This window comes from Ananas comosus, linkage group 7, assembly GCF_001540865.1.
Source record: "Ananas comosus cultivar F153 linkage group 7, ASM154086v1, whole genome shotgun sequence".
In the NCBI taxonomy this organism is placed as follows: Eukaryota; Viridiplantae; Streptophyta; class Magnoliopsida; order Poales; family Bromeliaceae; genus Ananas; species Ananas comosus.
In genome coordinates, this window is record NC_033627.1 from 4,270,592 (window position 1) to 4,342,680 (window position 72,089).

General features: G+C 35.0%; 4 protein-coding genes and 1 pseudogene across 5 annotated transcripts; 4 read left to right on the forward strand and 1 right to left on the reverse strand.

The window, feature by feature from the left end:
- LOC109712772 lies at nucleotides 2,071–11,051 on the forward strand (annotated as a pseudogene).
- On the forward strand, nucleotides 27,896–37,998 carry LOC109713475 (formin-like protein 20). Of its 2 annotated transcripts, none has more exons than XM_020237576.1 (9): nucleotides 27,896–28,178; nucleotides 29,305–29,398; nucleotides 31,159–31,244; nucleotides 34,476–34,525; nucleotides 34,633–34,702; nucleotides 34,774–34,855; nucleotides 34,947–35,374; nucleotides 36,364–36,882; nucleotides 37,501–37,998. In XM_020237576.1, exons 1-9 carry the CDS (start codon nucleotides 28,098–28,100, stop codon nucleotides 37,708–37,710), a joined length of 1,620 nt encoding a protein of 539 aa, XP_020093165.1. In that variant the 5' UTR covers nucleotides 27,896–28,097; the 3' UTR covers nucleotides 37,711–37,998. The 2 variants fall into 2 exon arrangements, with proteins under 2 accessions (XP_020093165.1, XP_020093166.1); XM_020237577.1 differs by lacking the exon at nucleotides 27,896–28,178 and adding an exon at nucleotides 30,541–30,647.
- LOC109713474 (HIPL1 protein-like) lies at nucleotides 41,417–48,472 on the forward strand. Its single transcript, XM_020237575.1, has 7 exons — nucleotides 41,417–41,527; nucleotides 41,651–41,808; nucleotides 42,923–43,714; nucleotides 44,448–44,664; nucleotides 46,016–46,194; nucleotides 47,135–47,373; nucleotides 47,836–48,472. The coding sequence occupies exons 1-7, from the start codon at nucleotides 41,449–41,451 to the stop codon at nucleotides 48,236–48,238; spliced, it is 2,067 nt and encodes a 688-aa protein (XP_020093164.1). The 5' UTR covers nucleotides 41,417–41,448; the 3' UTR covers nucleotides 48,239–48,472.
- LOC109713141 (beta-glucuronosyltransferase GlcAT14B-like) lies at nucleotides 61,343–65,107 on the forward strand. The gene is made up of 4 exons (XM_020237115.1): nucleotides 61,343–62,210; nucleotides 62,306–62,381; nucleotides 62,478–62,593; nucleotides 64,050–65,107. The coding sequence occupies exons 1-4, from the start codon at nucleotides 61,598–61,600 to the stop codon at nucleotides 64,562–64,564; spliced, it is 1,320 nt and encodes a 439-aa protein (XP_020092704.1). The 5' UTR covers nucleotides 61,343–61,597; the 3' UTR covers nucleotides 64,565–65,107.
- Nucleotides 67,446–71,050, reverse strand: LOC109712363 (transcription factor bHLH79-like). Its single transcript, XM_020235899.1, has 6 exons — nucleotides 70,686–71,050; nucleotides 68,836–69,039; nucleotides 68,408–68,473; nucleotides 68,150–68,218; nucleotides 67,993–68,064; nucleotides 67,446–67,862 (listed from the first exon to the last, which is right to left on the reverse strand). Exons 1-6 carry the CDS (start codon nucleotides 70,941–70,943, stop codon nucleotides 67,731–67,733), a joined length of 801 nt encoding a protein of 266 aa, XP_020091488.1. The 5' UTR covers nucleotides 70,944–71,050; the 3' UTR covers nucleotides 67,446–67,730.

The window sequence follows — 72,089 nt, forward strand, 5'->3', positions numbered from 1 at the left end:
CATCATTAAAAATTAATATTTATCAAAAAGGTTTCTGGCATGGGAGAATTTTTTTTGTTTAATTAATGGCATAAATAATTATTGTTTATTAACTACAAAGGTGAGGTTTTAATATGCACGCGAGCGTTCTAAATTAGTCTCCACTCACCTACTATTATATATCTGCTATGATGTAGTGCGAATACAACATCCAATTTTTTTTTATTTTTTTTTTTTTTTTTTTGACAATGCTTGAATTTCAAGAAAGCATGTTCGGTAATTTTAGATTCAATAATTCCAAGAAGTAATTTTTCTACACTTACTGATAGGGTTGTCAACGGGTCGGATTCGAGACGAATTTTTAGAAATCCAAACTCGAATCTGACTCCAAACCTGGAATCCGAACTCGAACTCGAACCCGAAGGATTTTAAAAACCCATATCCGAACCCGATCCGAACCAAAAATCTGAAACCCGAACGAACTCGAACCTGAACCTGAAATTTCGAACCCAAAACAATTATTTCTCTTTTCAATATTTCAAAATATATTGCATTAAATTTTAAATTTTTAAAATATAAATTCAGATATAACATCAAATATTTATATACATATTATATATAATGTAAAATAAATCCAGACTCGGATCAAGTTCGGGTTCGGATTGGGTAGAGTCAAAATTCATATTTGAATCCATATTCACTAGGCTTTTGTTTTTGATATCTATATTCGAAATCATATCCGTTTAGTATCAGATAAATTCTAAAAAGTTTTCTATCTGTTTGGTTTAACTTTGTGATGGAGTATTTGAAAATTAAGAAAATTTAAAGCTTTTTGATGTATGTGGAAGTTAACTTACTGATGTTATAAGATTCAAAAGTAGCATGAAATTTCCTTAGTTTTCTATATTAGACCGAAAAATATTGTTTTTATATATATATATTTTTTCAAACAACTCCATTTAAATACCATTTTTGTCAGCAGATCATCCGGGAAAGTACAATTTGGAGCTACTCTCTTTAGCTCCAAGCAAAAATTGTTTGGTGGATTTGGATGAAAAGAAGACCAATCACTACATACGTACCTTAATCTTTTGTTACTAACGAGCTTATTTTTAACAAATATATAGGCGTATTAATTACGAACCCAGTTGATTTTCATATAATAATCTTGATGAGATTCAATGTATTTTATTATTTTTGCAAGCTTTTTTAATATCCACCACGCTTAAATATAAGTTTCATGCAACAAACTACATGTGCTATCTCAGCCTAGAAAACTAATAATTAAATATGGTAATTAAGGGAAAAGACACTAGAGCATTATATATATATATTATTTATTAATTAAGCAGTAATGTCGCTTAATACCTACGAGATAGGATTTATACTCACAATATGTGCGTGGGGCCCTTTATTGGTTCAAATGTCTTTGTACACATGTACACCAACTAAATTTGAATCCCCTGACTCCAAAAGCTAAACAATTGAAGTGCTCAAAAACAAAATAAATTATTATTTAATCTTAGCTGTTCATCACTTCTTAAATAAAAGTGTTAAAAATAACGGATAGTTTACAACGAATTAAATCACAAACACAGCTAAAGCAAATGTCGAGCTTGTGTAAAAAAAAAAGCACAAACAAAGCAAATTTGAAGACTCCACCTTAATCTTCTTTGTTGGATTAGTGGAAGAGATTTCGAATCACAACAAAACAAATAAGGAAAATGCTATGATTGGCGAGTAATTAGAATGAGCATTTTAGAGGCCAACTTTAAATTAAGTATATATTAACCCTGCTTAATTAATTGTGTGACAACATTAGCTTAACTAATCATGTGGAGGTCAAACCCGAAGTCTACTTAAAATATATAGAACCATCTATAAAACTATAAAATTCACAAAAGGCAAAATAAAATAAAATAGAATAAAATAAAACCAGTGTGCTTAGTTGGAACTTGCTCGGTTGCTTCGTTTTATAACCCTCTCCTCACCCTCAATATAAATAGCTTCAAAATTCCCTACCACAAAGCCATGTACTCAACATAGAAGAAGAAGATCGAAGAAGAAGAAGAGAGAGTTTTAGGGAGAGGGATGGAGACATGGGCAGGGTTAGGCACAGCCCTAGGAAGTTTCATGTTCTTATGTGCCATGGTGCAGCAGTACTTCCCCTACCAACTCCAATCCTACCTCACACCCTGCACCAACAAGCTCATCTCCTACATCTACCCATACATCCAAGTCACCATCCCCGAATACTCCGGCAACCAAATGGCCCGCAGCTAGCGACGCCTACACGGCCATCGAGTCCTACCTCGCGGCCTCCCCCTCGGTGCTGCGCGGCGCCCGCAAGCTGAAAGCGGATATCGGCCCTAACAGCAAGAAGCTCCTGATCACGGTGGGCGAGCAGGAGGAGGTGGTGGACGAGCTCGCCGGGGGTACAAAGGTGTGGTGGCTCTCGTCGAAGGAGCGGCCGAGTTCGCAGAGGATCATGTGGGGCATGGCGGAGGAGGACCGGCGGTACTATCGGCTGACCTTCCATCGCCGGCACCGGGAGTTCCTGTACTGGTCGTACCTCCCGCGTGTGCAAGAGGAGGGCCGCGCCGCCGCCGTCAAGAACCGGCAACGGCGGCTCTTCACCAATAACCCTAGCGATAAATGGTACGCAAGCAGTTACTTATTATACTATATATAAAGGTACCGAAGTACAAAGAAGTTGGTATTTTTGACTTTTTTTTACTTTTGGATCAAAAATTATAAAATTAGAATGATAAAAATCCTCCTAAAATTTAATGATTTTCTTATAATTTAGTGGTACCCTAGGGCTGCGTTTGGTTCGGGTAAAAGTAAAAACTGCTAGTTCCAGAGATAGGTACAAGTTCAGGTATAAGCAGAATGTAGACCAATTTTGCGCTTGGATGAAAATTGGGTTGTTCCTAGGAACAAGATAAATAGCGTTTCAATGGTTAGATTGGAACAAGAGGAATAAGAGTTATAATTTGAAATTAAAATTATATTATGTAATTAATTAACATCAAAATATTATTTAAAAATAAAAAATAAATTAATTATTAATAAGAGTATAGTAGCCGAACTATATATATATATATATAGAAATAGGCTACTATACTATCTATAGTACCAGAACTCTGGTACTATAGTCTTGTTTTCGATCTTAGGGTGTTCAAATTAACAATCCATATTGTTAAATATGATCTAGGGTAAACGAAGTTCTTAGAAATAAAAATTTAGTTTTTTTCGACATCGTTTACTTAGTAAATTAATTATGTCAAAATGGACGGTGAAAATTGAATAATCTTTAAAATTTGAGTATAGGACTTTTAAATTCAAGATCAAGAATATTAGCCTTAATCTCGATAGTTAAAGTATTTTCTATCAAAATTTAAAAAAAATTTAGGTTTTTCTACATCGTTAAACTCCAAACTCGCCATAATAGCCATTAAAATTTGACAATTTTGAAATGGTTTGATTATAAAATAAACTATGTCGAAAAAATATAAAATTTTATTTCTAAAAACTATAAATACCCTAGAACAGTTTTAACGGTGTGTATCATTGATTTGAACATCCTAAGATCGAAAACGAGACTATAGTACCAGAGCCCCGGGTACTTATATATAGTATATGGAGTACTTAGCTATATATATTCATATTATATATATAATATATATAATATATATATTTATATATAAGTTATATACTATTTATATATATATATGTATATATATTACTGGGCTCCTAATGCTTTTCGAAAATACGGAGGCCTCCGTGCTTGCTAATTTTCGAAATGATGGGAACGTCCAATTCGACGATCGGTTTCCGTTAGAACCATGATCTACCTTATTATGAACTATCTAGAAACAAATTTCATAATTTTTTATGTTCGTCTTGCCTTAGTGAATGAGTAGCCCTCCAAAATGAACGTTGAAAAATAAAAATCTCATAAAAATACAGTGATAAATGGGACTCAAATTCAAATGGAAAATATTGTTCTTACTCTTGATGTTATCAGTCCATGAATTTTCTATTAAAAGTGTTCATGTAATTTGGATCCCTTCTACACCGTTGAACTTAAAAACGTCTTGCCACAATCGCGCGTTAAAAATATTTTTGGACCCTCTTGATCGCTTGGTAAATGAAGTCGAAAAAATTATATAAATTTATTTTCTAGATAGGTTCCAATAAGCATAGATTAATGCCTAACCGGAGCCATCGTCGAATCGGATTGTTCTATCATCCGAAAAACAACTTACATAGCACGGAGGCCTCCGTACTTTCGATAAAAGCGACGAGAGACGTACTATATATATACTTATATATTATTACTATATATAATTATATATATTATATATATATATATATATTACTACTATATATATACATTATATTGAGGCTAGAATACTTCCAAAAGCACCAAGGTGTGGTGCTTTTGAGTTTTTAAACCATTGGATGCCGAAGAGATGTACAGGGTTGAGAATGACTGGTGGTAAGGTGGTGGTAAGTGAAATAGTGTTATCCAAAGGGTCATTAGTATTAAGTGAGTAGCATCCAAGGGCTATGAAACTTAGAAGCAACCAAGGCGTTGGTGCTTTTTAAAAGTATTCTAGCTCAACTATATACATATTATATATATATATTATATCATATATTATATATATATATATATATTAACTACCGACGTTGGACTGGGCTACTATTAGTAGCAAAATTATATTGTTGCTACCAGTTTTTTAGCCTTTGGATCAACTCTTTTCATTATTTCTAACCATTGGATTAAATACTATAACCCAGTGGGGACCACTCAACCCTAGGGGGACCACTCAACTCTAACTGACTAATATCATCATGACCCTACAATTTTTCATCCAAGGGTTAAAAACTTGATAGCAAAAAGAGTGTTTTTCATCATGACCCTACAATTTTTCATCCAAGGGTTTGCTATATATATATAGTCTGGCTGGGACACTATCGATAGCACCAAGGGTTTGGTGCTATTGAGTTTTCCACCGTTAGATTTAACCCTTTGATTATTTTTACCCGTTAGATTATACAATTCAACCAACAACCTACTCAACCCTAGGGGGCCCACATCATCCCAACCGCATATTTCTTAATCCAAGGGCTAAAAAGCTAATACCACCAATGACTCGGTGCTGTTAATAGTATTTCAGCCTAGTTCTATATATATATATATATATATATATATAGAGTTGATCTATGATACTTTTACAAGTATCATCCTCATGTTGCTATCACCTTTTTAGCCATTGGATCTACTTTTTGATTACAAATAGCCCTTGGATCAAACACTATTCCACCTACCACCACCTACCCCCATCATCTCAACCTCACATCTCTCCATCCAAAGGTTAAAAATACACAAATATCACTTGGGTGATACTTGTAAAAGTATTCTAGCCCTACTATATATATATATATATATATAGTAGAGCTACTATACTATCGGAAGTATAGAGAAGTTGATACTTCTGATTTTTTAATCCTTAGGTCAAGAATTGTACAGTTGGAATGATTGCGGTCCCCCCTAGAGTTGAGTAGTATCCCTAAGGTTGAGTAGTCCTTGCAGGGTAATACTATTATTCCAAAGGTTAGAAATGATCAAAGGAATTGATCTAAGGGTCAAAAAGTCGAAAGCATAAGATTCTTTATACTTTCGATAGCATAGTAGCTCTTCTCTCTCTCTCTCTCTCTCTCTCTCTCTCTCTCTCTCTCTATATATATATATATATATATATATATATATATATATATAACTAGGCTGGAATACTATCAATAGCACCAAGCTATTGATATTATTAGGTTTTCGGTCATTGGATAAAAAAAACGCACAGTTACGATGATATGGGCCCCTTAGGATTGAGTAAGTTATTTATTGAATAGTATAATCTAACGGGTAAAAATAGTAAAAGTGTTAAATCTAACGACGTAAAACTCGATAGCACCAAGCACTTGGTGCTATCGATAGTATCCCGGTCGCACTATATATATATATATATATATATATATATATATATATGTAGAGTTGGACTGGGCTACTATTAGTAGCAAAATTCCATTTTGCTTACCAATTTTTTTAGCCTTTGGATCCAACTTTTTTCATATTCTCTACCATTTGAATTAAATACCTATAACCAGTGGGACTACTCAACCAGTAAGGAGGACCACTCCAACTCTAACACCGACTAATATCATCCTGGACCTACAAATTTTTTTCCATCCAATGGTAAAAATTTGATAGCAAAAAAAAACGTTTTACTATTAATGTATTCCACCTATATATAATATAATATATATTAATATATATATATATATATATATATATATGATATATATAATATATATATATTATACTGATATATAATATAATATATAATATATAATAATAGAGCTAGAATACTTCCAAGGTTTGGGTGCTTTTGAGTTTTTAGCCTTTAGATGGAGAGATGTAGGGTGGATGATTTGTAGTAGGTGGTGTAGATGGTGGTAAGGGAATACGTGTTTGAATCTAATGGGTATTTAGTAATCAGAAGTAAGATCAAAGGGCTAAAAACCTTAAGAAAGCACCAAGGCGTTGGTGCTTCTAAAAGTAATCAATAGCTCAATTTTATATATATATATATATATATATATAGTCCGGCTACTATACTATCGGTAGCACGGAGGGCTCTGTGCTACCAAGTTGTTGTTTTCGATGATGCTGCTTCCAAATCTACGATCGGCTCTGTTAGACTTGATCTACACTATTGAAAGTATTTGGAAACTAAATTTCAGATTTTTTCGACATCATTTGACTAGTGATCAAAATGAGGATCAAAATGGCAACCTAAGAGGGGGGTGAATTAGGTTTCTAAAATAAAAAGCTAAATAATCAAGCAATTTAAAAATCCGAAACAAATAATAAAGGAGGAGTTTAGAGAAATGCAAACTCAAAGAGGAACACAATCGATTTGTTTCGAGGTTCGGCACTTTTCCTATGTCCCCGCCAACTTCTCAACACAAGAGAACGTTGGATCTCCACTAGATGATGCTTTTGCGGGCAAGCACCAAGCCTTCACACCAACACTTTCTTCTTTTCAAGCTCCAAGACTTTGCTTACAAGATTAAATCTCACTACAAATTACATTCAAGTTTAGAGAGAGAATTAAGAGCTAAGAGTATTAGAAACACTAAAATTTTTTAGCTCAAATAGACTTCCTAAAAGAAACTGAGAAAGGCCTTAAAGCCATCTATTTATAGCCTCGGCCAGCTCCAGACCGTTGCACTTTTGGGCGCCTTAAACCTGATTTCAGGCGCCCAGATGTTGTGCACGCGCACTGCGCTTCCAGCTGCCTGTTAGATAACGTGCGCAGCTTTTCTGGATTCGTACATTCGAGCCTTCAGAATTTGTGGGCGCCCAGAACATGCACGCTGACTTTTCTAACATAGACAGACCACGTGCGCTGCTTTCTCTGAGCGGAATCATTTTAGGCTTCCAGAAATTAAATGTGGGCGCCCAGATTTTCGGCACGCGCGTCGCCTGCACCGCGCCGCGTCAGAACTTTTCGGGCTGATCCATCGTTCTGTCCGGAGCATGCAACCTGTCCAGTCAAACAATTCTGTCGCCCTAAACAGACATTTGGGTGCCCAGATCAGGTGAAGAAATTTCTGGACCAACCGAATAGCAAACAGCAGGATCCAAAAACCATGAGATTCGGATCCGCTTTAGGGTGCCCAGAACAGAGTCCAGAAACAGTAACTTGATAGAAAACTGATTTTGAGCAGATTTTAAGAACCCATGAACTTTATAAGAAGATCTTTGGATATGATTCACTTTGAATCAAATAGATATTTGTTCAAGTGAGCAATGATAAAAAGATCAAACTTAGCTCAAAGTTTCTCACTCTAATTATAAAGCATAATATTAATCAAATTAAGAAATAGAGAGAGTGAGTTTGTCTATTTGACAAAAGAAGCAAGTATAGCTTCAAGTGGTGAAGCTTAGTGTTAGAAAATTGCCCATCTTGAGTCCTTTTAAAGATAGAGAGTTCTAAAACACAAAATTCAAGATAAAATATTAGTCCAATAATCGTAATTATTTGTTATCATCAAAATCTAATGAAAGATTAGGGCCACTAGGCCAACACAAAAGATCTCAAAATTGATAATTTTGATGGCCGATGTGGTGTGTTTGTGAGTTTAACAGTGTAAAACAATCCAAATCCGATGAAAATTTTATAAAAAATTTTATAGAAAATTTTTTATCTGATCTTGAATTTAAATCTTTTATCATCATTTTTTATGAGATTTTTATTTTCAGCCGTTCAATTTTAGACTACTTGTTTGATAGGTAAATGATATCAAAAAATTATGAAATTTAGTTCCTAAATACTTCTAATAGTGTAGATCAAGTCTAACGGAGCCGATCGTCGATTTAGAAGCCGCATCATCGAAAACAGTTTGGTAGCACGGAGCCCTCCGTGCTACCGATAGTATAGTAGCCTAGTTTTCTCTCTCTCTCTCTCTCTCTCTCTCTCTCTCTATATATATATATATATATAGGCCGTGGCTACTATAGTATTATGAGTACTGGAGCCCTCATACTCATAAGTTGTTTCGATGAGGGAGCTTTCGAATCGACGATCTACTCCGTTAAATATGATCTAGAGTATTTGAAACTTCTAGAAAATAAATTTCGTAAATTTTCGAAATCATAATAAAGTCCATCAGGCTGGCATAAAATGAACAGTCAAAATCGAACGACGTCCTAAAAAAGGATGATCGGATCCTTCAATTCAAGATCGGAGATCTTTATCTAGGTAGTGAATAGAATTTTTCTATCAAAAATTCAACAAATTCCGATTTTTTTACACCGTTAAACTAGCAAGTATCTAATACCAGCCATTAAAAATTGTCAAATTTGTGACATCTTGATCATAAGGCAAATGATGTCGAAAAATTATAAAATTTGATTTCTAGAAGTTTTAAATGCTGTAAATAACGTTTAACGGTATGGATCGTCGATTCAGAAGCTCTATCATCGAAAACGATTTATGAGTACGAGAGCGATCGTACTCATAATAGTGTATATATATATATATAAAAAATTAAGCTTTTATGCTTTTAAAAGTACCAAGTTATTGGCACTTGTAGATTTTTGGTCATTGGATTAACAGATGTGCGGTTAGGATGATGTGGAACCCCTAGAATTAAGTGGGTGGTTAGTTGAATAGCATAATTTAACGGGTGAAAATGATTAAAGGCGTAGATCTAACGGTAAAAAATTACAAACACAAAGTGTTTTGTACTTTTACAAGCACCATAGCCGAACTCTCTCTCTCTCTCTCTATATATATATATATATGTGTGCGTGTGCGCACGCGCGTGTGTGTATGTATATGTTTATATATATATGTATATGTATATGTATATGTATTGGGGTAACTGATGGCTATTGAGAGGTTACTACTAATATTTTGTTAGCGTTTGGTTGTTTTGCAATTGCGAAAAAAGATTTCAAGTTTACCTTTCTTTCGAAATTAAAATTCAAAAACTTCAAGGTTTAGGAATACATAAAAAAAGCGGTAAGAGAGAACAAGAGACATCTAATTTCGATCTCACCAATTTCTCCTCTCTTTCATCTTAACTATCTATCAAAATTGATGGATAATTAGAAATTTAAGAACACAAGAGTTATTGTACTCCTAATGATACAGTAGCACTGCTCTTTAAATCTAATAATTACTTTTTTGGGGGCGGGGGGAGGGGGAGATGAATTCATATTTTTTACTACTTTATAAGAATATATAAACTAGTGGATCCAACATGTGCTTAATTAACCGGCCGTACTTAGCGCAAGTGGCAACGGACTTGTCAGTTTATACCCAAGGTTTTAAGTTTAAAATCTAGTTGCTTCATATTTCTAATTTAATTTATTTATTAATAAATAAATAAAGCCATTTCTTTTTCTAAAAAAACTAAAAAGAAAAAACATGTGCTTAATTAATGAATTATCTCTACATTTGATAAGGTACGGCTATAGACGTTCAGTGTGGAGCCACGTGGCGTTCGAGCACCCGTCGAGGTTCGACACGCTGGCGATGGACCCGGTCAAGAAGCAGGAGATCGTCGACGACCTCATCCAGTTCCGGGACGGCAAGGAGTACTACTCGGAGATCGGCAAGGCGTGGAAACGGGGATACCTCCTCCACGGCCCGCCGGGGACGGGCAAGTCGAGCATGATCGCGGCGATGGCGAACCTCCTCGACTACGACATCTATGACCTCGAGCTCACCGCCATCAAGAACAACACCGAGCTGCGCAAGCTTTTCATCGAGACCACCGGCAAGTCCATCATCGTCATCGAGGACATTGACTGCTCGCTCGATCTCACCGGCAAGCGAAACAAGGAAAAGACGAAGGACGACGAGCCAAATAAGAATGCGCCACCGGCAACGAACGAGAAGGAAGAGAGCAGCAAGGTACACAATGTCATAAAAATAATCGTTATTCTCTAAAAAAACATATAACGGCTAAAAATAATACTTAATTTTAATTTGATATTTCAGATTTTCACAAGCTTAATTTGTTAGAGAATGGTATTTTAAATATTTTATATTCAACAGGTGACTTTGTCGGGACTCCTGAACTTCATCGACGGGCTGTGGTCGGCATGCGGCGGGGAGAGGATCATTGTGTTCACGACGAACCACGTGGAGAAACTCGACAAGGCGCTGATACGGCGGGGAAGGATGGACAAGCACATCGAGATGTCTTACTGCGGGTTCGAAGAGTTCAAGGTACTGGCCAAGAACTACCTCCGCGTCGACAGCCATCACCATTTCAACGAAGTTCGACAGCTGCTGGAGGAGGTCAGAATGACGCCGGCCGATGTGGCAGAGAATTTGATGCCCAAGTCGGCCGGCAAAGATGCAGACACGTGTCTTGAGACGTTGGTCGAGGAGCTGAAGAAGGCCAAGGAAGAAGCGACGGCAGCTGCAGCTGCGGCTGCGGCCGCAGAGGCCGGTAGTAAAGATGGGGCTGTGGGGAGTGGCTAAATGTATTAATTGTAGAGAAGTTTGGATATAGTCTTGCTATTGTTAGACATATTGAATCAAATTAATTAATGGTAGGATTTAGTTAGATTTGTAGTTCATTATAGTTAGATTAGCATAAATATTTTAATATATTGTGAATATATATATATATATATAAAGCAATGTTTAAAATTTAAAATTAGCATAAAAATTCTAAATAAATTAGGATGAGATACGTGTTTGGTTGAACTTTATGTATAGGAGAGTGGCTCCATGGGTGAGCTATTCTTTTGTACGGTCGAGCGGGAAGTCGTGGTGGCCATGATTTGCTAGTATTGTTGTAGAAATGTTGTAAGAAGTAGTATTGTATTGTAAAAAAATTGTATAGTATTTGATAATTCTGTTATGTGAGTGCTATATGTAAATGAGTGATATAGGCTAATATTAGTTTGAAAAGTGCTGTGGACTATTGTAAGTTGATAAAAATACTAGAAATATATATATTATTTTTATTATTTTCTCAATAAAATATATTTGAAATGTTTTTTAGAAAAATATAATTTAAATATAATAAAATTAAGAAAACTAAATATGAATATTAAAATAGTCTTAATATACATGACAAATAAAAAAATTATATATAACGCAAAATTAATGAACTTAGAATTTAGTACTGCCGCATTGGTGAATGAATTGAGAGGGAAAAGACCGTTGTTGCGATGTTGGCACATGAGTTGAGAGGGAGAAGATTGGTGTACTGAGTTGATAAGGAGAAGATTGGCGTACAGAGTTGATCCTCAAGCACTCCCTTCCTTGTCATCTGACAGTACAAAAGCATTAAGATTTATTTTCGATGATTGAGCTTATAAATCGACAATCGATATTGCTGAATATAATCTAAACTATTTAAAATATATGAAAATTAAATTTCATATTTTTTTAATATCAGTGACTTAATGATCGAAGGGTCACAAAATTATATTTTTTTAGAATAAGGTAGTATGCTATCGTGTTATTCATTTAGATGATGAACTCATTTACAAGCTGAGGCAAACGGGGCAGAGAGAGAGAGAGAGGAAAAAAAGAAAAAAAAAAAACTCAACAGGAATTATTAGATATGCTGCAGCGATCTCATATTTTCTTGAGAGATCGAATCTCAACCATCAAGTAATCCGACGAATATTTTATTTTCTCAAAAATTTTTTTATTCCGCTCCAACCAAATAACTCATCACGTGGTGGTGATTGTCGCTGACTCTCTACCCCATGTACTCTTCTTTTAGGTCTACTCACTACCCAAATCCTACTAATAGAAGAACAGTTACGAATAATAAATTTGTTCCGAAGTAGTCCCTCCAGCAAAACTACAGTAAAGGCAACCTAGAAGAGATGATCCACATTCTCAGTCTCCTCCAAATAAAAGACACAACTCTCCTCGTCACTCCAACCCGTTTTCAAAAGCTTGTCCACTGTGAGCATCTTTCTCCAACCCCTTTTCAAAAGCTTCTCCACTGTGAACAATTTTTTTTTTTTTCCCAAGATTAATCACACAAAAATCTTAATTTTGAGGGGGTCTGATCTTCCATAGTCAGGCAAAGCTCTTATCGTTAACTCCACCGTCTTATAGAAATACTTAACCATATATGCCTCTATCATAAAATCGGATTAGTCTAAAAAATATACACGTACTTTCTCTCATCTGCCTTACCAAATCAATGAAATAAAAAATATATCTATAATAATAGCTAAATTATAATAGAATTAAAAATACAAACCAACTAAAATTAAAAAAATCTTAATAAAATTAGGTATAACTTAAACTTAACTTAATAAATAATCAAAATAGAATAAAATTAGAAAATCTTAAGATTTCACAATTCGAGACATACCTAACCCCTGCCTTGTTTTGTTCTCAAATAAAAAGTGTGCACTTTTTGTTAGGATTTTCGTATATTGTGGCCCAATTAATCATATTCAAATTAGAATTTACTATAGATAAAGGTCAATCCTAACATATATAGAACTACTTGGTATAATATATTTTATCCATATCCTATCTATTGTAAATTTAAATAGAATCCTAATCAGACTTTGATGGGAAGTCGATTTGAACTCTATATAAAGGGGTATTGGTCCTGTCACCTTCTCATACGCATTCTGGTGAAGAATTACCATCGGTTCCACACCATACGGCAGAGTGCCTGAAAAAGGAGAAGAAACCAAATCACCCAAGTTCGGTTCGTGATTTTCAGATCATAGCCGGACTTCACGCTTCCGCAGATTGATCAGAAATTTCTTCTCTATGGCGCTCTGTGAGTTATTTTATCTTATTTGATCCTGGATTTTGGTATGTATTTAATTTGTTTCATATTTTACATACCTTGAAATTCTATCAATGGTATCAGAGCCATGATTGCTAAATTAAATATTGTATGTGTTATGTAATTGGATCAAATTATGATTAATTTTGAGTTTTCATAATATAAGGTTTTACGGTTCTTGATCCAAATTAAGTTTGAATAGTCCTCTTGATCACATGAGCCATGCTCGGCTGCGGCGGTGCCATGATTGTTAACCCTTTGGAAATTGGGTTAATATTAAGGTGCGGCATATGTTGACCACGCGGCTTCGAACATGTGTAGTGGTCAAGATTTATTAATTAGTTGGCTTCTTTTAAACTGATATTAGCCAATTAAAGATTGGCTCTAATTTTATATGCTTTATTTTAATGTTGCATTAAACTTAGAGTCCGGTTCTTGTTTCTGAAATTGAGATGGGGTGATTTTTTTTTGGAGATGGTCGAGTCCGACCAACTAAAAATTTTCTTTGGTTCCACATCGGACCTCAAGCATTATTAATTAATTGCAAGGCTCCTTTTGCAAATTAATTTATTAAGGAGTCCGTTGGAATGTGTTTATACAATCTCTTTTATTCAATGGAATTTGTATATATCAAAATTTGATCCTGTTTGTTAAATTATAGTGAACATAGAGAATCCGTTCACATATAAGGATTTAATTTTACATACAATATTTAGTTTATCATAAATTTGTGGTCAAATTAGGATATATAAAGTTTAAATTTGATTGCGATGTCATGTTTTAAATTATCGCATCTATATTCTTATTTGGACCAGATAAACATGAAAATTAAATAATCATAATTGTTTTTTGATTATTTAATATTTGTTGCTAAGTTAAATTAATTTACTATTTCGATTAGTTAGGTGCAAGCCAAAGCGGCCCTAATTAAAAGAAATAATAATTTAATTTACTTTAAAGTAGCGCTTCCGGATAATTTTCATGTTAATCATGCAGCATTAAGTCAGATTAATTTATTGCTTCAACTGTTCGGGTGCAAGCCAAAGCGGTCTTGACCGGAAGAAAAGATAAACTAATTACTTTAAAGATGTGCATGCAGAAATTGCACCATAATATTATGTTTAGTCTGCTCCCAAAAGAGGTCTAGACATGAAGGTATATGGGTGGTGCAGGATGGTAATTTTTTTATAACTCATTTGGAGAAATTTGTCTGGCCAAAGCTGACGATTTTTTCATATGAAAAATTTGAAATTACTAAGACCTGCAAAAAGTTTCATTAGTTTCTGATAAAGAGATTGCATATTTATCTCATAACTCTACTCTCAAAGAAGGGATTGTGATTTCATATAAAGTATATGCATAAAGAATGATTGCATATTTATACTCATAACTCTGCTCCCAAAGGAGGGGTTGTGATGTCATATAAAGCATATACATAAAGAACGAAAAATACTTATGCTCATAACCCTGCTCCCAAAGGAGTGGGTTGTGATGTCATATAAAGTGTATTTTTCTAATTTTGGTATGGTAATTTATGATGTGGTATTTTATTGATAAAGCATGCATTTTATTTTTTAGCTATGACTCCATTTTCTGTTCCTATTGGTGAATCTATTTTTATATTTAATGGTTCTAATTATTCGGAGTGGAAAGAACAAGTCATGCTTACATTAGGGCGTATGAATTTAGATTTGGCTCCGCACCTTGAGCAACCGCCTAAGATAGTGGGGTTATTGACTCCACGGCAGGAATCCGCGCAGAAAAAGTGAGAACGATTCAACCGCTTAAGTTTGATGCTCATAAAGTCAAGGGTATCAAAAAGTATAAGGGGATCAATCTCAGAATATGATAAAGCCAAAGACTATCTAAAGGCCATTAAGGAGCAATTTGTCAGCTCCGATAAAGCCTTGGCAAGCACCTTAATGAATAAACTGTCTTCCATGAAGTACTCCGGAAATGGCTCGATTCGCGAGCATATTATGGAAATGCGAGATATTGCAGCGCAACTCACCGCACTTGAAGTAACCATCTCTTATTCATTCTTAGTGCACTTTATTTTGAACTCTTTGCCATTTGAATACAAACCATTTCAGATCTCTTATAACACACATAAAGATAAATGGTCAATTAATGAATTGCTGACCATGTGTGTGCAAGAGGAAGACAGATTAATACAAGAGAAACAAAATGCAGTCAACTTTGTTTCTCAAAAGAGACAAATAAAGCGTGCTAAGAATGGTAAGGGCAAGAATGACTCAAAAAGAAAGAACAAGGAAGTTCCATCTGATTCACAAGGCCAATCAAGTAATTGGACTCGTAAGTACTTCTTTTGTATGAAAAAGGGTCATATAAAGAAGGACTGCCAAAAGTATCAGAAATGGCTCCAGAAGAAAGGTAAATTTCTGGTTTTGATGCATGAGTTGCATTTAGTTTCTGTTCCATCTAATACTTGGTGGATTGACTCTGGTGTCACATGCCACGTGGCGAATTTCGTGCAGGGATTTCAGAATCGCAGAAAACCCAGTAAAGATGAAGCGACTATCTATACAGCTGAAGGAAATCCAACTAAAATAGAATTTGTAGGAACATTTAGATTAATTCTTTCTACTGGTCACTTTTTGGATTTAGCCGATACATTTTATGTTCCAAATTTTTCTAAGAATTTACTTTCTATTTCGAAACTTGTTGAATTGGAATATAGTTTTAGTTTTAATAATAAAGTTTTTTCTTTATCCTATAAATCTCAGATAGTTGGCTCTAGTGTTTTGGAAAATAATCTATATAAAGTATTTTTAGATGATTCATTTAGTAAAATCCTTCTTACCATGCACGAAAATGTTGGATCAAAACGTGGCATTAATAATGAAAAGTCATCCATGTTATGGCATAAGAGGTTAGGACACATCTCAAAATAGAGAATCCAAAGATTAATTAGAGAAGGCATCTTAAATGATTTGGACTTCTCTGACTTTGGAATGTGTGTGGACTGCATAAAGGGAAAGCAGACCAAAACCTCTTCTAAAAGTGCTAAAAGATGTAATAAAACATTAGAGTTGATTCATACCGATATATGCGGACCTCTTCCTCTATCAATTACTGGCCATAGATATTTTATCACATTTACTGATGACTACTCTCGATATGGCTATCTCTACTTGCTTAAAGAAAAATCTGAAGCATTAGATGCCTTTAAGGCATATAAGGCTGAAGTAGAGAATCAACTCTAGAAAAGGATAAAAGTAGTCAGATCAGATAGGAGTGGTGAATATTTTGGTAGACAAACAGATAAAGGCCAAATTCCTGGGCCTTTTACTAAGTTTCTGGAGCAGAGCGGAATTGTTCCATAGTACACCATGCCAGGGACATCTGATCAGAATGGTGTTGCTGAAAGAAGGAACCGCACATTAATTGATATGCTCAGGAGTATGATCAGTAATTCTATCCTTCCGATATCATTGTGGAGTGAGGCACTCAAAATAGCCCTGTATATTCTTAATCGGGTCACTACTAAGGCTGTCACTAAGACTCCTTTTGAGTTTTGGACAGGTAGGAAACCCAGTTTAAGACATTCTCATACATGGGGTTGTCAAGTTTAAGGCCAAATTATATGATCCACAAATAAAGAAATTGGACCCTCGAACCATATCAGGATATTTTATTAGTTATTCAGAAAGGTTCAAAGGGTATAAATTTTACTCTCCATCACTTCCTATAAAGATTTCAGAAGCTAAAACAGCACGGTTTATTGAGGATGGTGCAATTAGTGGGAGCTCTGAACCTCAGTTCATTGAATTTAAAAAAAAAAAATTCAAGAGCATTCGGATTCTGTACTTGACAGACCCACTATTGTCCCTCATGATTTGATGATTCCTATTCCAGTAGAACAACAAATTGTTTTGGAACCACAAAATCATTGTGAACCTATCATTGATAATTCACACCAAGATGTACAAGTGAAAAATTCACATCAAGATGTACAAGTTGATAATTCACATTAAGATGTACAAATGAATACTCACATCAAGATGTACATGTGGATAAGCAGATAGATTTAAGAAAATTCTCAAGACAGAGAAAAACTGGCTATATCTAGTGATTATATCTTCTATCTTTATCTGAATGGCCAGAGTTTAGATGATCCTCTTAGTTTTTTCGAAGCCATAAATAATAATAATTCTACAGAATGGTACAATGCCATGAAGGATGAGTTGAATCCATGAACCACAATAAGGTATGGGATCTTGTTGAGTTACCTATAGGAGTTTAACCCGTAGGATGCAAGCGGGTTTATAAAATCAAATGGAACTCCAAAAGTAACATAGAGAGATATAAGGCCCGTCTTGTGGCAAAAGGATTTACTCAAAAAAGAAGACATTGACTATAAAGAGACTTTCTCTTTAGTATCTAGAAAGGAATCTTTTCGTATTATTATGCTCTGGTTGCTCATTTTGATCTCGAGCTACACCAGATGGATGTCAAAACTATTTTTAAAATGGAGATCTCTATGAAGAGGTATATATGAATCAATTTGAAGGATTCTCGTAAAAGGGAAAGGAGCACTTGGTATGCAAATTAAAGAAATCAATATATGGACTAAAGCAGGCCTTCCGACAATGGTATTTAAAATTTAAACAAACTATTTTAACTTTCGGTTTTAAGAAAAATATTGTTGATCCATATATTTATTTAAACGTTAGTGGGAGTAAAATAATTGTCTTAGTCCTTTATATTGATGATATTTTGTTTGCCAGTAATAATTTTGGGCTATTGCATATAAGCCCAGTGTTGCTTCTGTCCAGAAAGGGGACAAACTTAATGCTTTTTAATACCCCAAGAACTAATTAGAAATTGAACAGATGAGAAAAACATATGCTATGCCTTTATATTTGGTAGTCTTGTGTATGGACAAACGTGCACACGTCCGGATATTGCTTTTGTTGATGGATTACTTTGCAAGTATCAAAGTAATCTAGGTATGGAATATTGGAAGGCTGCTATTAAGGTTATGAGGTATTTAAAAGGAACTTTGGATCATATTGCATGTTACGAGACCACATTACAGGCTATCTGGCTTAGGAATTTTATCACAGACTTAAGAATTGTGGACTCCTGTATTTATCCAATAAAGATTTTCTGTGATAGTTCAACTGCTGTTTTCTTTGCTAATAACAACAAGATTACAGTAGGGTGTAAACACTTGGACACCAAATATCTTGTTATGAGAGAAAAGATGGAGAAAGGTTATGTTGCAATTGAGTATATCAGTTTCAAGTGTATGATTGCAAACCCAATGACCAAGGGGCCGGCACCTGGGTCATATATAGATTGTGTTAAAGGTATGGGTTTGATTAGTTCTTTTGATGTATAAATAGTAACATCTATCTTTTCAATAAAATTAAAGTTTAATGCAGCTATGTTGGACCATTTAATAGACATAAAGTTTCGTCTATTAACGAATGAACATACAGTTTAAGTTCATTCATAAAGTTTTGCCATATAAAGTACTCGACTAGGAGATGAAGATGATACGGTAATTATGGAAGGAAAATTTCGTTATAAAGAGGTGGACTGCCATAGTTCCTATCATTATAGTCTTTTAGTTTGAGCTAAAGATCAAGTGAGTTCTAAGGTATTTGACCATAAAGTTTCCAATAATGCGAAATAAAGTTTGGAGTATAGAAAATTCGTTAATGGAATATAATTAATATAAACCAAGTGGGAAATTATTAGGATTTCCATATATTGTGGCCCAATTAATCATATTCAAATTAGGATTTACTATAGATAAAGGTCAATCCTAACATATATAGAACTACTTGATATGGTATATTTTATTCATATCCCATCTATTTTAAATTTAAATAGAATCCTAATCAGACTTTGATGAGAAGTCGATCTGGACTCTATATAAAGGGGTATTGGTCTTGCCACTTCTCATACGCATTCTAGTGAAGAATTACCATCGGTTCCACACCATACGACAGAGTGCCTGAGAAAGGAGGAGAAACCAAATCACCAAGTTCGGTTCATGATTTTCAGATCATAGCCGGACTTCACGCTTCCGCAGATTGATCAGAAATTTCTTCTCTATGGCGCTCTATGAGTTATTTTATCTTATTTGATCATGAATTTTGGTATGTATTTAATTTATTTCGTATTTTACATATCTTGAAATTCTATCACTTTTTAGTATTTACAAAGCTTCCGCACCGTTCAATCCCACCACAACGTCAAAGTTCTGAAAACTCATCAGTTTTCTTGTATGGAATAGACTTCAATATTACTAAACATTCCTGGTGATTGGGTCAAATTTATTTGCTGTACTAATACTTTAGTCGGAAAGAACTATAAATTTTTATTAGAAAAAATTTTAAATATCATTTATGTGGTTTCACATTTTTTTATTTTAATATTCTGTGGTTTAAAATTAATGTATTACTTTCGTACTCTGTGATTTTATTTTTCTCTTTTTGTTATTTCCTTCACTAATTTTTTTTTAAATCAATGACAAAGTTAAAACTAAAGAGTACTAAAGTGAATATTTGATAAATTATAGATGGGGTATCTAAATTTTTTGTATATGTTTTAATAAAAAGTTAACGAAGGAGCAGGCAAAAAAAGAAAAATGCAACCGTAGGGTAGTAAATTATACACTTTAAACTAGAGTAGGGTTATAATACTTTTACAAGTATCACCCAAGTGATACTTGTGTGTTTTTAGCCATTGGATCTACTTTTTGATTACTAATAGTCCTTGGATCAAACACTATTCCACCTACCACCACCTACCACCACCTATCACCATCATCTTAACCTCACATCTCTCCATCCAAGGGCTAAAAACACACAAGTATCACTTGGGTGATACTTTTACAAGTATTCTAGCTCTACTCCTTTAAACTATAGGGTATAAAAATGAGAAAGTGCAAAATTATATGGGTGGTATTTGAAATTTACCTGTTTATTAATAATCAACAACCAAATAGCCTAATGGGGCTGTTAATTCCACCGAAATTTGTATTTTTAGTTGTGTAAAATAGTTTAAATTAAAACAAATAAATATTGAAAAGGTGTTAATTAATAATACGAAAAAAGGTCATGGGGCAATCTCATCAGGTAGAATATTTTACCACAAATATCTAATCCTAACTAATCACTACATGTATATAAAGAGTGACGAACTTTGTTATAGGTCAGGAAATTAGAAAATTTATTGCGTCCTCATCAACTTTGGGAATTTTATCTATTCCGGGGTACTTGCGACGACGCGCAATAATGACCCCAGGCTCCTGACCCGGTACAGGGACTTCATCAATCTCAACAGCTTGTTTTGCACTATCTGTGTAAGGTACCGGACTTCTAAAATCATGAAGTTACGGTGCACATTTGGTTGGAGAACTATTTGAATGGTTCCGGTGAAGTTCTGGAGCAATCGGGCGTTTCGGTGAGCATAGGCGCGAAAACGGAACCCGAAAGGCTAACTTAGGCCGTGAGCTAAATCCAGCATTAGCGAGGATGGAAAGATGATGAAAACATGTTTGAAAACATGTTTGGAGAGTCTTGGTNAAAATTATTTTGATATATTTATCACAAATCTTTTTTCGCATAAATCTTTATAAAATAAGTTGTCGTTTTAATAAATTTTATTTAAATAAAATTAACTATTAAATTATTTTTATATAACTTTTATTTAATTAATAGTTAGACTTATAAAATTATTTAAAAATATAAAAAACTAAAATTTATTAAAAAAAATTTTAAATCCGCAGCATCGCGCGGGTATTTCACTAGTAACTTATAGTAAAGGGGGTCGTGATACATTTTTACCTAATTTTCACATGATGGACAAAAGGCGTGTTTGGTTCCCTGAAAAAAAAAAATCCAAAATATTTTCACTGATTGGATTTTTTTCGTATGTTTGGTTTCTAAAAAAAATAATTTAAAATTTTTAATTTTTATATTTTAATAAAAAGTCTTCTTTTATTTTTTAAAATTTTTTATCTGAAAAGTAAGAACTATGAAAAGAGTATTTTTCATAAAAACTATTTTCTCAAAAATTAGTTTTTCATAATTTTGGGGGGAAGTAAACACCCCCTAAAGTATCGTTTATGCGAAAGTTTAGCAAGCCAAGTTCATTAAAAATAAATAATAATAACACACCTATTAGTAAGTGTGGCAATCTAGCTCGTTGTTCGCGAGTAAGCTCGTGTTTATTTCGAAATGAGTTCGAGATCGAATCGCTTGTTTAGTAAACGAGTCGAACATGAGCTGAATTTTTCAGCTCGTTTAATAAATAAACCGAACATAAGTTAGAATTAGCTCACTCGTGTTCGGCTCAATAACAGCTCGAATACATATATTTTACATTTATATATATATAAATAAGTAATGACTCCGGCTGTGATGCTATCGATAGTACGAAGTATTTGGTGCTATTAAATTTTCTGCCGTTAGATTTACCTCTTTTATCATTTTCATCCGTTCGATTATACTATTCAACCAACTACCCACTCAATCCTAAAGGGCCCACATCATCCTAACTACACATCTTTTAATTCAATGGCAGAAAACTTAATAGCACCAAGTCATTGGTGCTATTAATAGTATTCCAGCCTAATTCAATAAGTAATTATATAAATATAATACAGATTGTTATTATTTAATATTTAGTCCAACCTAAATATAAAGCCCAACTCTATTATAAAAAGATCCATTTATGTGTAAAGTTTCAACCATTAAATCAAAGTCTAATAGGTAAGATCTCGAAAATTTATATCCTATCTATATCATTGCTAATCTTTTAATTTGCTGTTCATGAGCCAACTCGTGTTTTACTCGTTAATAAATGAGCCGAACAGGAGTAAATTTTTCGACTCAATACTTTAATAAGCCAGCTCGTGATCGGTTCATTTATGAAATGAGCGGAATACGAGTTGAGCTCAATTCACTCATGTTCGGCTTTTATTGATACTCCTACCTATAGGTCATTTTGAAAGGGTTCCCTAAATTTTAATTTTTCTAACTTTCACACTTCCGCAATTTTTTATTTTTACAATTAAGTATTTTTTATTAATTAAAATAAAAACTATATTAAATCTGTGTGTGTTTTTTTTTTAACAAATTTAATAGTTTTGACCTTTTTTATTACCAAATATAAGTAGGCTATTAACAAGTAATAGCTAATAGAGCCATTATTTTTTTAAAAAAATAATTTACCTAATTAGAAAAATTAGGCCTTTTTTGCATAAAAAATTTACTAATTTTGGGCTTTTGCAAAATTTGGTCGTCTTTTTCGATTTTGCAGATTCGGTCCGAATTTTCAGTAAACTGACCAAAATACCCTTATTACTTTTTCTCTCGTTCTTTTTTTCTCTCTCCGAAGAGGGCAGCGGAGGTGGAGGCCGAAACAGCCCGCCTCGCCTCTGCCCCGCACCCCCTCGCCCTCGCCAGTGCACCCCCGCCCTCCTCGCCTCCGACCCTGCTGAAGCAATGCCGCGACCCTCCTTCTACACTAGGGCACGATGACGTCGAGGTGCATGATGAGTTTTTGATGACTGAAATTGTAACTGAAACTATGACTGTGACTGACTAGTTCTTTATTGCATATCTTTGAATCTTGATTGTGTATTTTGGAGAATGTGTTTTGCAGGAGCTTTCAAGACTTCAAGACTCCATGTCATGTCTAAGTCATAAAGTTTGTTTTAGGATGAGTAAATGTAAAAAATGTAATTTCTTTTTATTGGATCGATCATGCAGGGGATTGTCATTTAGTGATTGCGATGATCTTTTGTTTTTTTTTGTTTTTGAGACTAGGATGAGCATTGTATTAGATTTTGTCATGAAATCGCCAAAGGGGGAGATTGTTAAGGACTTTTCTACATTTGCGGATTTCGTGAAGTTGAATGGAGTCTTGAAGAGTTGAAGACGAAGATTGTGTGATTTGTGATGAAAAGACTCGTTCGTGATACTTAATATCTCAGGTATGTGTGTTAATAATTTGTGGTGAAGTTCTGCACATGTAAAAATATTTGGAAGACTTAGATGGATTTTAAATGTTAAAAACTGGAGAAAACTGAGCTTTTCGAGGTTCGGGATCCGGACCCTAAGTACAGGGTCCGGACTCCGTAGGTCCTCTTTGCATATACGCAGTGAGGGTCCGGACCCTCGGGTTAGGGTCCGGACCCCGTATGTTGTATTTTCTGATACGCAGAGAGGGTCCGGACTCTGGAGTCAAGGTCCAAACTTTCAAGGTCCGGACCCTGCGGGAGGTCCGGACCCTGAGACCGTCTTTTGTTTTTAAAACTTGATTTTTAAAACCTAGTCTATCTCTAAGTCTTCTAAACCTATAAATAAGTTATGAGGAGCGTCCTATTACATATGCTTAGAATTAAAAACTTTTAGAACCCTAAAAACTTGTTCTTGGAGCTTTTCGATCTATATTTTAAAAACAAGTTTTGCTTTTCGATCGTCAACTCGATTCTAGATTTCTATTCCAATGTTTCATTAAGAATCAAGTTGATGATGGATTGAAAGGGTTCTCCTCATATCTTATGGTTTTTCTAAGATATTGAATCACCACCAATTATTATTTTCTACGAGCTCCGGATGGAGTGTTTGCGCGAGGGCTTCCCGTAAGGCTGAGGATTCGGTGGACGCTCGTGGATTCGAGACATTGTTGCTGCGAGGAGTTGCGGTGTGATCGATTGGAGGAGTTCGATCGATCGAGGACCGGCGAAGACGATCTACGACGAGGATTCGATAAAAGTTGGGTTGTATATTTAGTAAATCACCTTGTACTCAATTTTTAATAGTGGATTGTTTCTTGTGATCGGTCCCATGAGTTTTTTTACTCCGAGTTGAAATTTTTCCACGTAAAATCTTGATATGCTGATTTTAATTTTCCGCGCTTAGTTTTATTTGGCATCGAGAATTTTTATTTTGTCGTTTATGTGAGATATGGATCCCAAAGATCTAAAAGGTAATCAACACCTAGAAGGGGGTGAATAGGTGTAAACGACAAAACGAAAATTCTCGATGCAAAATAAAACTAAATGCGGAAAATTAAAATCAACGTATCAAGATTTTAACATGAGAAAACTCCAACTCGGAGTAAAAAACCCACGGGACCGATCACACGAAATAATCCACTATTAAAAATTGAGTACAAGGTGATTTACCAAATATACGACCCAACTTTTACTGAATTCTTATCGTAGATCGTCTTTGCCGGTCCTCGATCGATCGAACTCCTCCAATCGATCACGCCGCAAAATTTCGCAGTAACAACGGCTCAAATCCACAAGCGTCCACCGAATCCACGGCCTCATGCGAAGTCCTCGCGCCAACACTCTATCCGGAGCTCATAGAGAATAATATTTGGTGGTGATTCAATTTTTTAGAAAGATCAAAAGATATAAGGAGAAACCTTTCAATCCATCACCGACTCGATTCTTAATGAAACATTGGAATAGAAACTAAGAATCGAGTTGATGATCGAAAAACAAAACTTGTTTTAAGACATAATTCGAAAAAGCTTCAAGAACAAGTTTTTAGGATTTCTAAAGGTTTTTCTTTGTAAGAATATATCATAGGATGCTCCTCATAACTTATTTATAGGTTTAGAAGATTTATAGATAGATTAGGACTTAAGTACACGATTTTAAAAATGAAAATACGGTCTCAGGGTTCGGACCTTGAAGCCAGGGTTCGAACCCTAACCCGAGGGTCCGGACCCTCGCTACGTGTTAAAAATCCAACCTATGGGGTCCGGACCCTAGCTCCAGGGTCTAGACCCTCATTGCGTACACGCAGAGGGGACTTACGGGGTCCGGACCTTGCAATTTATTTAAAATAGTGCAAATTTTTTTTAAAAGTGTAATTTTTTTTTAAACAGTGCAATTTCATCATCTTCTTCCTTCATCTATATTTTTTTGTCATCATTTTTTTATTTTTTTTTCTACAATTTTTTTCGTCGTGCCTCTCCGCCACGACCACTGCGCTGGCGACAACGCCGCTAAGGACTTCCCGCTTTGAGGTTGTAGCGTCGCAGCGACCTCCGCGGCGTCAGCGTCGGCAGAGAGGCGTTGTCGTCGGAAATGGCTAAGGAAGCGAAGGAGGGAGAGGGAAAGGGCGAGAAAAAGCGGGGAAGGGCAAAAGAGGCGTCGTCGTCGGAGAATGTGGAGGAGGGTCGGAGAGGGGAAAAAAAAAAAGAGTCACAGCGCGGCCTTGATGAGGTCGAAGGCGAGGAAGGCGCAGGATGTGCGGGCGAGGGCGAGGGCGAGAGCATAAGGGTGAGAGGGGAGGCGGGCCGTTTCCGCCTCCGCCTCCGCCTCCGCCTCCGCCTCCGCCTCCGCCATTGTTGCAGAGAGAGAAAAAAAAGAGCGAGAGAAAAAAAGAGAAAAGAGAAAAAGTAATAACAGTATTTTGGTCAATTTGCTAAAAATTCGGACCGAATCTGCAAAATCGAAAAAGATGGTCTAGTTTTGCAAAAACTCAAAATTTATGAATTTTTTATGCAAATTGGCCGAAAAATTAAGACAACAAAATGAAAACTTAAAAAAGTGTTAATCAAACAAGCTTAAATTTAAGGAGGCCATTTGAGAATGGCCTATGAGAGAGGAGTTTTTTTATACATTTTCTATCTATGTTTAAAATATGAAAAAAATTGTTTTTTGGAAAAAAATTTAAATAATCTCATATACTATATTCGAACAAAATCCTTCCAAAGTAGACGCACAATAATTTTTTTTCCCCTTCAAAATATGAGGTCTTTCATCGCGTAATTAGTAAACGCCAATCCTTAAGGGTGTTTAGTTTTTCGAAAAAAAAAATCTCAAAAAGTAGTATTTTGACCGGAAAAGTATTTTTCTTGTGAGTGGTTTTAAAAAAAAACTAGTTTTTCTTATTTTTCTGATTTTTTTATTTTATAAAAGGTCTTTTTTATTTTCTGAATTTTATATTTGAAAATTGAAAATTAAAAACTACTCTTTTTCATAAAATTTAATTTTCTTAAAAAATAGTTTTTATAATTTTGAAGAAACCAAAAATAACCTTACACCCCTTTATCAAGAAATCAAATCTCAAGGCCAAATTGCACATTGGTCGTCAAGTTATGAGTTGTGACACTTTAGTCCTTAAATTTTAATTTGTTATAGTTTTTGGCTCAAACTTCATAAACTATTACTATCAAATCCTGCAAAATAATTTAGTTGATCAAATACTAATNAAGAAATCAAATCTCAAGGCCAAATTGCACATTGGTCGACAATAATTAAGATGTCCTTAAATTTTAATTTGTTATAGTTTTTGGCTCAAACTTCATAAACTATTACTATCAAATCCTGCAAAATAATTTAGTTGATCAAATACTAATGGATCATTGATATAAAAATTATACGACATCTTAATTATTGTCATATTATCAATCACAATATTGTTATATTACTTTCACATAGCCAACAAATTAATACTTAGTTAACTAAATTAGGTTATGTGACTTTAATTATAAGAAATTAAAAAATTTAAGTCATAAATTGTAATAAATTAAGGACCAAAGTGTCAAGGAACTCATAGTTTGAGGACCAAACGTGCAATTTAGTCTGTCCTTAATAACCTCTAAATATCTTAAAATTCGAGTTGACATGGCCAATTGAATCGCTCTAATCATGACCTAGTTTACAAGCTGGTTTGATCCAACTAATAAAAATGAACTGGCTTAAAATTCACTTTGATCTATTCAGGCAAGTGGTTCAAGCAGTGAACTGGTGAACCAATCAAATTCTTTTTATTTTATATTTTAATAATTTGCGCTAATTTTTCAGTAATTTATACTGTGGATATATTTTTAATTATATATAATATAATAATATTTTAAAATAATATAATACTATATTTATTTTATTTTTATTATATATAATATATAAAATAAATAATTAAATATTTATGATGTTATGTTGGTGTCATTAAGTAAGAACATAAATAGTTTCGGAGTTTAAATCAAGGCTAAAATAAAAAGGCTCCCTTAAAAATATAAGTTTTTTTTTTACTTTTTCTTCCTAATTTTCAAAAGTCAGTTTTTTGTCCCTTTAAAGTGTAAAAAATATTTTCAGAAAAGTACGCCTTAATAAAGAGAGCAAAATAATCAAATTATCCTTACTTTTTTTATAAATAAAAAATAATATTTTAATATATATTTTTATTATTTTAAAAAATATTTTTTGCTATAAATTGTATGTAATAGACGAAACAGGAATGAACTCCGAGAGAGAGAGAGAGAGAGAGAGAGAGAGAGAGAGAGAGAGAGAGAGAGGGAGGGGGTAAATGCAATAATTTGAATTGTAATGAAACTCCGACGGAGAGAGGATAAATGCAACCATTTGAATTATTGAGCCCCTACAGAATATATCAAAACCACCTAAAATAGCGGTGGTACCGAAGAGACCAAATTGCAATATCGGACTAGTACAAGGACTCCGTACGTTTTGCTCCTTCTCCCTAATATTTTAGCCCTTATTGCTGCGGCATTCGACCCCGACTCGACCCTATGTGAGATAAGGAGAAACCCAATCGGAATTCGATCCAACACGAACGATCGGAAGAGAGAGGCGACGAAGAGCGGCGCACGGAGAGCGAGAGCGCGGGAGCGAAATCTAACCCTAAACAGGCGAATCGGAACCGATTCTTCTTCTTTTTCTTCTTCCTCGTCCTCGATCGATCTCCGCTGCGGCGGGGGCGTCGGCACCGGCGAAGATGAAGACGACCAAGGGAGGGAAGGTGATGAACCCCACCGACGCCTATCGGAAGGAGCTCCGCAAGAAGGAGCTTAAAAGGGTGAGATTTTTTAGCACCTAGGGTTTTGTGATTTTTTGGCTCATTTTTTGATCTTCCTTTGAGTTGAATTATTTGATTAGATGCCATTGATGGTGTTTTTCGTACTCAGGATGATAGGTAACGTTAGGTTCATTTGATATTTGAGCTAATTAGGGTAAAAAGATCTGTTCTTTTTGTCATTTTCCTAGTAAGAGTTGTTTTAATTGAACATCTTATGCCCGAAATTTGTTTGTCTAGATAAAATGTGCGAGAAGAATAAGTCCCACGATTGATTAACTTTTTCTGTAAATTTATTGTGGCTAAGGCTGTATGATTAGATGTTATGTAGGGTTTTATGTGTTGCAGGCGTAGTAGTATATGATGATTAGATGCTATATAGGGCCTTTTTGATGTCGACAAGTTACCACTGCTAACTTGTGTGTCGTTAAAATTTCTTTTGTGGTTGCAGCATAGGAGATTGAATTTAGTCCTAAAAGGTTTTCCGTGATCATAATTTTTTAGCTTAATACATTTCACCTATGTGGTAATTTATCATATTCGGAACAAATGACTTGAAGGCGGTATATACTTGTGCTGTAGTAGACATCGTTTTGCCCTCTTGGTGTATCAATCACTACATATCTTTTGAAAGTGCAATTAAGATATGCTGAACAGGACATTTATGAGTCCAACCCCTAGTTGATGTATGTCCTAATGAATTTTTGTTGATCATAACAAATTTTGTTTTGCAAGAGACTTAATTTCCAAGAGGTTGGTCTCCTCTTTGGGAAATATCTGTATGCACACACTTCTACTAAGAGGAGGTATCAACCCTTTGTTTCCTTAGTTGCAGTTTTCGATTTGATAAGAGTTTTCTATTATAATCTTACTTTACTGTAAGTGAGTAATCTCTGAATCTTCATCTGGTAGTCTGTTATTTTCTTTCTTTAGGTACTGTTCTTTAGGTACTGTTACTACTAGATTTTTAATATGTTTAACTTCCATCTCTCTTTATCTATCACAGTTTTTATATATGGTTAGCTTCCATTTCTCCGTTTTCTTTCTTGCTGGCTGAAGCTATCGTTGATATTCACAGTTTTATGATTAATAAGTGCTTCTATCTCTTATTTTCTTTGCTATTTAACAGAACAAGAAAGAAAGAAAGAAGGTGAGAGAGGTGGGGATCTTAAAGAAGGATCCTGAAGCCATCAGGGAGCAGATTGAGAAATTGGAAAAGATGAGTAAGTAAACTTTGTCTGCGACCATCATATTCAAGATTTCTTGTTCTTGGTTCCTATTTAATCAGTATTTAATAAAATTAAGCACGTAGCATTTCTTTTTCCTCCATGATGTTGAACATTATGTTGCCCAATGGTGAGGTCCAATTGGTTGAGGTCTGCTACAAACTTTACAACTCTCAGCCTAACAGGAACAATTTGAACATATCTGGCATCCATTGGCCTGTCGTCACAATCTGATTGTGCCGAACTTTCCAACAACTTTACATAAGGGTGAATTTGGTCAAATTTAACTTGAATTGACTCAGACCAAACCTTTTAACAGCGGAAATGGCATGTGAGTGTCCAAGGCATCTCATTGTGCTTGTGCAACATCTATTTGAACATGTTGGTGTGTACGTATGGTCTGTATAAGGCATATTCTACTTAAATAATAGATATGTAGGCGCACATTATGGAGCAGAAGCGAACCCTTGAAAGAGTAAGTTTACTTTCATTTATGTTTGGAAAAACCACTGAGATTTATTTGTGTTATTTGATGTCAATTGTTTAAGTAGCTAATTATCTAGATGCCATGTTATCCTTTGTACTCCTAATATTTACCAGAGTTACTTTTATTCACTGATGGTAAGGATCCCCTTCCAGATAAGCATATATGAGTGCATATACTGTTGTTTAAAAAGAAGAACGGGGCACACACCTAATATGGCTGATTTGGCTCGAGCCATATTGACTTTGATTTTACTCAACCTAATTTTTTGGAATGTTTCATTATTTTTTCCAGCTTACTATAATTCGAAAAGTTAGGTTAGATATTTGACATTATTACAAAAGGGCCCATATTGTCTTTTTCCATGGTTTGAATTTGGAAGAGACTGGCTTTAGGAAGCTGATGAATATTGAGACTGTCCCGAGATAATGCTTTGCTGCTCTTCTGGGTACATGTCCTATCCATTTTAAGCAATAGAGAACGAAAACAGCATCTTGAGCTTTGGACTTTAGTGTTCTAATTGAGATCCAAGTGATTTTTAATTTTTCATTTCATTTATTTTTTAAGAATGCAGCTTGGTAATGCTCATCGTTTGGACTCTTAGTATAACACATTGTTTTGTATGTATTCATTTGTGTTCATGTATGCTACTAAGGTGGCGGAGTCCCAAGTTACCTGACAAGATGGTATAGTCATTCATTTTTAGAAGATCTGTCAGTCTGTTGGACATTTGGACAAGGCACATCTAAAATTTCTGAAAAAGTAAGAGTGTTGGCTACGGTTTTGGTAATGTATTGTTCTGGATTAACTTGCCTAACGAACAACTTATTCCTAGTCTTAAATTTTCATTTAATAACTTATTTAATTGTAGGAATTGATTTAACATTTTTTATTGCTTGGCAATAACATAACAAAAAGAAAAGAATAAAACAAGCAGGTCTAGTTGTTTCATAATGGGTCTTATTTAAATACACCTGCTATAGTCAGTGCAGTTGGTCATGCAACCTGAGCTTATGATTGTCTATTTTCACTATTTGAATTTCTCTTGGTAATTCAACCAAAGTATATCCAGTCTCCTAAGTTCTTAAGAAAGTATAAGATGTGCATTGTCTGTGAAGATATAACATAATTGGCTAGTGACTAATTATTCATGTAGGCTCTTTGCCCACGAGTAAAAGAAGATACATTACATGCGGACACTGCTACTTGAGCTTTTACTATCTTGAAATAAGATGAGCATGTGAATTTTAATGCTTATGTCTGATTTGGGCAGAGGCAGAAGGTGCTCTTGACAAGGCAAGGAAGCACAAGAAGAGGCAACTTGAAGACACTTTAAACCTAATTTTGAAGAAAAGGAAGGTACTTAACTACTCTCTTTTAAATCTCGTCTTTGAACTTTAATCTTTGGTGCTTCTCTTTTTTGTGAAGCTAAAGATAGCAGTACAATAAGTGTTTTGTTCATTTGTATTTTAGTATTCAAATGGTGGTTTGACTAGATAGAACCTCCCATTTTGCTTGTGTTTTTTCTATTCTAGATTCTTTCTCATCAGATGCTGACTTGAAATTATTATCAACTTCTGTATATCTTGTTACTTGTTTGTTATTCTTTAATGGGTTAATTACACTAATGGTCCCTAACCTTTACACTGTTTTTCAATTTGGTCCCCAACCTTTAGTTTTTTGCAATCAAGTCCCTAATCTTTTGATTTCATTTCAATTAAGTCCCAGCTGTTAGATAACTGTTAAAATTGACGGAAAATGCCACGTCAGCGCCACGAAGGCGCCATGTCAGCGCCATGGTGGCGCTGTGTCAGCGGATTGCAAAAAAAAAAAAAGGTTGGGGACCAAATTGAAAAACGGAGCAAAGGTTGAGGACCAATGGTGTAATTAACCCATTAAATTTATAAATTCAAAAAAAATTTAAATTTAATATTTAAATTTTAAATTTAAATTTTGATTTTGGATTCAAATTTAAATTGGAATTCAAATTCCGATTTTGCATTTAATTTTAAATTTTTAATTTTAAATTCAAATTCACATTTGGAATTCTAAATTCTAATTTAATTTCAAACTTCGATTTGAAATTTCAAATTCAAAATGTGAATTTGAATTCGAAGTTTAAATTCAAATTTAGAATTGAAATCAAATCTTAAATTCAAATTTAAATTTTGAATTCAAATTTAAAATTTAAAATCAAAATTTTGAATATGATTTTAAATTTAAATTCAGATTTTAAATTTAAATTTCGGTTTCAAAACTTTCATTTTAAATGTAAATTGAAAAATCAAAATCAAAATCAAAATTTTAAGTTTGAATTCAAAATTTAGATTCAATTAAAAATTTAAATTTAAAATTTGAATTTCAATTCAAAATTTTAATTCAGTTTTAAATTCAAATTCAAAATTCTAATTTCTCGTTAGTTTAAAATTTTAATTTTAATATTATTTTTGAATTTAAATTTAAAATTTTGAATTTTTATTTTTAGGGACTAAAATGAAAAATGTGCAAAGTTTAGGGACCTAAATTGAAATGCAAAAGGTTGCCAAATAGACGCTGACGTGGCAATTCCGTTAATTTTAACAGTTTTTTTAATGGTTGGGACGTAATTGTAATAAAATCAAGAGGTTAGGGACTCAATTGCAAAAAAAAAAAAAAAGGTTGGGGACTCAAGTGAAAATTGGTGCGAAGGTTGGGGACTACCAGTGTAATTAACCCTTCTTTAATCTCAGGAGTTCTTGATCATTCAACATTTTATTATGTAACACATTAATTTCTTTTCGTATGGAGTTGTCAAGTGCATATTCATATACAGCTATCAGTTTATTTTCCTTGAGAAGGAATTTGGTTCCTAGTAGCAGAGATTGCCGAATGCTGATTTTCCGTGAAATCTGTGAAGCTAATGAGAATGCTCAAAATATCCCGAAAAGATGTAGTGTCTTTTGATTTAGTGATTTGTTCTAACCAATGAGATACATGAGGTGACATCCAAATGAATTTATGGTCCAATTGGGGCATCCATGCATGCCTGCATATATCTATGGATTAATGCTAACAACAGTGCCATGAAAATGTGTGTGAAGTGCCAAAGAAATTAAAGAAAGAATAAAAGAAAGAGAGGCTATCTCTCATTTAAAAAAGATTTATGGGAATTGCTTCCCCATAAATTTTTCAATCATCCTTCTGTTTTATGTAGGACCTGTGTTTGTGCATGTTTTTTATTTTGTTTACTGCAATCAACCTTGTGTGCTTCTGTAACCCATACTTATCGCCTCTGCATCAGCCTGATCTTGCTTAGCACATAACGTGAATGCCAAATGGAAGCTAATAAAAGGCTTGACAAATGATGAAAGTGAACAAAATTTTCAAGTAAATGAGTTACCCAAAAATTTTTCCTTTCAGTTTTTGGAAACTTTTGTTTCTTACAAGATCTTTCCCAAGTAGAGACTTGCACTTTCTGCAAAAACAAACAAGAGCAGCGTGCTTAGTGAACTACTTGAAAGTGGGTGGAATAATTTTAATTATTGCACTCAATCATTTTGAAACTTTCATATAAGTTATGTTATGAAAAGTAGCATTGATAGGTTTCGGTTGATAAGTTACAACTCTGTAAGATTTGGTTTGGTGAGATTTGAGCTTCAAATGACATGATAGTATAGCTGCACCAATTGTTGTGTTATATGGTAGTTATCCAATAAGCTGGGTGGCAAAGACTTTCCTCATGGTGGTTCTTGGTGCTTTACTTGAGTGATTTAGTTAGACCATCATTCCTTTAGTAGGATGTCACACCCTGAATTACAACGGAAGCTCTTTCGGAAACGTCAACAGCCCTGTAGTATGTACAAGACTTTCCTGCACATATGGAGCGTTCCAAAACAGGGACCTGTCTCAATAAAAACAAAACAACAACAACAACAATCCTAGTAGTCTACAACTAAGATAAGGAGAACAGGTATCAGAGTATGAAACAACTAAACCAAATGCATCACTGTACATCTACAACACATCACAACCATATATGAAATATACATCCCAAGACTGTATACAAAAAGCTGCTCCAGCAGCAATACGTACAGTGAAAAACAAAATAACTGGTGCACTCTAACTCGGGTTTGCTATGAGGAGATGTATCTAGTCCACGGTCCCCTTACCTCGCTCAGCTAAAGTCGCTGAAGACTCTGAAATAAAAGTCAACAAGGGAAGGCATGAGAACTATATAAACAATAGTCCTGTGCTGATGGACATCTCCCATTGCAACCTCGCCAATTTGTCAAGGTCCAGTACGCTATAAAGGATGATGACTTTCTTATAGTACTCACGGCATTGTTCGAACTTATATTTCTTTAGCATAATAATAGCAACCTCAGGTGTGAGGGAGCAAGATAGAATTGGCGATTTTGATGAAGCACATGCTAAAGCGGTAAAACCTTAATATAAGGGTTGAGGAGGGAAAGGATAAGTTTTGTTGGGATTTTGGGGATGATAGCTCTAGTTTTGTAACATCGTTTCTCCATGAATAACATTGTCACTCCATGAAACTTGACTGATTTTCTCAAAATTTTTCGATTATTTTAACATTTTATTTTGGCACAGGAATATGAGGAGAAGATGCGTGAAAAAGGTGAGGCACCAGTCATGTTCAGGTGAGATTTTTTTTTTCTTTAAATTGGTTGCTTAAACAATTATTTATGATATGAAATTCTATGTATCTTGATTTGTATGTCTTTTCTCCTATGTATAATATTTCTAGCCACCTGGGCCCCCCTCGGAGACGGTCTACTGCAGATGAAGATGAAAGAGTGAAGCATCCTAAGCCAGAGGTCTGTCTAGCTCAACTCATATCATTATGCAGTCTTTATGTTTGGACATACTAACCAGCTTTATAATGCAGGATTCAGTTTACTATCATCCTACTCTAAACCCAACAGGAGCACCACCACCTGGAAAACCTCCCATGTACAAATCATCTATAGGTCTTATTCTTATTCCCTGCTTCATTTATTTTCTTCTGTTTATTTTTACTTTTTTTATAATTTATTTTTTTTTTTCTCTAATGTACTATAGGGCCAAGGATCCCATTACCTCCTCCCTCAAGTGCTGGAGCATCATCTTCAAATTCAGAGTTAGAAGAGGGAGGACCGTCAGTGCCACCACCCCCTCCACCACCACCACCACCTCCCCTGCTAGCCACCAGTGAACTCGCTTCTAGTGATGATTCTTCTGCTCCTCTATCTATACCTTTACCTCCTCCACCGCCTGCCCCACCTAAGCCCGCTGCAGATTCACAAGTATCAATGCTGCCACCACCGCCTCCACCGCCTCCCGGTCCTCCACCCAAAGAACAAGTTGCATCTCGTATGGTGCTACCACCTCCTCCACCTCCACCGCTTCAGCGGCCTTCACATTTGCCTCCACCGGGCACATTTGTGAAGGTTGTTGATAATAGCAAAAGTGCAGCCTCAGAGGGGCTTAATGTGAAAGATTCTGGTCAGGTACTTATATTTATCTAGATTGTAAATTGTGTATCATTCTGTAGCTTTGATGTACTGATCTGTAGTGGTTTTTGTAAGGGAAAAAGATCAAAAAGCCTCCCCTGTGATGTACTATTTGAAGTTTACTACCTTGTGGTTCAAAATGTGGCACTTTGTCCTCTAGGTTTCTATTTTTGTTTTCTGCAAGGACCTTCCATTCTATAGTTAGCAAAGTGCTAGAATTTATGAACTGCATGTTAAAGTTTTAATTGCTGAGTAATAAAGTGCTACATTTTACCACCATGTAGTTTATAAAATGTGGCACTTTACTACTATTTTTAATGGTAGCTCTTTGTGAAAAAGTAAAACGAAAAACACATGGAGGCGAAGTGCTACATTTTGAACCATGGAGTAAGCACCATTAAGTTGGAAATCCGTACCTCTCCTAATGGATATATCCCAAGGATTTAAGTGCCGTGGCGCAGGGTCGTGCTGTAAACTTGCCGGCACGGTACAACACGGTGCGTGCCGGGCCGTGCCGATGCGTGTCGGTCACAATTTTTGTGTGCCAACCCGTAATGGCGTGAAATATTTATTTTCTTTAGCAGGAAAATATGCCAATTATTGATTATATATTTTTATCAAATCTTTTGAAAAAATTACTTACTAATTTTAAGAATAGAGAGTTTTGAGTTGTGCCATCGGCACGGAGGGCTGTATCGTGTCGATATCTTGCTGGCACGATACAGCATGGTGGATACGGCCCGTGCCGTTGGGCACTTTAATCCTTGATATATCCTCTGGTTGCTTGCAATCTTTCCTCCATTTCCAAATTTGTTTTATCTTGTTACCCAGGTGGAGGAATTACTTGTGAAAAATTGGCTGTGACCTATCTGTGTTCATAGACAACATTGTTCTCCTAAATGCTAGTACTCTTTAACTTTATGTTCATTTACACCCAATCATCCTTTAAATACAAAAAAGTCCTAAAAGGATCTCGTCTTTTGCAGGGTTCGGCTATGCTCCCTCCACCTCCGCCACCCCCTGGATTGCCACCAACACCAACAAGCATCCAGTCTGATTCAACATTATCTGAAACAGATCCAAACTATGCTTTAGTGAGTGACAAAGCTAAAACAGCGCTGCCTCCACCGCCACCACCTCCAATCTCTAACAGACCACCCTTGGTCCACGCTGTACCACCTGGAATTCCACAGTTCCCCCCTCCACCACCGCCATTGATGGTTGCTGGAGTTCCAAATAGACCTCTGCCACCGCCGCCTCCACTTCCTCCTGGAGTAGCTCTGCCACAAATCCCCAGGCCACTTTTTGCTGGGCCCCCTGGGCCTCCTCCGGGTCCACCACCACTTGTTGGGCCACCAATCATGTTTGGACTTCCTGGACCTCAAGATGATGATTTCACGGCCTTCAGGCCACCTGTACCTCAAAAGCCATCATATGTGAAGTCAGCTGCAGCGACGGTCGTGAAAAGGCCATTAGCTCAGCATACACCGGAACTAACAGCAATGGTATGTTATTGGTTTTATGGTTGTGTTTGAATTCCTTTTTGTTTGTGCATTGCATTACATGACTTGGAAGCGTCATTCAGTTTCTTTTAAAACTTCTACATGATTATTGCAATCCGTAGTACTGTTTCCTGCCAGATAAAACCTATCATGTCCCTAAGAAACTGTGCAGATACACATTAGTTGTAGTGTAAATATTCATCGAAAATAACCGCTTCAATTCATCCTCTTATTATGGTTTCGTTTGTTCTGTTGGAACTCTTGTGCGTGGGTGTGTGCGGGGGCGCGCTCTTGTTATACTGTAAATGATTGTTCATTTGTGGTATGATTTTCCTGTTTTTTGCTTGAGCTGCTGCTTTTTCAATGGCAAAAGTTGGATATTAGGACATTATAATTATCTGTGACGCAACTCAAACTCTCTTTCATCTTAACTTTTTGTTACTTCAATAAACATTATTGGTATACCTCTAACTAGGAATGCTGGAGTTGGCACCAGAGTCATCATTTTCGCAATTTTACTGATCATTCATCTAGTTTCCATTTCTAGCTTGCTTAGAATTAGGTATTATTTGCTCATCATTTGTTTGCTTCACCCTGAAGTGTGGTCGTTCATTGGAACAGGTTCCTGCGTCGGTGCGCGTGAAGAGAGAGACAGCTGTTGCAAAGCTGAAGCCAAAGCCGCAATCCTCTGCCCCGAAGCCGTCGGCCCTCAGTGCGATTGGGAAATCAGAGATGGCAGCCACATCGTCGGCGCCCAAGGGGCAGAGTATCGACGACTCGTACATGGCCTTCTTGGAGGACATGAAGGCGCTGGGCGCACTTGACGAATAAAAAAGACGCGGCGAAAACATGGCATCTTGCAAAGTAACAAAACCCTGGTTCAGGAATTGGAATATAGGGGGCCAGCAGTGATAGTGAACGTGAACTGTGAACTGGATTACGTCTCTCTGATGAAATTAATTTCCATCTGCATTTTACCAATTTTGCCCCGGTGTGTAACGTTCATTTGTGATCCGACTTTAGGGGCATCTGAACATTGTATGATTTTTCTTCCTGGTGGCCCTAATTAACAGGGGGAGTGGAAAAAGATGTATATGATGCTTGAAACTGGTAGCTGCGTCTCTTAAGCTCATTCAGATTTACTGTGTAATTGAAGGCCTCCTACTCCGCCTTGTGATATCTTAATATTTATCTGCAAAAAGTCGGGGAACTAAATCACTCTTTTGGTTGATAGAAGGATCTAATTCTGATCTCTTGGTCAACTACCAAACAGGGGAAAAGTAGATATTAAAATTCACCACCTTTTCCATGAGCGACCTTGTTTTGACATTAAAATTCTACCAAGTTTTACTAGCAATTCTTTTCCAACTTTAATACCTTGTTTAGACGAAAAGAATCAAAAAGCAAAACAAAGGAAAGTAAGTTAACACTGCGACTTTTTGCTACTCGGCGGAAAATAGTAAGTGGCCTTCTACTCATTTCTATTATTGGGAAAGGATCATTTATTTTCTGTGTTTATCCAGATAAGATGAGAAATTAGTTTTTATATTTCTACCCTCTTTTCTCTTTTTCTTTTCTCCTCTTTTCTTTTATTTAGAAGCTATCCGCACAGACATAAAAAATTATAGTAAAATTTACATTTCACTTGCTCATCTCATTTACTTTCCTACACCCTTTTTTTTATACTTTTTTCCACATAGGCACTTGATAAACATAATACGTTTTCAGTAAAATCAATTACTGAGCATTCTAAACTTTCCAAAATCAAAGCCAAGATAGATGCAAAAGTGGGGGTAAAGTATTCTCAAAATTCTTGCCATGTTGGGTTGGTTTCCGAATAACCCTTTGGGAGCAACTGAGTATATGATTGGATGATTGTAAATTTTACATGAAATGAGCACTACCAAGAAGACTCCGTCCTAATTCAGATAAGCGATCTTCTGCTTCTAATCAATCTTTAACTGTAAGATGAATAATATACGGTTGAATTGTTATAACTTTTAGGGTGCGTTTGGTTCGCGCTATTTTTTAAAGATTCCTAGTAATCCAATGAGAATAAAAAAATATGACGGTGTTTGGCTAAACGCACTAAGTAATCTAGTTGGTAATATTGAATTCACTTGGGAATAAGATTCACCCCAAAGTACTAATCTCATTNATTTACTTTCCTACACCCTTTTGTTTAGTACTTTTCTCCACATAGGCACTTGATAAACATAATATGTTTTCAGTAAAATCAATTACTGAGCATTCTAAACTTTCCAAAATCAAAGCCAAGATAGATGCAAAAGTGGGGGTAAAGTATTCTCAAATTTCTTGCCATGTTGGGTTGGTTTCCCAAGAACCCTTAGAGAGCAACTGAGCATATGATTGGATGATCGTAAATTTTACATGAAATGAGCACTACCAAGAAGACTCTGTCCTAATTCAGATGAGCGATCTTCTGCTTCTAATCAATCTTTAACTGTAAGATGGATAATATGCGACTGATTTATTATAAATCTTAGGTGAAATAAACAGATTAAAAGATAACTTTTTCATAATTTAGCTACCATCCGTAGATTGTTGACTTATCAATAAAGCGAAAGCACTGAAATTGTGACATTAAGAGAGACAAAAATATTGTTAGAAATTGATCTCATTCAATGATTCTATAGACTCTCTTGTAGCAAATCAAAAGTGGTCTGACTTCACATAGCTGTACTGACATGTCCACAAAAGCAGCAATGTAAAGTGTAAACACACTCTCTCACCCTTATCACAACTCCAAGTGCAATGAACTTACGAGTTATGAACACGTCCAAAAAAGTCCCCCTGTCCTTTGTTTCTCTTTCCAACCAAGTCAATGCCTTCTCCCACCATCCACCCTTTTTTGGTCCTCAAAACCCCACTCTAGTATTATTATTATTATTATTTGATCCACTTCTCTCTCACCCATCCCTCCAACTACTACCAACAAAGCAATTAAGCGAAGATCCTACAAATTTTAATGGCCCCCTTCAACTCTCCCCTTTTTTTTTATCCATTTCTGCAGACACCACTTGAGAGAGCAGCAGTCTCTCTTCTTGTATTTATATTATTATTATATACATTATATGTGGGTTTTCCTCATCACTTCAGTCAAAGCTCTTCTTCTTCTTCTTCTTCTTCTTCTTCTTCTACCCACTCTCACCTTAATAAAACCCATACTTCTTTGCTCTTTGATACCACATCATCATGTTCAATAAGGGTTCAAAAGAGCCTTCATTGTTAGGGACTAGGGTTTTGTTGATGGGTTCTCTTCGTCTCCTCCTCCTCCTCCTCTTTTTCTTCATACCCAACTCTTATTCCTTCCCCTTATGCACAGATTCATGTGGGTTTCTCCTCTTGTTCCCTTTTTCACTCTTGTACATATTACTCTCCTAGTATTACGCTCATGTGGGTTGTGTTCTTTTTTTTGTTTTTTGTTGTTGTTAAAACCCTTTTTGGTGAGCAGGGGCACCTGAGACACTGAAGGTGCCACTCACCTTCTGTTCTTACAATGGCAGCAGCTGCTGCAACGCCACGGACGACGCCGCGATCGAGAAGCGGTTCAAATCGATGAAAATCTCCGATACCGCTTGCTCCNATAAATTAATTAATTGTATATTTTTTGTAATATTAAATAATATGGCTAATTAATATTACCGTGCGAACCAAACACAGGAATTCCACATTCTTAGTAATAGAATGAATAGGAATAAAATTTTCGGATATCTTTTATTCCTCTTAATTTTTTATAATGCGAACCAAACGCACCTGTAGGTGAAATAGACAGATAAAAAGATAACTTTTTCATAATTTAGCTACCATCCGTAGATTGTTGACTTATCGTTAAAGCGAAAGCACAGAAATTGTGACATTAAGAGAGACAAAAATATTGTTAGAAATTGATCTCATTCAATGATTCTAGAGACTCTTTTGCAGCAAATCAAAAGTGGTCTGACTTCAAATAGCTGTACTGACAGGTCCCACAAAAGCAGCTATGTAAAGTGTAAACACACACTTTCTCACCCTTATCACAACTCCAAGTGCAATGAACACATGTTATACATCCAAAAAAGTCCCCCTCCCCTTTGTTTCTCTTTCCAACCAAGTCAATGCCCTCTCCCACCATCCAGCCTTTTTTGGTCCTCAAAACCCCACTCTAGTATTATTATTATTATTATTATTATTATTATTATTATTTGATCCACTTCTCTCTCACCCATCCCTCCAACTACTACCAAGTACCAACAAAGCAATTAAGCAAAGATCCTACAAATTTTAATGGCCCCCTTCAACTCTCCCCTTTTTTTTTCTATCCATTTCTGCAGACACCACTTGAGAGAGCAGCAGTCTCTCTTCTTGTATTTATATTATTATTTTATATACATTATATGTGAGTTTTCCTCATCACTTCAGTCAAAGCTCTTCTTCTTCTTCTTCTTCTTCTTCTTCTACCCACTCTCACCTTAATAAAACCCATATTTCTTTGCTCTTTGATACCACATCATCATGTTCAGTAAGGGCTCAAAAGAGCCTTCATTGTTAGGGACTAGGGTTTTGTTGATGGGTTCTCTTCTTTTCCTCCTCCTCCTCTTTTTCTTCATACCAAACTCTTATTCCTTCCCCTTATGCACAGATTCATGTGGGTTTCTCCTCTTGTTCCCTTTTTTACTCTTGTACATATTACTCTCCTAGTATTATGCTCATGTGGGTTGTGTTCTTTTTTTTGTTTTTTGTTGTTGTTAAAACCCTTTTTGGTGAGCAGGGGCACCTGAGACACTGAAGGTGCCACTCACCTTCTGTTCTTACAATGGCAGCAGCTGCTGCAACGCCACGGACGACGCCGCGATCGAGAAGCGGTTCAAATCGATGAAAATCTCCGATACCGCTTGCTCCTCCGTCGTCAAATCCATTCTCTGTGCGGTAATTAACTATTATGCAGTTCTTGGTGATTACTTGTTGGTTCTGTAGTTGAAATTTGGCGCGCCCAATAGTTTAAGCAGAAAATTTGGATTAATTGGGTTTTTTTTTTAAAAATGATGGTTTTGGTTTAGTTTTGGGTGATTGCTGTAGATCTTACCGTTTGCATAAGTGGCATAGTTTTAGTGGCGTGGTGAAATTATCTTTTAGGAGGGATGTTTGAACAAAATCACAATTCCATATTGTTTTAATGCATCATCTATCTAGTCTAGCTAGCTAAATTAATTCCTATTTTTCTAGAGCCAATCAAGTAAGGATATGGAATTAAGGCCCCAAATTTGTTCACCTATCTCATAGTTTTTCTTAACTGCTCACGGGCATCTGAGTGGGTGGTCTTTGTTAACCAAAAGATCGATCTAGTAGGAAACATGCCTTAGAATATACATTAACCCCCCAACGTATATGCATGATGAGTATGAAAGACACGTGGAATTGATAGGTGAGTACGGGACTGGGGGAATTTAACCTGTTAAATGAAGTTGGGGACCGAATTCGAGACCTCACAGACTGAAGGGGTTTAAAATTGGTTCTGATGCCTCGTTACCCAAAAGATTGAATAGTCCTAAACTTAAGTAGGTCTATTTTTCTTTTCCATTCCGTTTTTGAGCTTTCTTGACCTAATTGACCTTTACGAGCACGGCCTCTAGGCCTTAATGCATGTGACTTTATGTAACAAAGTCAATTTAATTTATGTTTAAAAGTAATCCTTCCCTCTTAACTTTCTGATTAGATTGCAAGTTGATTAATTTTTAATGAACTGCGTATGTGGTGTAACCTCTTTTATTCATGGAAGTGAGGATACACCCCATTCATCTTTCTCAAAAGTACAAAAGGTGAAGTGCTGAACTATTAATTTGGATTTCATCTAAATCCATCGCTGGTATACTAGATACTATGTCTCATTCTTTTGTGAAGTAGGAATCCTCACTTGCCATTTGGGTTTCATTTTTCTTAAAAGAACTAGTTTATCTATGTATCGATTTGAGCTTCAGCTATTAAAACCTAAAATATGAACATGGTCTTCCCTTTTTAGACTGAAATTCATTTCATGTGGCAGAACTGTGATCCCTTCTCAGCTGAGCTATTTGCAATTGCACCGAAATTTCGAACTGTTCCTGCATTATGCAACTCTACTGTTTCTGCAAGCTCCGCCCAGTCCAAGGATTCCACAAGAGACTTTTGTACAGAAGTTTGGGGCACTTGCAAAGATATACCTATATTGAATTCTCCCTTTCAGCCTTCTTTACAAGGAGGTGCTAAGCCACCAACTTCCCCAACCAAACTTACGGATCTCTGGCAATCACAGAATGACTTCTGTGCAGCATTTGGAGGCCAATCAAGTGATCAATCAGTTTGCTTCAATGGTAAATCGGTTTCATTTAACACTACAGAAAATTTGCCATCTCCTAAAGGTTTGTGTCTTGAGAGGATCAGCAATGGCTCATACCTTAACATGATTCCTCATCCCGACGGATCAAATCGAGTCTTTTTCTCTAGCCAAGCTGGCCAGATCTGGTTGGCTACTGTTCCTGAACAAGGATCGGGGGAAGCGCTGGGGATCGATGTAGCAAACCCATTTCTTGATTTAACAGATGAGGTGCACTTCGATACTGAGTTGGGACTAATGGGTTTGGCGTTTCATCCAGACTATACAAGAAATGGGCGTTTCTTTGTTTCGTACAACTGTGATAAGGTTCAATCAGCAAGCTGCTCAGGAAGATGTTCGTGTAACTCTGATGTGGGCTGTGATCCTACAAAGCTCAGTCCAGATAATGGTGCTCAACCATGCCAGTATCAAAGTGTCGTTGCTGAGTATAGTGTTAATAGTTCCTCATCAACGCCTTCCACGGTACGCATATGTATACTTCGCTTTAGTGCAGGATGTTCTTTTTAAACTGCAAAAGCCCCCATGAAAATAGTGCCATTTGCAATTTTGGCTCCATAAATATAATTACCATATTTAGTTCTAAAATATAATATAAAATAACCATCATGCCCTTTACTTTTCGGAAAGATCATCTTTTAGGAATTTTGGACTATTATCCAAAAGATCGATCTAATAGGAAATGGAATATATTTAACACCCCATTTGTGTGCATGATGGTACGTAGATTTGACATGTGAGGTGTCAGGTTTAAGAGATAGGGATTCATTAGAATATAATTTAGGAATTTAACCTGTTAAATGCTAAAGGTGGGATCAAACCCATGACCTCACAAAATGAAGGGGTTTAGAATTATCATGTTAAAAAATGTGAAACAGCCACTTGTCTCTAGAAGCTTAAGCTGCCGTGAATGTTGTCGTCTAATATTTGTATTCAACATGAGCAATTCCTCAATGAAAAATCTGACAGGAAGCCACTTAGGTGCTAACAGTCTAAAAATTAAGCAGATAAAGCATGCAGGTTTTCATATTTAGGAGGAAAAGTTAAAAATGGCTCTATTTTTCAGAGTTTTTTCTGCATTTTAACCTTCTTGTTCTTCTATGTTTTTCTTAATAATTTTTGTTATTTTGATCTGGTTCTTGAATTAAAAGGTTCAGTTTGCCAACTTTCTTATAGTTCTTTGTCCCATTTGTTTTAGGCAGAAAGTGCCGTCCCATCTGAAGTGAGAAGGATTTTCACTATGGGGCTTCCATATTCAACTCACCATGGAGGGCAAATTCTCTTCGGGCCTTCGGATGGATATCTATACTTTATGTCGGGAGATGGTGGAAATAAGGGTGATCCTTTCAATTTTGCTCAAAACAAAAAGTCGTTGCTGGGAAAAATCATACGACTGGACCTTGATAGTATCCCAAGTAAGTCCTTGAACAAAAATAGCTTTTGCAAAGACTGTAAGCTAATACCATTTTATGGAGAGCGGATAATTCGTAGATACAACATTGATAAAATACATAACACAGTTCCTAGTGGCAACAAATAATCTCAACTTACTCTCTTATACTAAAATTTTGTGGTCTCTTGGAGGTTGTCAAATGTCCATATACTTTCTGTCTGAGAGAAGTGCCAGAGCTCCTACATGTGTCCACATGCATGTGTTTGTGATTGGTGTACAATTGCAAGAATGGAAAGGAATGAATCATCTATAATTTTCAAATATGATTGATGTAATTTATTCAGCTAATACATTTTGTTACTTCTCTAAAACTTGTTGGCTACTTTTATTCCTTGCAATAGCTGTCTGATCTCGAGATTTGTCTTTATTACATCTTATTACTTCTGTGCTTAAATCATCTTAATTTAGAGCTAAGGTGGTAAAAATGTTAGGCACTCGCCTGTTTGATTTAAGAAATCAGCTGTTCAGACATGATTAAGTTGCATTCTCTTTTTGATTTTTCATAGATCTTTTGAACTTCGATTGCCAAAGTAGAAAACTGTTCAGTGATGTTCAAAATCCACATTAGCTATTCTTACAAGTATATCTATATTTGTTATTATATCTTACTTGGGATATAAATCTTTGATATTATCAAAATTGATCAGTAGCTAAGCTCTTTGATAACTCTCTTTCTCTTTTTCGTTGACATTGCCAAAGCAGCTCTTAATAATCTTGACTTGCTGTGCTCGCTTTATTTGATTCTTTAAATTTTTGGTATGCTCCTAAAAATGGAGTGGGTGAATTGCACTAGTCCCTGAACTTTGTCAAGTTTTACTTTGGCCCCCAAACTGTTAGTTTGGACGTTCAGCACGTGAATGTTTGGAACTGCTGCATTTTATCCTTGCCTTAGAGAGAGCCATTATTGCCTCTGTCTGCGGCATCGATGCATCTGTCTGTCACAAAGTTATCGGCCCTCCATCATTCTCATATTTGTATTTCCAAAAGACAAAAGGCCACAACTCAACTGATGGTATTAATTGAATTATTGGAATATGAAATGGAATTAAGGGTCGAAGAATATGTGGTGTACGGATGCACTGCATGCGAGCAGTGATTATTCATCGGCAGTAAATAAGGACCTGTGAAATACTTTCAAAATTTTATGTTTTTCAAATGTCTAACTTAATTTTGGGGGCGAAAGTGAAACTTGGTAAATAGTTGGGAACTAGCAGTGCAATTTACCCAAAGGAAATTGGTGACATGATCCTGAATTTGCCTAGGTAATAAATTTCACTATCCCAGCCTTGTTTCTAACATTAGTTGTCTTTCAGGTCAGAGCGAAATAAATGACCTTGGTTTATGGGGAAACTATTCTATTCCAAAGGATAATCCATCTGCCGATGATAATGAATTGCAACCTGAGATTTGGGCGTATGGGCTGAGGAATCCATGGAAATGCAGTTTTGATTCTGAAAGGCCTTCTTATTTCTTTTGTGCAGATGTTGGCCAGGTACCATTTCTAGGTTCTTTCAGAATGTACCACATTTCTAAAATACCTGCCCTTAAAGCATACAAAAGTACGTCACACGGTGCTCTTAAAGAAATCAAGATCTAAAAAATTTAATAGTATCTTCTTGGTGCTGGCTGAGTATTATTTTGATAGAACGTAGAACTTGGTTTTAAGGTAAAAGCCATGTCTAGAGCATTCCTTGATTTGAAGATATTGCGTAACCATAAGGTGAAAAACGATTTTTTTTTTTTTTTTCTGGAGGACCTATTAAGCAGATACAGGCTATCTCTTACCAACTACACGTAGCTCAGGATCGTGGTAAAATATGTACCTGGACAAGATGGTGTTATGGCGAACGGATTTGGTGTTTTTGTATTCAGTGCATTAGGATTTTTGTGCCTTGTGCATAACATGAACTTCAAAACAAATGGGGGAAATCGAATGAGTCTAGAAGCCTCAAAGACCAACTTGAGCCTTTCGCTCTAATATCATGTGAAACAACCCTTTTTCTCTGAAATCTTAAACTACTAGAGAACTGTGCTTTTAACTTTATAGCTGGAGATCCTACGAATAATGAAAATTCCTAGAAAGGAGCTAAATCAGGGGGGAAAAAGATGTGGCATTGAATGTTCACCTAGCGAAGCAGGTTATCCAACACTATCTGCTTCGAACTATATAACTCATGTTGTCGTATTATACATTGTGTCAACTTTTTAGAGTAAATCTAAGAAGGTTTTTTCTTATATCAATCATTATCAATAATTAACTTCCAATCAGCACTATTCAGCATTAGTTTATAGATTTATTTTTAATGTCCGAGATCTTATTTTATTTATTGCAGAATTCATATCATTCCTTACATTAGCAATCCTTGTTAACTAGGTATTCCTAGTTTAATCTCTTAACAGCTCTTATGATTGTAATTTGTGTAAAAACATAGGAAACATATGAAGAAGTTGATCTGATTTCAAAGGGTGGAAACTACGGATGGCGTGTTTATGAGGGCCCCAATCTTTATCATCCACCATGGACTCCGGGAGGGAATACATCGCTTAAATCCATAGATCCTATCTTCCCGATCATGGGCTATTATCACTCGACGATAAATAAGCTCGGATCAGCATCAATTACAGGAGGCTATGTATATAGGTCATTGACCGATCCATGCATGTATGGAAGGTATATATTGTCTCTCTACAAACTGTTCTCGTGCCCCTTTTTTTTTCTGGCAAAAACACATGGAAACTGCTCAACTGTAGGACATTTAAAAAGTAGGTCCCTAAATAGTTCTATCTTTTTTTTCTCTTTTTTTGTTTTCTTTGTGGGTTTTGAACCCATAACTAAAATGTTGATTTCAGAAAATTTGTTAGAAATTAATGTTCTTTGTAACTTGATAGTTTCTAACTTAACAGACTATTTTGTCGTTTGATAGTATATTCTGTGAACTTTTGGACAAAAACCACTACATTCTGATAAAACCTAACGGAATTTTCTGAAATCAACCGATGCATTACTTTGGGTTTTCAAATCCAACTAACTAAAAAATTCAGGGGCCTATCTCAGCTCCATACTATTTTTGCCTTTTTCACCATTTAAACAAACTTAAGTTTCTAACTTCGATGTTTTTATGTGGAATATCAGGTACTTGTATGCTGATCTCTATGCGACAGCCTTATGGGCCGGCACGGAGACCCCTGAAAGCAGCGGAAACTACACGAGCACTATGATTCCCTTTAGCTGCTCCAAGAACTCTCCGATTCCCTGTGATTCTGTCGCAGGGAGCTCTCTCCCTTCTCTGGGCTACATATACTCATTTGGTGAAGATAATAGGAAAGATGTTTTTGTTTTGACCAGCAAAGGAGTGTACAGAGTTGTTCGACCGAGCCTCTGCAATTATACTTGTCCAAAGGAGAAAGTTACCAATAATGTCCCATCGGCACCTGGCCCGTCTTCATCATCAGCAACCATGTTACATAATCTAGCAGGGAAAGTTAAGGTGTACGTCTTTGCGTTCTTTCTATTTCAAGTATGTGTGCGCTTTTGAGTGATCTTCGGAGGCAAAAATTGGTGCCAACATTTCCACTAAAGTCATCGTTGCAGTTTCCACTAGAGATTGTGTAAAATTAATACTGTATAATATCAGATCAGTTTCTCGTGAGAGAATTTCTTGTCGCAGTTTGATGCACGGGTTGTTCCTGATTTTGATCAGATAGTGTAAGATTGTCAATTTTGCATATTTATTTCCATTATGAGGTTATCTTTATGAGAGTTTGGTGAATTGATTATGGCTAATTTTAACTGCCTGTGTGAGTGGAAAAGTAGTTTTCTTTGAAAAAGAAAATATGTTGCGAGTTTGGACAGATTTATGGGATGTTTTATGGAGAGTTTTGTCAGATAAGTTAACTTTGGGAAGAATATATAGTTTCATTCTGCATGAAAATAAGAATCTTGGTTTGTTTATAATGTGTAAAGGTGTCTCCAGTTTCCAGCTACAATTTCAATGTTGGTTCAAGATCTTTAATAATGTGTTAGAGTTTGGTTGTTGAATATAACTATTAAAAATACTGTTCTCTGGTAACTTAAAAGTTTTTTAGAGTGTTATCGGTTTCACACTATTTACTGTTAGGATATATGTAATATGTTAGGATATATTTAGTACTGTATATTTTTGACCATATATAAAGGGTTATATGGTATTATTGCCGGGACAGCTTGCCTCATATACGCGCATCTTATACTATTTATATTCATTTATATCTTATACTATTTATATTCATTTATGAAGCCATAGAGGGCCGCTCTTTTTTTCTTTATTTAACATAATACCAGAGCAGCTGACTTGTCTCAAAAGTCTGGAGTCCTGACGTGCAGCATAAAGTAGGCCAAGTTCAAGACTCTAAAACACATCTAACATAACTAGCAAAATAACAATCACATTCAGACACCAACCGTCCCTAGAGTAAGTGGTAAAAGGCTTGACGGTTGGTATCCGAGGTTCCAAATTTGAATCCTAGTTGATTTACATTTCTAGCTAAGTTTATTTTCGAATGAAATAAACGAAGCGGGTAGCTAAGTTTATTTCCAAATGAAATAAACGAAGCGGGTAGCGTCAAAAAAAAAAAAAAAACAATCACATTCAATACATGTTAGGCGCTACTAGTACGTGATATAAAACCAACGTCATCAGAGAAAAACTGACGTGTGAAACCCTTGTATAAGTTTGAAAGCGCTTGTTATTGAATAAGGTTGAACTTCATGAATATAATTGTAGCTAATAAAGAGGCTCTAGTTCAACCCAAAAGCTTAAGCTGATAGATAGAGAAGCCCTGGAATTATATATAGGCCAAAATTGAAAATTACACGGAATTAATATTCTTAATATGTGCCCGGCTCTACTAATATGTGGCATGAATCCAATGCGATTGTATGAGAATCAGACAAAATTGATTTGGAAATTCCGGTCTAAGTCTACTAGTAAGTGGCATGAATCCAATACAATTGTATAAGAATCAAACAAAATCGATTTGAAAGATCTAAGCCTAAATCAGATGAAAACTGGATGAATCAGTTTGAAAGAATTGGATGAATAAACAAAAATATATGGCTCTTTCTTAGACAGATGTAACCTATTTCTAATATTTCTTTTGATTCCTTTGACCTTATTTCCAAGAACCAAATCGTCTGAGACAATACAAACATACATACATACATGAACCACTAATGCATAAAAAATTAGCATATCACATATACAAGGTATACATATAATATAAAATAGCATTAAGCCTTACAAAATTTGAACTCACATATGAGTTAGGTGACATTCTAGAAGAGGTTTTATTTGACTAATAATTGTTTCCTGCACGCGAGATCAATTCTAAAATTAATAATCATTGGGAGAATCAATAATAAATAGTTGAATAATAAAATTAGATTCTATATGGGGTATGGTTAATCTCATTGAGAACCTATAAATAAAAAGAACCATGATGAATCTGTGACTGGGTAGTTTCATGATATTATTTAAAATTAATAAACATGTTGATCTCTATCTTTATAGTGTTTTAAATTTATTTTTTTGGTCCATCTTCTTTGCAACAAGAACATAGAATATTTTCAATCATGCATTAGCCTAAACAATTGTTGTTTCAAATTCCATGCATGTCTCATATTTTGAGTAATATATTTGCAAGTAATAGTAGTTTTCTCTTGATTTTCCACATGCATGCAAACACTAAGACATTTATTTAGAGGTGGTCCACTCCCAGGGATTTAGTCCAAAAAATAAAATAAAATGGTATTTTAATATTTTTATATTTAATGTCAGAAAATAGAATTAGATATAATAACTAAATAAAAAGAAATTAGTCAAAACATTACTTGAGCATGAAAACACTAAGACATCCTCCTCTCGTTGTTCAGATGAAAGTTATTTTTCTTCTGCTGTTTATTTATATACCTGTAAAACTGAAGTTCCTCCAATTCTAATCTTTGTTTAGTAGACAGTAAATGACGAAAAAGTTGGAGGCCTGAGAAGGTAAAATTATGGTGAACGAAACAACAAAAGTGAACATTTACGGTCAAAAATCACTTTAACTCTCTTCACTTTGGATGAAACAAAAATGTACCCTAGTCAAAACAAAGAATCATTAATATCCATTTTATAAGGATTTTGCTAGTAGCTTTTCTTTACAACAGAAGCAGAAGGTTGGAAAATAAAAATTTGCTTCATGTGTACTTCATATTCTTTGGACTCTCAGTTTTGTTCTTACATAAGAAGCTCCTAAAAGTCAAAGCCAAAATGTCAAACAAACACCAGCCACATCCACTACTACTCTTTTGATTAATTATTTTGTAGGATCAACTAGTTTTTTCCTTAATTTAGGCACATAATATGACCTAAATGATTTAAGTACCCCTAATTTCCCCTGTCATTTTCATATGTTAAGGCAAAATCAGTACCATTTTTGACCAACCTGATTAGGTTTTCATTCATACTTAATTAACCATCTCTCTCTCTCCTTAAAAATTCTTATTGTTTCTTTACTTGCTTCCATAAAGGGTTGTTTGACTTTCGAAAAAGCGTGAAAAATTAGTTTTCCAAAAACAGTTTTCTATGAACACTATAAAAAAAAAATCTCATTATAAAAATACTTTTTTGACGATGCTTAAGGAAAATAACCCTAAGCGTCCCGACTATACAGCAAATATCAATACTTAAAAGCATATAAATCGTTTATTGTATTAAACTAATTTACTGAGAGATAAATATATTGCACTATTATTTTTAAAGCATCAAAAAATATTTCACTAACGTATAATATAAACGTTGGTATATACGTAACGACTCTTTATTTATCGACATTTTGTTGATACGTTCAAATATGATGGTGGAAATATTTTGGAATGCTTTTAAATATTATTAATTACCAAAACTGTCCTTAAATGTTATTTTTTTTAGTGAAAAAAATCTTCTTTTCCAATTTTTCACTCGTTTTGTTCTAAAAACACTAATTTTATAAAATTTCAAAATAATTTCAAAATAATTTTCTTTGAAATCAAATGGACCAATTTTTAAAAAAAAATCATAAAAAGTTATTTTTATCGGAAAAAAAATTCTAGCCTTTTCAGGAAACAAATCAGGTAGAAAACTGCAGAGATTTAATAAGCTAATAAAGAGTTGCGTCACAATAAACAATGTAAGATGAATATATTTATGAAGTCCAGCTATGGTGCTTTTAAAATCACCAAACAGTTGGTGCTCGTAAATTTTCCGCCATTAGATCTACTCTTTTGACTATTTTTGTCCGTTAAATTATATTATTCAACCAACTATCCACTCAACCCTAAAAGATCACTATCATTCCAATCGCATGTATTTTAATCTAAGGGTCTAAGACCTACAAGCACTAATTACACTGTCGAAAGTATAGGAGCTCAATTCTACATTTACTTTAGCAAAAGTATTTTTGATTAAATATTAGAAAAAACTTCAAAAACCCCCCTGTGGTTTCGTAGTTTCTTACTTTGCCCCCCTGTGGTTTAAAATGTATCAAATTGCCCTCCTGTTGTTTCGTTTTTATTTTTTCGGTAGCTTTTTCGTTAATATTTCATTAAATTATATATAAAAAACTTCAGATACCCATCAAGATTTATCAAATATTCACTTTAGTACCCTTTAATTTTAACTTTATCACTGATTTAAGAAAAAAAAAATAAGAAAATTGAAAAGAAAAAGAGAAAAAAGAAACCACAGGGGGGCAAATTGATACATTTTAAACTATAATTACTGATCAATTAATAATATACATATTTGTTTTTAGTTCCATTTAAATCCTAATGGTAGGACAGTAGATAGCCAAATTATGATCCCCAATTAATCACCAACCAAATTAAACAAGATCTTGGTTAGTTTAATGCCTATCTCAATTCCCACCTGCTTTATATCCAACCCTAGTTCCCTACTACTCCAAATTATATATTCATCTCCCCTGAATTAATAAGACACCATTCTACATTGCATTTTCTTAATTAATCACAACAACTCAATCCATATTTCCCCAGTTGTGGCATAAACCCTACTTATTTGTATATATATAGTTTCATGCCCTATTAAAAACATTGAGAAATTATTGCCTGCACCAGTGTACACATACATTCCATGCACCACACTTAATATTTGATGATTAATATTTTAAAATTTAAAATGTAAGTCGATAAACATTACTTATTCCATCTAAAGAGTCAATGCATAAAATATATTATAGAATTTTAAATATTTATATAGCTATTTTAAATATTATAGAATTTCTTAATGGGTTAAAACTTGATTTTGAGACATCAATTGCATGCTATTTTAAGGGTGTTAGTTTACCCAAAAATGCACTGACATATTAAATTTTTATTATAATTTGTACATGGTAAAAATAATTCGGTTAATCTTTAAATATTCCTCAATTCAAAGTCCAAATTCAAAAGTTTGCTTTATCCACTGCTGAGGCATGTTATAGTCTGTTTGGAAGCAAAAGTAATTAGAAATCTTTTAAAAAATATAGCATATATAACTCACAAATTATTGAATTTTGCTACACCCATGTATAATTATATGCATATAAAACTATATCATCTGTATAATTTATGGTGATAAAAATGAGTGACGTCAAATTCATGCGGACAAAAATTAATAATTTTGGATACTTAATCTTGGTTCGTGTTAGGTTGAATTATATTTGTTCAAAATGAATTAAAAGATTGGATTAGATTTTTTTATGAACATATCATTTGACCGAAGTTAGAATAAAATTATTTAATTTGGCATAAGTTAAAATTCTTTTGGAAGAGAGAGTTTAATTAATATAGAGTAGCTCTCATAAAATGGTGATTTATTATTAATCATCGTTTATTGTAATTATTATACTATTCATGATAGGACCATTTAGACCATCGAATTAAAATCTCTCACATTAAATATTACTAAAATATTGTGGGACGTGTAAGTAAATCTATTATCTATTATCTATTAAACTATATGAATCCTCAATATTTGTTGCCACGTGGCAAATTTTTCTTCACCCTCACTAGCATGTGACTCATCTTCTTTCCATCACTAAATTTTTAATATGTATTTTAACGGTCCATTAACCAAACTTTCAATTAGTGCATTTAAATGATCCCACTACCATCCCTCCACTATACTTTCAATTAATGTAAATGGCTCTACTACCAAACTTTCAATTAGTATATTTAAATGGTCCTACTACTATCTACTATCCTAATCTCTCTATCTCTAATTATTCATCATATTCGCTAAATTTTCAATATGCATTTTAACGGTCTCATTAATCAAACTTTCAATTAGTGCATTTTAATGGTCCCACTACCTTCCCTATACTATACTTTCAATTAATGTAAATGGTTTCACTACCAAACTTTCAATTAGTATATTTAAATGGTCCTACTACTATCTACGATCCTAGCCTCTCTATCTCCAATTATTCATCATGGCCCCTTTTCCTTCTTCTACCGAACTTTCAATTCTTTATCTCCGATTTGTTCATCAATTCTCTATCTCTCATCTTTAGCTATACACCATCGCCTCCTTCCCCCGCTCCCTCTCTCTCTCTCTCACTAATGTGCGCCTAATTCCTTCTTCCGCCGCGGTCGGAGAGATCGTCGTCGCCGTCACTATCACAATCGCTGGAGAAGGCATCGTCGGGTTCATATTTGCCGCCTACGATGAGATACTTTCGGTAGATGTATCATATGAGATATACAAATGAATATTTAATATTTTATTATTATTAATTACTATCAGGGTTTCTGCCCGCTGCAAAGCGCGGGTCACTTTATTAGTATATTATTATTTTTTGGAAAAGACTCATCTAATTCACTTACATGTTTACTCTAAGGGTGCGTTTGGTTCGAGTTATCTTGGCAGGCTTACAGGCAATCCTGCCAGGATAACTGTGTTTGGTTAATCCGCTATGTAATCTAGTCATTAATAACATTACAAATCGAGCAGGATTACATCGAAAATATTAACGGGAGGGGGGTCGTGTATCTTGCATTACTGAAACCCGTTAATACTACATATTATGTAAAATAACAATTTTACCCTCCAACAACCCCAAATCTAATTAACAGTATTATTTTCATCTCTCTCGCCTTTCCCCCTCTCTCTCGCACGCCGCTTTCTGTCGCTCTCTCTCTCTCGCACGTCTCTCTATCTCTCTTTCTCTCTCTCTATTTCTATCTCTTTCTTTCTCTCTCGCCGGAACACCTATCATCTTCTATTGCGTCGTTCTCCCAGATAATCATCACGATCTCCTTCCCTCCATTCGTCATTTCCGCAAAAAATAATATTCAAATGACCACAATAAAGGCAATTTTTGGAAAAAACTATACTTTTATGTTAGGATTGCTAAATTTTATAAACTGAGCCAAACGTATTAATGGTATAAATACTGTAATCTAGTATTACATTATTGCATTAAACCAAACGCGCTAATGCAGCATCAGTAGTAATCTCACGCCGAAATTTAAGATACCTGGATAAGTCGAGATACTTTGTAATATTACATAACTCGAACCAAACGGGCCCTAACGTTAGTCATTTTAAATAAAATAAAAAATCTAATTAAAAATTTAAAAATTAGATAGTAAATATATATTTTTAAAGTTTAGATAACTATTTGTAAATAGATGAAAGTTTTCTTTAAATTTTTTATACAATTAGGCCCCGTTTGGATACCTCTAAAAACGTAGCATAGTTAAACTATGCTACGCCGGTGGGAAAATAATCCTATGAAGCGTTTGGAAGACAAAAAAATGACGTAATTTTTGGCGTATAGTTATACTATACTCCAAAAAATAGAGTAAACTTACAATCCACTTTAACCAAAAGAAAAAAATTCCACCATTTTGGGCTCCTAAAGATGTATCAATTTCTAAATTTTAAATTTCAATATAAAATTTTAAATTTCAAATTTTAAAATTTTAAAATTCAATTTTAGTTTTGATTTTAAATTTCAAATTTNATAAAATTGATAAGAAAAAGAGAAAAAAGAAACCACAGGGGGGCAAATTGATACATTTTAAACCACAGAGGGGCAAAGTGAGAAACTACGAAACCACAGGGGAGTTTTATGAACTTTTCCCTAAATATTATTATCCTTCCATAGATTTATTGATCGTAAATATTCAAAACACTGTTTTCTCATGGCTGAAGTCTCTGATGATAATCAGGATAAGAAGTTTTGAGTTCGTAGTCTGCTATAACGAAAGCTTTTCTCAGTTACAGAGCGGTTTTTCGATGCAGTGAACCAGGTCCAGACAACAATTTTGCGAGTAGCAGATAGATATTAAACTATAATTACTAATCAATTAATAATATACATATTTGTTTTTAGTTCCATTTAAATCCTAATGGTAGGACAGTAGAATAGATAGCCAAATTATTATCCCCAATCACCAACCAAATTAAACAAGATCTTGGTTAGTTTAATGCCTATCTCAATTCCCACCTGCTTTATATCCAACCCTAGTTCCCTACTACTCCAAATTATATATTCATCTCCCCTGAATTAATAAGACACCATTCTACATTGCATTTTCTTAATTAATCATAACAACTCTCAATCCATATTTCCAGTTGTGGCATAAACCCTACTTATTTATGTAGTTTCATGCCCTACTAAACACTGAGAAGTTATTGCCTGCACCAGCGTATACATACACTCCAGGTACCGCACTTAATATTTGATGATTAATATTTTTAAAATTTAAAATGTAAGTCGATAAATATTACTTATTCCATCTAAAGAGCCAATGCATACAATATATTATAGAATGTTAAATATTTATATAGCTATTTTAAATATTATAGAATTTCTTAATGGGTTAAAACTTGATTTTGAGACACCAATTGCATGCTATTTTAAGGGTGTTAGTTTACCCGAAAATGCACTGACATATTAAATTTTTATTATAATTTGTACATGGTAAAAATAATTCGGTTAATCTTTAAATATTCCTCAATTCAAAGTCCAAATTCAAAAGTTTGCTTTATCCACTGCTGAGGCATGTTATAGTCTGTTTGGAAGCAAAAGTAATTAGAAATCTTTTAAAAAATATAGCATATATAACTCACAAATTATTGAATTTTGCTACACCCATGTATAATTAATTATATGCATATAAAACGTACTATGTCATCTTTATAATTTATGGTGATAAAAATGAGTGACGTCAAATTCATGCGGATAAAAATTAATAATTTTGGATACTTAGTCTTGGTTCGTGTTAGGTTGAATTATATTTGTTCAAAATGAATTAAAAGATTGGATTAGATTTTTTTATGAACATATCATTTGACCGAAGTTAGAATAAAATTATTTAATTTGGCATAAGTTAAAATTCTTTTGGAAGAGAGAGTTTAATTAATATAGAGTAGCTCTCATAAAATGGTGATTTATTATTAATCATCGTTTATTGTAATTATTATACTATTCATGATAGGACCATTTAGACCATCGAATTAAAATCTCTCACATTAAATATTACTAAAATATTGTGGNATATGATATGTATCCAAACAGCTTAAAAATGAAGCTTTGGAATTTTTTTGTAGTTACAGAATTCCGTATTTTATTTAGACCAAAACCATAGAATAAAAATTTCATGGAGTTTTTTAACTATCCATCCAAACAGGGCCTTAGCCTAAAATTTTGGAGTACATCATAAAGTTAGTTGTACATATTACACCTAATTAATCCCAAGGATTAATGCTCTACTTACCACATCGATTTTTTTTTAATAAAAATTATTTGAATTTTTATTAACCATAAGATGGGGGTGTAAGATCTGCACCGCTCTTTTCGGGTGTACAAGTATCAATTTTCTTTTATTTTGGCCCCTAACATGTTTTTTTCAATGATTAGATCCTTAACCTTGATAATTTATTGTAGGGGCAATTGTTTATATATCTCTGAAAAGTTTTCGACTTTCTGATTTACTGCTCTTAAAAAGCTAATATTGAAAATATCTTTTTTACGTTCTAACGTACTCTGTTATCTGTATAAAATTATTATTCTGCCCTTTCAATTATACCATTCTACCATCACCGTCTTTTTTATTTGCCCTTAAGTGAAAGGCACAAAAAGTATTTTGACTTTTGGGTCTTTTCAAATATACCTCTCTACCGTCATCAACATTTTTTATTTGCCCTTAAATTAATGCCAAAATTAGTATTTTAATTTTTTTTAAATTTGGTAGATATTTAACTTACGTTTAACTCAAGTTAACTTAACGGATGATAACTGTAGGAATATTTTGGAATAACGAAGAAACATATAAGGAATATATTGAAAAGAAAAAAAAGAAATAAATAAAATATTTTCAAATTTTTGAAAGGTATATAAGCAATTATCCCTTTATTGTATTATTGGTTCCTAACCTTCCCCATTTATTCCCCTTTCGCTCTTCTCCGTATCCCATATTGCGACAAGCCTAATCTCACCACCCCCATTGTTGTCCTCCGTATGTACAATTATTATCTCTTTTGGAGTGTTCTTGGCGAAGAATCGAAATTTCCATCAAAATTTTGAAAAAGTCAATACTAAAATTAACTCAATGCTATTGGATCATAACCATTAGTCTACGAGAGTGGGTTGGATCTTATTTGAGTTGATGTGGCCTATTGACGTAGGTTTAAACTGCGTTGAGAGAGAAAAAACATAAAGACAAAAAAAAGATATACGAAGAAGATAATTATTCGAAAAAGAAGAAGTATTATTAATCAAATTTAAAACTGCTTACAATAATCGTGCGCTACATATTTATATAGACGATATCAGAAACGTACCCAATAGAAAAGAATCTAAAATATCTCTAAATTTAATCTAACTAAAAATAATTATAACTGACTAAACAATCAAATTCAAAATAAAAAAAAAATACAAAGAACTTTTGATCCAAAATAGCTTAAAAGTGCTGCAAATTCGAAGGTCTGAATAATTGAATTTGGATTCCAAATTCACCACCTGGAAGAGAAAAAATATGCAAACACGTAGATCTCCATAAATTGTTTATGAGTTGAGATTACATGCTGAAAACGAACACCTATGCAAACAGTGATGACTGCTTAAAGAATTCGTCGACGATTATTTACAACAATTGCAAAACTCAACAGAATTTTCGGTCCAATTTGTTTAAGTCAAGTTTTTTCATTAATTCCAATACTAAATTAGTCACATCACCTATCAGATTAAAATTAATAAGAACTTTGTCTGGACAAATTGGAATCAAAAAATCAAAACGATAAGTTACACTTTTAGTTCGGACGGTGACACTTTGGTCCTCACACTATGATTTCTTATAATCTTTTACTTGAATTTTTCTTAATTTTTGCACGTAAGTCTCATAATCTTATTTAGTTAGTTGGCTACATATTAACAAATTATTAATATACAAATAATGTAAAAGTACTATAATGAATAATACAGTAATAATTAAGATGTTATATTATTTTTATATTAAAATTTTATTAATATTTAGCTAACCGAATTGGGTTGCGGAACTTAATTGTAATAATTTAGAAAATTCAAATAAAAAATTGCAACTAATTAAGTTGAGGACCAAAATATTATATTCGTCATAGTTTGAGGACTAAAAGTGTAATTTACCCTAACGAAAAAAAAAAAAAAGGGTAGCGACAAAAATTAATAAAAAAAAAAAAAAAAAAGGGTGGCGCCAAAAATTAAAAGAAAAAAAATAAGTTAGCGACCAATGATGCAATTAACCATAAACAGTAAGAACTAAAATTGGTTTTAAAATTTTCTGCATAATGGGCCCTGAATTCAAATTCAAATTTTCCACTTAATGTTTTTTGGTGATAATGTTCACAACTTAATTGTACCGTGAACCATTTTAAATCAAATATTTATTCTTCTAAAACTTTGATTTTATTATTTAATCTTTTATTCTGTTTGTCTTGAGTCAGTCAACGATATAGTAACTTTAAAATTTAAGTTAATTAATTATTTTAATAAATTTATAATTTTGAAAATTATATAATATATATTAATTTAAATTGAAGCTAAAATATCATTAATTGACGCAAATTTAAAAAATAAAAGGTTGGATTGTAAAATTAAAATTTTAAAAAACTTGACGTAAGTTCTATATGATTTGTTTAGGAGCGGTTAATTTTATTCAACTCCCTATAAATATATCAAATAGCAAATATATCCCTATAAAGTTTAATATTTTATATTTATTCCTAAAAGTCTAGTAATATTGATATTTGCCCATCCGGTTTGTTAACGCTGGAGCACTGTTTATTTTTTAACAGAAGATAAATAAAATGACATTGCCATCACAAATATATATCCCTCCAAAGCTCCAACTGTTAGAATTATACAAAAATGTTCTCCAAAAAATCTCCAATAGTTATCTTTTTTCTCTTTACCATCATAAATAATATAAGAAAAGTAAAAAAGGCCAATTTACTCTATTCACTCTTGAGAGTTAAATATTAGAAATTTTGTAGGAATATATCTGTTATTCAATATCTTTACAAAATGCTGTACGCAATCAACCCTTTTTTTTCTAGGGTTAGTTTCATACATGTTCCTACAAACACAGTGAATTGCAAATATATCTCTACAAAATTCAATTTTTATATATTGTTCCTACAAAAGTCCTAATATTTTCAAATATATCCTACCGTTAAAATCCGTTAGAAAATTTTAATTAACCATAGATTAAATACTTAATCCTGATTAGTTTATGAGATAACTTAAAATTTTTATCCTTCTTATATTATACTGTTGTGACTTTTGGGGGGACATATTTATGATGATAAAATTGATATTTCACTTAAAATATAAACAGTTCTATAAGAGTAATAAACTAAAAAGAAATTTAAAATATTAAAATTTTTATAAAAATAATATATAAAAGTTAAATTTTATATAAATATATTTATAATTTGCTATGTTTACAGTGATATGTATGCTTTTCTTTTTCACTTGTTTGTACTATGTGCCCGCGTTAATTAAATATCAAACAAACAATCTGCTGCCACGTGTTGTTCCTTTATTTCCAACCCTCCCATTTTTCTCTTATACAAACTTTCAAATCTCACTCTCTTCCCCTTCCCAAATTCAAGAAGAGAGAGGAGAAACGCTCCAATACGAAACCACACACACAAAAAAANGAGAGTTAAATATTAGAAATTTTGTAGGAATATATCTGTTATTCAATATCTTTACAAAATGCTGTACGCAATCAACCCTTTTTTTTTGGGTTAGTTTCATACATGTTCCTACAAGCACAGTAAATTACAAATATATCTCTACAAAATTTAACTTTTGTATATTATCCCTACAAAACTCCGAATATTTTTAAATATATTCTACCGATAGAATCCGCCAGAAAACTTTAATTAACCATAGATTAAATACTTAACCCTGATTAGTTATAAGATAACTTGAAATTTTTATCCTTCTTATATTATACTGTTGTGATTTTTGAAAGAAGATATTTATGATGGCAAAATTGATATTTTACTTAAAATATAAATAGTTCCATAAGAGTAACAAACTAAAAAGGCATTTAAAATATTAGAACTTTTATAGNTCCCGCGCCCAACCAACCCACCCACCCACCCACCCGTGAGGACAAAAGGGAGGAGGCGCATGGGGAGCTGCGATGCGAGGGGCCCGTCGCAGCAGCAGTAGAGCCGGGTCGGGGCGAGCGGCGGAATAGCAGCAGCAGCAGCAGCAGCAGCAGCAGTATTAGTAGTAGCGACTGCGGATCCCGAGGCGATTCCCGGTGGTGAAGATAACCGCCCCGTCTCCTGTTTGTTCTCCCCCGTAATCCCCCCCACCCCTCCCCAATCTCCATCATGGAGATCACGAAGCCGCCGCCGCCGCCGCCGCCGACGACGACGACGACGACGACGACGCAGCTGCAGCAGCAGCAGCGCAAGTGGGTGGTGCCGTTGCTGGCGCTGGTGCTCTTCTCGTCCCTGCTCATCTCGATCTCCCTCTTCTCCTCCTCCCGCGTCCTCCTCCTCTCCTTCTCCCCCATCCGCTCCCTCGCCGGGGACGACCCCCTCTTCGTCGAGCCCAAGCTCCGCCTCCTCCCCTCGCCGCCGGCCCCCCTCCCCGCTCCGCCCCGCCTCGCCTACCTCATCTCCGGCTCCTCCGGCGACGGCGCCGCGCTCCTCCGCGCCCTCCTCGCCCTCTACCACCCCCGCAACCGCTACGTCGTCCACCTCGACCTCGACTCCCCCGCCGCCGAGCGCGCCGCGCTCCGCGACCGCCTCGCGCGCCACCCCGTCCTCGCCGCCCGCGGCAACGTCAAGATGATCTCCAAGGCCAACCTCGTCACCTACCGCGGCCCCACCATGGTCGCCAACACCCTCCACGCCGCCGCCGTGTTGCTCCGCGACGCCCCCGATTGGGATTGGTTCATCAATCTCAGCGCCTCCGATTACCCCCTCGTTACGCAAGATGGTTGTACCCTCTTTCTAAATCTGTTTTGTTTCGCTTCAAAGGATGTTAATTAATTAATTTATGATTTGGTGGTGATCATACATGTGTTTGTTTAGATCTGCTTCATACTTTCTCGTACCTGCCGCGGGATCTTAACTTCATTGATCATACCAGTGATATTGGGTGGAAGGAGTATGTATTGTGGATTGAAACCCTACCCCCTTTCTGTTTGCTGATGAATTGAAATTCAATTAAAGAGTTGATGGTTATGCGTTATATTGTATGTAGGTTTCAGCGGGCGAAACCGATCATTATCGATCCGGGGTTGTATATGCTGAAAAAGGCGGATGTTTTTTGGATCCCACAGAGGAGGAGCGTGCCGACGGCCTTCAAACTCTTTACTGGTATGGTTGAGAGAGCCTTTGTTTTCGCTTCCTTTCCCTTGCGAAGCAACGGTATTATTTGCTTTACAATTGCTTGGCTTTGATGGATATTGCAATTGGATTGCTCCTTTTCTGATGCTCTTTTGTTGGTCGTGAGCATGGAATGGTCAGATTCTTTGCTGTACCAAACCGATACGGTCGATACTTCTTTTGTCTAATGTTTCGTTGCTAGTATCCTTCAATAATAGGTTATGTAGAGATGATGAATCTGGGCATGGAGTACCTCTTCCGATTGTTCTGGTTTATAGGTAGACGTATATTTGTTCTCTGTACGCACAGGAGATGTGCAATTGATGCTTGATCTCTGTTTCATTTCCTGCTTATTCAGGGAACATGGGTTTCGTGACTGGCTTCATAAACTTTCAAAAAATAAATAGCGACGACAGACTGCACTGAAATGAAACTTTTGAGCTGATTGCTTTCTCTTTGTTTCGCAGAGTGTTCCATATCTTCATTGGATTTTCTAGTGCAAGCGTAGCACGCATTGAATATAAGTTGGTTGAAAATCCATCGAGATATTTTGGACATGTGTAATAAAGACCCTTTAGTGCCCCACCGAAGTGATTTGATTAGATTGAACGACAGGTAACTTAAGAGTGATGGGAAGATCAAAACTTATGTAAGATGATATATTGAGAGAAGATATGATAATACTTGGTTTACTGAGGGACGGAGGGATCTGCTGTATGTCAATTAAAGCAACAAACAACAGACAAATGAGAACCTAGCTGAAAGCCATAATAAAAGAAAGATTACTTTGAGATGACTAAATTTACTTAGCTGCCCTTTAATTTGTTGATTGAATTCATTCTCAGACGTTTGGGGATCCTTACAACTTTCACTCTTCTTCAATGCTTTTTGTTTATTGCTGAATTATGCTTTACATCTCATGGCTTCCATCACCAATTTGCTCTCCAACTCGAGCAACATTCATCACTGCAAGGTCAAAATCAAGTCTAGCAGTGTTGTAATTCTTTGTCGTGTTCATCAATCAAGTATGAAACTCTGTGAATTTTCTTCAAATTATAAATGCTGTCAATAGTTTTCTGTATGTACATCTAGAAGACCGTCGGTCCAAATATACTATTCTAAAGTGTTTTTGCATATTATTCTCTCTGCAAATATGCAAAATTATTATGCATATACTCTGGTAATGTTGGTATTTGCATGCATGCCCTCAAATAGCTTGCGTATTTGCTTGTGTACCCCTTTTTGATATATATCCGAGAAAGGTTTTTGTATATGTACCCTGCTGAGGCCATGCATGCCAATAAAGCTGTTTTGAGGGGTATGCATGTAAATATCAACTTTGGAAGGGTATTCACACAATTTCACATAGTTGCAGGGTCTAACAAAAAAGCTTCTGTCATTAATATTTACCTATACTCTTTTGCTTGATGTTTTATCACCACTGCAGGCTCTGCATGGATGGCACTTTCTCGCCCTTTCATTGACTACTGCATCTGGGGGTGGGACAACCTCCCACGCACCGTCCTCATGTACTACGCCAACTTTATCTCCTCCCCTGAGGGCTACTTCCACACTGTTGTCTGCAATGCCCGGGAGTTCAAAAACACGACCGTGAACCACGACCTCCACTTCATCTCGTGGGACAACCCTCCAAAACAACACCCGCACTACCTCACGATAGCCGATATGTCACGCATGCTCGACAGCAATGCCCCGTTCGCCAGAAAGTTCCGGAGGGACGATCCAGTGCTTGATAAGATTGATGCTGAGCTTTTGTTCCGTGGACCTGACATGATTGTGCCCGGAGGTTGGTGTGCTGGGAAGAGAGAGAACGGAAGTGATCCCTGCTTGGTCGTGGGTAACACCACTCTCCTCCAACCAGGACCCGGAGCTATGAGGTTGGAGCGGCTTATTGTTTCGCTTCTCTCATCGGAGAACTTCCGGCCGAGACAATGCAAGTAGTAGTATTCCTTTTTGGATCCTCAGGTATTAAAGCGGCACGATAAATTAAGGCGGTATTTACAACTTGAGGAAAAAGAAAAGTTCTGTGGCGGATGTTCGTCACCTTCAATAAAAAGAATTTTGCCGATCATGTTTTGTGGCCCCCATGTACAGAGAGCAGTTAGGCGATCAGCGCAGTGCAGTGCAACCGCCCGAACCTGGGGAGGTACCTGATCTTTCCATGATCGCGATGATTTATTGCAGGCCCATTTTTTAGATGCATTAGCAAGCATTTACTATTGGAGCTCAGCATGTTCTAGATTTACTAGTGTTAGACATTGAAGAAAAATGGAATTTATCAAAAATATATATCATTATCAATGTTTACTTACTGTTACTCCATGTTTGTGCTACATTTGGTAGCTGTGATACAGTATTTTGCACTTAACTGCTTTTTTTTTTTTTTTCTGTAAAGCAAACTGAGTAGAAGGTAATAGAGACTTGGCACAATATCTACTTCATGCTTTTGAGTAAAACAATTCGGACAGGTGCATCAATGATTTACTTCTTATTTCTGAGTTGGAATGTGACAATGATGTTTTGTTTATGTGATACATGTTTAAAAGATTCGTTAGTGACGTTTTTCCGTGCAAGCAGGCTCTTAGTGTTCTCTACAATTTTCTGTTCATGTAGCCACATCGACAGGTTGAGTTTCCTCGACATTTACTGGCTTTCTGGGAATACAAAATATCATTTGATATCTAATTTGATTGAGATTTGAATCTTGAGGATATTCCTATAACTAGGTTTAGTGTTATATTTTTTTTTTTCCACTTTTCGCTCATACACATATTATGCCAGGTTTGTTCCTTTTTTTTTTATTTTATGTAAAGCACAATATCCTTAGGTTGAGTAAACTTTATGTGAGGTGAGCCAATGTACGACGCTATCAGGAAAAAGAAGAATTGTGGAACTGCTTCCCTGAGACCCTCCAGCTGGATCAAGAAGTCAAAAACAGAGTTTTTGAAGTTGCACGAATAGAAGCTCTAATTTGTAACTTACGCAATTAAATTCGGTACAAAGTTATTTTTGCGAGGATTTTATTGCATTCCAACTTTTAAAATAGCTTATTTGCAAATACTTGCGAGGAGGTGAGTTAAGATATTTGTATGAGAGCGTTTAGTCTTTAATACGCAAACACAAAATAGGATTACTGGGGTGTTATATTTCTAGACGAGTAATAACACCTGGAAGGTCTAAAAATTGAAGGAGCGTCCAGGGACACCTTGGTTTGAACATCATAGTTTTACGCTATTAGTTAGAAAATAGTGGTTTGATCAAAGTGGATTAGGCTATGTTTGGGATTGCATATATAGAATGTCTTATCTACAGTAGAAAAAGTACGAAAAAAAAATATTTTTATTTGTTTCTGAAAAGCTTATATCACAATGAGGCTGCTACAGCTGTAGTTCTGCATGAAAATACAATTTTGCCAAAAAAAAAAGAAGGAAATAACATCTCTATATCGTTTTGCATTTACTCCTTTTCCGCCAATAATAGTAGATAGTTCTCAATAACAAACGAGCCTTATCTGACGTGACGACTCTTTGTAAAATGTATAGTGTTATTACTTCACTCAAAATTTTGTCGTAAATTTTGTCGTATGGTGTAATATCAGCTTCGATTATACAATTTTTAAAAAAACATCAAATTTTAAAGAAAAAGATTCAAATACCATCCACATGGTTTCGTGCTTTCTCACTTTAGTACTTTATAGTATAAAATACATTACTTTCATAACTTGTGATTTTATTTTTCTCTTTTCGTCATCCTCTCCATTAATTTTTTTATTAAACCAGTGACAAAGTTAAAACCACGTGATACTAAAGTAAATATTCTATAAACTATATAATACTAAAATGAATATTCGATAAACCATAGACGGGGTATCTAAAATATTTTGTATATATGATTTAAAGATGAGTAAACTGAAGCGCTGATGAAAAAAAAAGAAAAAAAAAAGAAAAAAAAAAAAGAACACACAAGGTACTAAAATAATACACTTTAAACCACATAGTGCTAAAATAAAAAATCGCAAAATCACAAAAATAGTATTTAAAGTTTGCCCAACTTTAAAAGAGAAAATGAATAAATAGAAACCATTGGATGGATAGGATGGATAGGATGTATAATTTACACCGCTTTTGAGCGTATGAATAGTATTGGTCTTTTTTCGCTGGTCACAGTGTGTGATTAGCGAAGAAATCTCAATTCTAATATTTTTTTGGACATTTGAATAACATTGCTCTTATTACATACTAGAACATCTGCTTTCGCAGTAAAAGTAGAACTAAAGCAAAAGAGAAAAGAAATATATTTCTTTATTAGATCTTCTATTCGACACTATTCCCATCTGGGTCTGATTCGCTCATTGAATGCACGAACTTCTTATTCAAGATATCTCTATAATTTACTTCAAAAATCTTGTATAATTGGCGGGCGAAGAGTGCGATCAAATGTTTGGAACGGAATATTATACATAGCCTTTTTATTTAAGTAATTACTCTGGAATATGATAAATCACTTTATAGATAAAATATATTATGCTACTAAATTATAGATATCAAGACCTTTTGGACAGCAAAAATCAAAATCTTTAGCTCCAACCACACAAAAAAATCCGCATATCAAATGTGTAATTCTTAGATTCCAACGTTCAAATAGGGCCTTATGTGATGCATTTATATTAATTAATACACATCATCTGCAAACTCATTCATGTAGTAAAGCTTTGAATCTTAATTTCACAATCAAATCAAATCATTGAAACTTGCTTGAACTGTGAGAGTAAAATGCACGATTGACTCCCAAATAGATTGAAAATGAAAGAGGGTAAATGAAATAGGAAGGAAAGTGCAGGGATGGTTTTCGATATTTAACCTAAAAGTTGTCGCATAATCCGGTTTGAGCGAATATATTAGACACTCCAAATGGCAAGAGGAAAGTAAGCAGCTAATTCCTTAAAAGGCGTGGCAAAATGAACAGAAAAGCTCCAAAATAGAAATAAAATCACCTTCTGAACAAAAGAACTTTGAGTGATTTCGAAATACAAGACCCTACAACCATGGAGTTGAGTTATCCTGGTATGCAATTCTTATTTCACATGAATGGGGATTTTCTTCTACGGTTATGTCACTCTATCAAGAGCACCACCAACCTGCATATGAAGCCATTCCGTTGCCGAACCCTGTCCATACTCCCTTGGTGTCTCTAGGCTAAATGGCAAACTAGAAGAAGCATTGAATGTTTGAGGGCCGAACTGCAAAATGTTTCACGACGATTTTGCCGTGAAAGTACAATAATCCATCATCGATTAACCCAGGATAAGTAATCATGGTAGGAACTATAATTATGTTATACCCATGGTGAAACTTTCCACAAAAACTTACATCTTTTGGCGGGAATGCTTCAATGCCAGTGTCCATGCTTGAATTGACTGCTTCTAGCTTCATCGACAAAAACTGAAATGTGCAGCAAAAAGGAATTATTTTTGAACTACTTTTGAAGGCAATGCCAAAGAATGCCAACTGCCGGAAAGGTATCTACCTCAACCTGGCATTGTAAGGCCTGAATGTAATTGATTATTTCATCCAGAACTGATGCTTTACCAATCACCTGTGAGAACACGCATGAAAGCACAACGTCAGAGCGCAACATTCAACGAAAAGTAGCTCCAGAACTAGAAGAGGCATTAAATTGCGACCTTCAGCATGAGTTGAAAATAGTTGATCCGATGCAATACTACATGATATCTGAAATTTTTTTACAAAAAATAATGTGGAAATTTCAATATAGAATATGCACCTTATTGCATCCAGGGACTAGATCTTGGAGAGTTTTCATCCGTTCACTTATTTTTTCTCTCCTTGCCTGCCAATAAAGAAATTCCAGTAATATAATTAAAATTGTGGAGCGAAGAAACCTCAGAATGCTGCAAATTTTGTGACCAACTTTCTACCAAGTTAATAGGAACACATTTCAAAAAAAAAAATTCCGTGCCTCTTTTGTCTAGCTTCATGGAGAAGCAACAGCCAGAGCTTTTGCTGTGGCTAGAAGCTGAAGTGAGCTTGTGAGCTCAGAAAGCAAAAGGTTCTATTTGAAACCTCTGCTTCTGGGATTTCAATGGAAAAAGATGATTATTTTTATTTTAACAGCTCGTAAGCTACAAATCATGGATACCAAGGAGGTAGGGAATAACGGAGCTTAAGTCGTAACTTCAAAGAAAACCTTACTCTTTCTGCAAGACTATGACTATCTGTTGCTTGCCCCCTTCTCGCCCTGACGTGGATGTAATCTTGCTTGGGTGGCTCAGGCGGTGGAGCAATTTGATCCATCTGCTTATTAGCCATTCCGGAACTTGCTTCAGCGGCACCTTTCACATTGACATTATCATCAACAGATTTTACGCCCTTGAGCCGTTTTCCTTCAGAATTAGTCTGCAAAGTATTTCAACGAGCTTTCGGTTCAACCATTTTTCAACATTAGAAGCAATTCTTACATGAATCATTGCACTTTTTTTTTAATGATTTTACTTTTATGCAAGGGCTCCAAAAAATAGAAAATTGTTTAGCATACTATCATATCCCTAAAGAAAGCACCAAATTGCCTTCTGTTAAACATAAAAAACCAATGGTATATCAATTGAGTTACAACTTAGAGATACACTATTTCAGCAGATTGAAACCACTGATTAAACTAAACCAATATGCGGCACACCAATAAAAACAAGGCAAGCTTTCGAAAATGTTGAGGAATCAATTATGATAGATCAAGCACGCTGATAATGTATTATAATGTTGAGAAAGTAGGCCTTATTTTTATTTCTTCCATTTTCCAGATTATTTTCTCTTTGCTGAAAAACTTAAGAAACTTTTTTGTCCAGATCCGAAGATGACACTGGAAACAGCCAAAACTACTGAAACTGAAACTGAAGCACTGAGAGCCATCATCAAAACAGATACAGTAACTAAAATTTCAAACCTTGTTTGAGGTAGTCAACTCAAATCAGCCAAAAAATTGGAATGACTATTGAATTTGGATGCAAAACTTCGCTAGAATGCAGTATATCGCTCGAATTTATATATGGACATCTATCTAAGTTGCAAATAAATAATGGATCTAAAACTAGCGAAAAGAGATCTCTTTCTTTACAAGAGATACCGAAATCAGCAGTTTATTAACCGATTTATAAAATTTCCATGATTGTACTCTATTAAGTATAACCACCATCATCCATCAACTCATTTCTGTGAAATTTTGCATCCATATTCTACAATTATTCGAGTTGTTAGACGTACTTACGACATTAATAAAGTACAAGGTTGAAATTAATGCAATTTTTCATGCAAAGGTAATTGAAGCGCAGGCTAAAGCTCGAGAGGGTTTCTTTGTAATTTACCCTAAAAACTAACACAAGCAATCAAACACACTAAGGAGCCAGTTGGTTGAATATAATTGTAAATATAGTGTAGTTAGAAATCTGTACAGATGGAAATACAACAGTTATAACTACATGCATCTCGTTTGGAAGCACTACAACTATAAATAAGCTGTTCGGTTGTAAGCAGCTGAAAAAGTACGTTTACAAACTTTTAATTATATACGGGATGGTTCGATTACTCCCTATTTTATTAGAACAAGGTAATTTTATATTAAAAAAGTTATTAGAAAGTAAGGTTTTCTCTTTTGTTTAAAGTTGCCCTGTCCAAATCTCCAGCAGTTGAATTTAAATGCAGCATACCAAACCCTAGATTTGGATCTGCATGCGGCGACGACGGCGGTTCAGCTGCAACTAAGCACAACCAAACAGCTTCTGAGTATAGTTCAAGAACTTCGAAACTACAAAAGTAACATTTGGACAAATTAACACCTTTAGCCAATTGTAAAGTTCACATTTTTCCCTACTCCACCAGAGTATTACCCCAAGAAACCCTCCAAAACAACTGTTTTTCACCTCAATTTTAACAAATCAACAAGAGGCTTAATTTCTTACCCTAACCCCAACCCTCTCCAATCACACAAACAAATCACTACAAGAAACCAAACCCTAGCCAAACCAGGAGCGAGGGGAGGAAGGGGGTACCAAGCCATTGCCGCCGCCGCTCGTCGCCGAGGCGAGCTTCGGCGACTCGCCCTCCGCCGCCGCGGAGTCCCTCCGCCGCCGCCGCGCGGCCCCGCGGCTCCCGCCACTACTCTCCGTGACGCTCGACTCGTCCACCGAATGGTCCCGGTTCCCGACGACCCCGGCGGCGGCGGCGGCGGCGGCGAATAGAGTTCCCGCGCCCCTCTCCGCCCCGGGCCCGGCGACCGGGACCCCGACCATAGGGAGCGGTTGCCACATCTCGGAGCTCGATCCCACTCACATAGCTAGGGTTTGATCTCTCTATTGCGATGATTCGAAGCTTCGAATAAGAGAGCGTGAGAGTAGATCTGAAAGAAGAAGCGTGAGCTTGGGACTGACACTGTTACTGAGAGAGAGAGAGAGAGAGAGAGAGAGAGATCAAAGAGAGTGAAAGGGGGGAATTAAATGCAGGTAAAAACGTACACAAGTTACTGAGTTACTGGGCTATTGATCATTTTAAATTTTAAATAGCTATTTAAATTTTTAAAAATTTTATTTTTTAGATTAAATTTTAAATTTTTTAATTTTAGTTTGACGATAATATTTTAATTTTAAAATTTAAACTAATTAAATTATTTTAATAAATTTATAGTTACGAAAATTATATAAATTATATTAATTGAACCTGCAACGTTGTCTTCAAATTTTAAGTATCGATTGGACTGTAAAATTTAATTTTAAAAATATTAAAAATTCCCTTATGGTTTCGCACTTTTCATTTTAGTACCTTATAGTTTAAAGCGTATCAAGTTAGTATCTTGTGGTTTCTCACTTTATCACTTTAGTATCCTGTGATTTAAAGTGTATCAAGTTAGTACTCTGTGATTTTATTTTTATATCAAGTTAATACCCTGTGGTTTTATTTTTGTATCAAGTTAGCACAGGATACTAAAGTGATAAAGTGTGAAACCACAGAGTACTAAAGTGATAAAGTGCGAAATCACATGGTACTAACTTGATACATTTTAAACCACATGGTGATAAAGTGAAAAAGTGCAAAACCATAGGGTACTAACTTAATACACTTTAAATCACAGAGCACTAAAGTGAAAAAAAGTGAAACCACTGGGGAGATATTTGAAGTTTTTTCAAATATTAACTAGCTGACTTTAATGATCGATAGTTTTTGTCTTAAATGTATTGAAAGTCTGATAGAAAAATTGTCGCCTAAATTATAAAATTTTTATAATTACAAAATAAGTTTCATTTTTTTAATAAATTAATTAATCATCTGAGTTCATAATTTATTAATTTAAAATAATTAGTAATAACTAAAAGGTTAGAAAAAAAAAGCCCAGCAAAGTGCTTTGACTCGGCTGAATATAATAATTATAATAATAAATGTTATTCAAAAAAGTAATTTTA

Bases quoted from the DNA above. Each gene is read 5' to 3' on its own strand.
- LOC109713475 (XM_020237576.1), top strand. From the start codon at position 28,098: ATGAAGACGACCAAGGGAGGGAAGGTGATGAACCCCACCGACGCCTAT. The intron at 31,245-34,475 runs GTACTTAACTAC...ATTTTGGCACAG, and splicing joins TAATTTTGAAGAAAAGGAAG to GAATATGAGGAGAAGATGCG. The intron at 34,856-34,946 runs GTCTTATTCTTA...AATGTACTATAG, and splicing joins CATGTACAAATCATCTATAG to GGCCAAGGATCCCATTACCT.
- LOC109713474 (XM_020237575.1), top strand. From the start codon at position 41,449: ATGGGTTCTCTTCTTTTCCTCCTCCTCCTCTTTTTCTTCATACCAAAC. The intron at 41,809-42,922 runs GTAATTAACTAT...TTCATGTGGCAG, and splicing joins TCAAATCCATTCTCTGTGCG to AACTGTGATCCCTTCTCAGC. The intron at 46,195-47,134 runs GTACCATTTCTA...GTAAAAACATAG, and splicing joins TTTGTGCAGATGTTGGCCAG to GAAACATATGAAGAAGTTGA.
- LOC109713141 (XM_020237115.1), top strand. From the start codon at position 61,598: ATGGAGATCACGAAGCCGCCGCCGCCGCCGCCGCCGACGACGACGACG. The intron at 62,211-62,305 runs GTTGTACCCTCT...GTGTTTGTTTAG, and splicing joins CCCCCTCGTTACGCAAGATG to ATCTGCTTCATACTTTCTCG. The intron at 62,594-64,049 runs GTATGGTTGAGA...TCACCACTGCAG, and splicing joins GGCCTTCAAACTCTTTACTG to GCTCTGCATGGATGGCACTT.
- LOC109712363 (XM_020235899.1), bottom strand. From the start codon at position 70,943: ATGTGGCAACCGCTCCCTATGGTCGGGGTCCCGGTCGCCGGGCCCGGG. The intron at 68,474-68,835 runs GTAAGGTTTTCT...CTTTATTGGCAG, and splicing joins GTCATAGTCTTGCAGAAAGA to GCAAGGAGAGAAAAAATAAG. The intron at 68,065-68,149 runs GTAGATACCTTT...TGCACATTTCAG, and splicing joins CCTTACAATGCCAGGTTGAG to TTTTTGTCGATGAAGCTAGA.